The sequence below is a fragment of the Haemorhous mexicanus genome, chromosome 20 (genome assembly GCF_027477595.1).
Source record: "Haemorhous mexicanus isolate bHaeMex1 chromosome 20, bHaeMex1.pri, whole genome shotgun sequence".
NCBI lineage: Eukaryota > Metazoa > Chordata > Aves > Passeriformes > Fringillidae > Haemorhous > Haemorhous mexicanus.
Genome location: NC_082360.1, coordinates 171,757 through 243,470, shown reverse-complemented (window position 1 = coordinate 243,470; position 71,714 = coordinate 171,757). Strand labels below are relative to the sequence as shown.

Here is a 71,714-nt window from a genome sequence, read left to right as displayed (position 1 = left end):
AGCTGCTCCTTCTCCTGCTGCTTTCCCACCTGCTGTCTCCTCCAGGCCACCTCCTGCCATGTTCTTCCTCTCTGTAGTAACCATGGTTTTTAGGGATTAGCTGTAGCAGGGACACCGATGTGCAGCAAGGGCTGCTGCCCTCCACCCCTCCAAGGAGTGCTGCTGGTTCTCTGCAGCCCTTCCCCACACAGACCCAGCCAGTGCCTGAAAACTGACTGACATGGGGAGCCCTGGCACTGCCAGGAGTGACCTGAGCTCGAGTCCTGTCTCCCTGAAAGAGCTGGTCGGGGGGCCAAAGTGACACAGCTCCTGCTCCTGTGCTGAGCTGCTATCAGATTCTCCAAACAAGCCTTGTTTTCACACAGAGCCAGATGGGTTCTCTCTCCCTTCTGCCAAGCTCCTGGAAACCTCCCCTGCACAGAGCCCTGGGAACTCCAAAGGAACAGCCCTGTGCTTTTTGACCCTTGTTTCCCCTTGTGAGCTGGAGAGAGTGCTTCTCTCACTAGCAGACTTCTCAGGCCTCTCCCCTGAAGGAACACTGACGTTTCTCTAACTCTAATTGTGTTCCTGGCATTTCCCAGTGTCTGCACCGGGGCTGTGCTGGCTCACGCTAAGCTGCTCAGGCTGTGAGACTCAGGAAGGACCCACAGGCACATCTGCCATCAAACAGCCACCCAAAATCACAGCAGAGGCAGGAGCAAAGCCAGCCCAAGAGCTCCCATCTCACGATTGCCGAAGCAGCACCCTCACCACTGGATAATGTGCTCAAAGCACATCTATAAATCAACTTGGGCCTTGTGCAAACCCAATTAGAATACACTGGCAAGTTATTCAAGGAGGCTGGCAGACACATTCTTTACCTCAGGTGTCAGCCGCAGGAGAGTGTTACAGGGCTTGCATTACAGGCAACACTTTGTGACTTTGAGTTATATTGCACTTAGCCTGTAAGTGAAACAATAACAGCTTGGTCTGTGGAGATAACACCCCAGATCAACTCCCTCCAATAAATTAGTGAAACATTCCACTCCCCAGCCCGGCAGTCTCACACCTCTAAATATCAACACAAACTTCAAGGGTTTGATAGAAAAAATGGTGTTAAGTCTCATGGTGTTTGAGGAATTTCCCAATATGCACTAAATTAACTTTCTGGCTGCACTAACCATAGTGGTAGAAACCAGCCCCATCTGAGACAGATGCAGGGTGAGAGATACAAGCAGCTGTTTTGCACATGAAATCAGATTGAGATTAACACTTAGCCTTGGAGTTCTCACTCTGGGGGTAAAATACAGCTTCACGGACCCCTCTGTTTAAAAATACCTCCAGTTTCTTCAGGGGACTACAATGGACAGGCTGTGAAAAGTAAAAATTATAAAAATCTCCCTTCAAAAGAAAACCATTGACATACATTCGTCTTCTTTGATTCCTCTGTCTTGGCATTTTAAAGATTAGGCTATGGAAACAGCCTAATCAGATTCAACTGGAGAAAACCACTCACTGCTGCAGGAGGACCGAGGCAGCACAAAACATGACAGAAGGATAAGGATAAAACAAGGATAAAGGTGAAGTTTTGTACAAGGAAGTCTCTTAGTGAAGAAAAGAAATGGGAGAAAGGGAAGTTTTCATGGATAGAAGCTGGTGTAGATTTGTGCACCGGGGACATGGACTATGCTTGTTTCCAATTTATTGGTATTTACATAAAATTAAAATTCTGGAGGAGGGAAGAAACAGCTCAGGTGCTGACCAGAGGGGATAAAACGGATCAGAATTCCCTGGAAGCTGGTCTCTTTTGCCCCTTCCCTGGTTAGAGGTGAGCCTGAGCACTCCAGCAGCCAGCCCGTGCCTCCCCTGGCCCGGCAGCACATCCCCGGGCAATCGGCTCATTTAGGCCACTCGGCAGACAACACGAGTTTGTTTTCTGAAAGGCAAAGCAATCTGTCCATAAGGATTTCTCACGCTTCATGTGCCAGCCCTGGCCAGGGAAATACAACATTAACTACATCAAAAGAAATTGTTGAGTGAATAAATTATAAAAGCATTCAGGGTACCTGTCTGGGGTATTATTTCACACGCCGGTGCCGAGGAGGTTAAGGGAGCATGTTTTGCTGTTATTGCATTCCCAGCTCTGTTTGCAAGGACCAACATTGATGTGAAAGTGAGACTATGGGCATGAGCTCTGTGCTAGCACAGCAGGACCGGGCACAGAATTTGCCAGTGTCACCTCTCCTCAGGCCTTTCCCTCCAGAGAAAGGCAGCACCCGCTGCTCCTGGGCAGGACAAGAGGCAGAAGCACCCTCCAGACAAAGCTGAACATGAGTCCATTGAAACAAGTCCTCAAATTGCAATGTCACAGCCCCATGCTGCCAGAGGAACCCTGGCCTCCTCCTCCTCCTCCCTGCAGCCAGCTCAGTAGGAACATCTGGCTTAGCCAGCATCCACGTCCCAGAGACAGCTCTGGCCCAGCTTCACTGGTACAGGAGCACCCGTGGACCAGCCCACACCTGAGGATTTCCAGAAGCTTTGTAAACATTGTGCAGTCAAGCCTCGGATCCCTTGTGTGGACAGGCTGAGCATTATCCAGCTGTGGAAAGAGAGGGAGACAGTCCTTCAGTGCTTTACCTAAGATCTCACAGAAACCCTACAAGAGAATTAAGATTGTCACCCAGATCTTTGGATTACCAGCCTTTTTATATGCAATTTATTCTTGATCAAAACCCTGCAGTCCACCTCAGGGTTTTGCTTGCAGGAAGATTTCTAACCTAGTAGAGTTTACACAGTTGCATTTTTTCTAAGAAGAAAGAAAAAGAAAAAGGAAAAAAAAGAAAAAATGAAAGAATAAAGGAGCCAACTACAATTTCAACTGGCAATAAAACACAAAGTTTGTGTTTGGGCTAAGAACAGTCATTGAGAAACTTATAAATCAAAGCTTCCTAAATAACAGAGGGAGAATCTCCCAAAAGTCCAACTGCTAATCCCAGAATTAGCTCCTTTGCTAATCCCCAGTTTCATTCACGGAGCAGTAGGGTGAACACACGACCCCATAAAGCTACAGGACCACAGCCACTCCCAGCAGTGGGACCAGGGTCTCACTTGAGGTTGCTTAGTGGGTGAATGTTGCCTTTGGCATGATGGACCTCCCTGGGCCACTGGAAATTATTACAAAACTGTAATAATTTTGGCCTTCTACCCAGAGAAATAAAAGCTTGTTTGGGACTAAAGCCTACCCACATGTAGAAAGGCTCCAAAATTCAGTGGGAGGGGTGGGGGGGGAAGGCAGCTCAGAGTCAGAGGCAAAAATGGGGATCTGCTGCTGCCTGGCAGCAAATTCAGAGTCCTCATGACAAAAGATTTTAATTTGGCCCCTGCTGTGGGAGCACAGCCCAGGCTGGGCCCAGCTCCCCAGGCAGGGCCATCGATCACCTGTGCCCACACCTGGCCCCTCTGGGCCCCGGGCCATGTGTCAGCCCTCCGTGCTGGTCACCAGGCCTGGGGAGCCCCAGCCCCGAGTGCCCCCAGCTCCCCCTTGCCAGCCGAGGGTGATTCCAAGGTATATCATCCCAGCTACCTCCCAGAGGTGTTGTTTGCCATCTGGAGCTGGGGAAGCGTTCCCAATGAAGGTATTATCCATCAAAAAGCACACTTTTCTGCAAACTCAGATTGTTTATATTTGAAATATGCCTTGCTTGGGGCAAAAAAATCCATAAAATGAAATTATTGGTGTTTGTAAAGCAAAATACTTCATTTTTCTTTTGAAATGGTGCCCTTGTTTTTGAAGTGAGAACAATCTTTATTTATAGAAAGAATTTGAAAGAATGGAAAACTTAAACCCAACAGAATATTTACTGGGTTACTCACAATCAGATGGTCAAATGAAAAAATAAAAACCAAACAAATCAAACTCATTGCAATAATTTCCCTCTTTCCACACCCAAAAAATTTACATCTCCCCAATTCAGCTTTAGTAGCAAGTCCCACTGAAACCAAATCCCAGAACAGGGCACAGACAGTGGTGCAATAGGAGAGAAATAATTGTGCCTGTTCCATTCTCCCTGGAACTCTGGTCCACAGCACATTTGACCCTGAGGTTTAGGGCACCCAGGATTTCACCCTGAGCTGATTTGCACAAGGGCTGCCCGAGGCGGTGACATTCACTCCACAAGCCTTTCTGGCCGTAAATGCTGGAGTTGGTCTCCCTCTGCCCGCTTTTCCACCTCCCAGAGCAGCAGTGCAAGGACCTGCAGAGGTGCTGGGAGCACTGTGGGTCCTGCCAAAGCCCAGCCTGCTGAGCCAGCTCCTGGGCCAGCCTCTCCAGGGCCCGGGGCACTGCACACGGGATGCTCCAGGACAGGGAGTGAAGGCGCCGCAGCACAGGCTAAGGCTTTCTTCTTCTTTAAATGTGTCTGCAAAATTAAATCATTTTCACTCCAGGCTGTTTACAGCTGTCACATCTGAAATGGATTTTGGCACTTTGGTGTCAGAAGGCTGGGTCTGCAAAGAGAGACATAACAGGCAAACATCCATGATAAGGAGCAAAATAATTTTTAAATTGAGCCGTAGTGTCTCTGGTGGTGTGACATTAATTTAATTCTCCTGCTGTCATGTTTAGACAGAAACACTCCCTACCTAGCTTGTGATCACAGAAAAAAGGGTAATAACCACATAACAAGGATCCCCAGGAAAAAAATCTGGGCTTTTAAAGGGACTGTGCTTCCGAGCATTTACATTTCAATGGATGGAAAATAGTTTCTCAAGTATGCCTTGCCGAAATTCTCTGAAACACCCTTTTCTTTCTGTTTGATTAATCATTTCATGCTTAGAGCCTTTTAAAATACTGCTACTTCTAGAGAGCGGAGAAATGCGCATCTCCTCAGATAAATGACAAACCTTAAGGTTCTGCTTCACTCTTTTCCTCTTTTAGCTATTTCAGCTCCTGAATCAGTGAATACACAGCACAGATTTTCTGGCTGTGTAAGGAGAGCTGGTGGATTTGAAAGGCTAAAGCAATGTTGCAGGTTTCTCTGCTTCAAGTAGGGCTGAGAAATTGCAAAAGCCAATCTAATAAAAAGGCATTTCTTTCCAAGTGTTCAACGTGATTAAAACCCAGCCAATTAGAGTTGGGGTTCAATATAAAACCTGAATGTTTCCAAATGTATAAAACACTTGACACCAGCCTGACATCTGCCCTTTCCCTCCAGCTCTCCATCTGGAAAAGAGATCTACTTGCCATCTCCGAGCTGCTCTGTAGCAAAGGAGTCTGCATGAGCTAAACTAGATTTGCCAGCAAAGCCTTTGCCTTTAGCCTAGGTCCTAAACACAGATTTGTTTCACTCCTCCACAATTCCTAAAGCTGCTTTATATCACATAAAAATGCTCTGCTGGCTCAAACTCCCTTGCCCTGGACAATCATTGGGCTGACAGTGGCAGCAGGAGATGCTGTTCAGAGAAAGCCCACGAGCCTGACCACTCCTGCATGACTTCTAAAGATTCCCCTTTGAATCTGCTGATTTGCCACCTTCATCACCTTGCCAACCTCTCCCGTACTGCATTTCAGCATTCTCATCTCCAAACTGAACTCATAGCCACAGGAAGCAAGTTCTCCATCCCCATTTTACTACAGCACCTTCTCCAGGTACACCGTGGTCTTCACAGGATTAATTTTACCTCATTGTGGAGCTAGTTTTCAAAGATGAGTGGTCAACGTGCAATTTGGCCACGTGTGCTGCCAAGGGGGCACAAGGATTGTGCTGGCACATCCCCAGTGCTGGGCGAGGAGCTCAGGGGACAGCTGCTGCAATATGCTGCCAACACAACTCCATTGCAGCCCAGCACTATTTCCATAATGGGGCTGTTTTGCTGTATTTGTCATCCAGGTAAGCTCTAAAGGACTGTTTCTCACAGAGCAGCTCCATCCTGCTCTCAGGGAAATTTCCTCTGCTCAGCATCTGCACTGCAGGTTAATAAATGCCACGGTGTCATTTCCTCCCCTTGCTGGTTTGAGCAAATGTCAGAGGGCAACAACACTGTAGCAGAAACCTGCTGGAAAGGGAAACAGCAGGGACCAATAACATCTGAAATGGTTCTGCATCCCCCATCCAAATTCTTCTGGGTTTACTTCATATTCATGGTTACTTTGAAGAAAAGCTCTGATTCAGTATCACTGCCCAGTCCCTTGAAGTACTGAATGCCAGCAAGTGGCTGGTGGAAGCATTAACATAGAGGCTTTTCAAAAATCTACTTTTTTGACACCCCAAAGTATCTCACAGCCTCCCCCTTGTCTTGAGCTATACAAAAAGTGGAACACAGAAGTGGATTTGATTTAAAGTTTGTTAGAAAGATTCACAGGTCCACTGGGTATTTCCTTTAAAAAACCAAAACAAGTACAAAACCCCTGCTAACAATGACAAAATCCCCTAAACTAATACTTCAGTAGCATTTATAAAAGACAGAGTGAAACTCTTTGTTAGCCATAATTCTCAGGTCACCATGAAATTTATATTGGAAATACCTGAACAATCCTTCCTCCTCTGTCCTGCACCTCAGTGAAAATGTTATTATCAATTATAATGCATAACAGGCTTTAATGTGTCCAGGAAATTCACTGTGTTTATCAGAAACATGAATTCTACCCAATAAGGGCACAGTGTGATAATTTTTTGGCAGTGAAAAGGTGATTGAGCAGAGATGTCATCAAAATTATATTTTTCCCTGAGATATTTTAGGATTAGCGTATTTGGGTGGAAATCAGTGCCCCAAACCAGGCCAGTCCTCACCCTGCAGGAGCGAGCAGGCACAGCCCCAGCACCCAGCTCTCCCCACAGCTGACCCCACACAAGCCTCCACCCTCTGGTAGGGGGATTCCCCAGTTGTGGAAGTGCTGTTACATAAGAAAGGCTCTTTTACTCACAGTTTGGAAGCAAAAATGCAAACAGCCAATTCGAGTCACTCAGCTCCACTCCCAAGATGAGCCCTGGACTGGAGCAACCCCTGTCAAGGACCAAAACCCACCAGCATCACCTGAAAGCTTTTAATGAGGATTTCAGCAGCAGAGGAGCAGTGAGTGAGTGGCAACTGATTAATCATCAGAGAAGGAAGGCTCCACAGTGACCTGCTGGCCCTGAAGCAGGAGGAATCATTGAATGGCTCTGGAAGGGACCTTGGCAGCATTTTGTCCTACCCTCTGCCATGGGCAGGGACTCCTTCCACCAGACCAGCCTGCCCAAGCCCCATCCAGGGCACTGCCAGGGATCCAGGGGCAGCCCCAGCTGCTCTGGGCACCCTGTGCCAGGGCCTGCCCATCCTCACAGGGAAGAATTTTTCATAACATCCAATCTAAACCTGCTCTCAGTCAGTGTGAATCCATTCCCCCTCATCCTGTCACTACATGGCCCTGTAAAACCAGGAGTTTGGTCCATCCCAGCTATGGAAAAGCAAAGACAAATGGGTGGAACAAGACCTTCCTCAAGGAATAAATTCCCACCCATTTGCCATCTCGTGACTGCTGTCACAGGCTGTGGAAGTGCCACATTCTGAGGAGAGCCCCAGGGATGGATGCTGCCCTGGCCTAACAGGAGCAAGGCCTCTAGGCAGGTTCCAATTAGCCAGAATCAGTCAGCTGTGGCCAGGGTTTGTCATCCTTTGAGCACCAAGCAGTGTGAAAGCAGCAGCACTTTTCTCCACGTTGCCCACTCAACCCTTTGTGGCCTCACCCCCTTCCCCAGGGAGCCTCCTCCAGTTTTGTTTCTCCCCTTCCTGAGCCATGCCAATTATTAAAGTCTCTGAGCAGCCCCATTATCATCCTGGGCAATTCTTAACTCATTAGGCTTTAAAGTTGTTGGACTGCAGAAAAACCACCCAAACCAAGCAAATGCTTAAGCGCGATAAAAGGATGTTAATGTTTCACCCCACCGACAATGACTGAGTCTGTAGGACAGTTATTACGGATATTTCCATGGGTTTAGTGTTACTTTTTTCCTGACTTGAGGTCCTTTGCGTGGCATCTAATTAAAAATAGAGGAGTTTAATCTGCAGCCAGCCTCAGAGGTTGATTTGAATTCTCCCACTGTGAACTTTCAAACATGGAAGCATGCCTGTTTGCACCTCTGGGATCCAATATCCTGCCTTTGCAATGGACTTTTTACATTTTGGCAGGCTGCACGCCCAGGATTGTGCCAGACTGCAGCATTAATAATTCACTACCTGATCTGATCTTTCAGCAGGAAACACAAGTAAAGATGACGTTAAGTGCTGCTTGGCTTCCCCTCCTCTGCCATTCTCCTGTTGTGTCTTCAGATTGTGCTTAATCTGATGGGAATTTAGTATTAAATTAACACAAAAAGTCACATTTTAGGAGGTCAAAACTACATCTACAGCTGAAGAGAGAAACTGGATTTCCTGCTGAGTTTACTTTTAACATCAATATTTTAATTTTTTGTTTGGATCTCTGTTTAAGAAAGAGATGAAATGTGTTTAGATTAGGATGCAGGAGAGCATAGCAGAAATTTTAGATTCCTAATGAGCAGTGCATTAACACTTTTCTCCTCGAGAAACAGCTTACCTGTGGAGACGAGAGGACATTTTCCTTCTTGAGGGGAAGAACTCCATTTTCTAGCAAGATTTCGAAGTTTTTTCTCAGCATTGCAACAGAAGGAAAACCTCCTCTATGAGTAAACTCCAAAACATGTTTATATGGTTGAAAATGGTGTGAGCCATTTCTGCAGTGCCAGGAAACAGCCACGACACACACCTGTCCCTGGGGCTTGTGGTCTCCCAAAGCTTTCCTCAGTGACAAAGCTGCTGTCTCAGAGTCTGCAATGCCCAAAGTGATCTAAAAGCTGTAGCAAGCTACAAGTGTTCCCCTTCTCAGAAGGTGGATTTTGCTTTAAAAAACAAAACAAAACAAACAAAACAAACAAAACAAACAAAACAAACAAAACAAACAAAACAAACAAAACAATCCCCCTGGAAAACTGAAGAAGATAACCTCAATTTTGACAAAACTGTTTCATACGGAGTGTTTTGTAGAACGTGCAGTTTTTCATGTAGCCCTATGTACTTTCTATTTGATGCCTTAATTATTGCTATTAGAAAAGCTATTAGAAGGAAGGGAAAATACTTTGCTTTCTTTTCCAGCATAGACTGCGCTAATATTTAGCATTCATCCACTGTTCTGGTACTGTTATCACATTAACACTTAGAGATCCCAAGCAAGGTCAATGCCTTTGTCTGTCAGCCTTTGTACAGTCAAGAGACAGTCCTTGCCCCAAAGACCCTAAAATATAAATAGATAAGACAGACAAAGGGAGAAAGAAAGGGAACATTTCTGTCATCGTCACAGATAGGAAACGGGGAGATAAAATGGTTTGCTGGAGGTCAATGACACAGAGATGGGGAAAAAACACTCTCAAGTCTCTGTCAAGTGTCTTTAACCATGAAGCTCCAAAAAAAGCCTGTATTTCCTCCAGCATTTCATTTAGGTCCCTGCAGGATGCCCAGAAAAGGAGGCTGTAAGGAATCAGTGCAGACATTCAGAGAGGCTTATTTTCCAAGAGGAACTTCTGAAAGGGATATGGCAGAAACAGCAGAAGTTTCACCAAAGCTGAGTCCCAGAGCAGAGACCCAAATTGGCAAGTCTGGACCCCACTACTCAGAACACACAAGTTGAGAAAAGCAGCCCCAGAGCTCCTCCTCAGTGTCCAAATTAACAGAAAAAAATGGGAAGTGGTGGTCAAGACGTCACTCTCCAAGAAAGAAGAGCAAGAAAAATGTAGGGCAGGATGAGATGAGGCAAGAGTTTAAATTGATCTGCCTTGGGTGTGCCAATGATAGCACAAGGATAGCCAGGTTTAGTTCCACATTCCCAATAAAGACTGACACATTAAAAAGACAGTGGGACCTATTTTGGGCAGAATTGAAAAAAGTGAAGGACCGAGTTCATGGTTACCCTTTGCACTGCTATACAAAGTCAGAGAAAAAAAAAAAACAAAGGGAGAAAAAAACCCACCAGGCTTTATGGTACAAGAATTCTGTAGAAGGATTTGCACTTCAGCTCCATTCAGTGACTGGTGCCTGCCTTGTCATGTGAGATTTCCCATCCTTTATTCATTTTTCTCCTTGTGTCATGATGTCAGAGAAAGGGCTCTCCCCTTTCTCCCTCACAACCTTTATGTCCCTGAGAATCTGGGGGCAGCTGGCTCTGTGATTAGCTGTGCACAGGGTGGTGGCTCTTATCCCTGTCTGTGACATGCCAAGCAGGTAATGTTAGAAGCCTTATGTTGAAACAGAGTTTAAGAGTCTGTTTAGTTAACCTAGGTGAAGTTCTGCAGTTTCTCTCTGCTTTCTCTGCCTTCCTCCAAACATGACCGGTAAAGGGAATTTGCATTTTTGGGGTTTTTTTGTCTTCACAGCATTGTTGGTGTTAGACCACAGCAGGGACATCTATAGTGACACATAAACTAAGCAGCAGTGCAGGAAAAAACAAGTCACATCTGTTTCACCAAAATCTTTCAGTATAGGGTTTGTGCTCAGCCTTGCTGCAAGACTCTGCGCTGGCACTGGTAACGGAGATTCCCTTTGGCATCAGAGTGCAAGAGAGTGTCCTGCTCCACACAGCTGCACCAAGAGCTGGTCCCAGCTCGGCTCTGGAGTTTTCCCTGGCTACAACAAGCAGTGCTGGGCTTTGTCTCAGCCTGGATGAGTGAAGGGGTCAGGCCAGGCCTGTGTCAGGCTGTACCTGTTGGACCACGGCTGCTCCATGGATGTGACTCTGCCAGTTATTCAGCCCCAGTGAGCTTGTGCTCAGCTTTCCAGGGACACTGCAGAGCCACGGGCATCCTCTGCTTCCCAGACCCTTCCCAACAAGCACAGGACTGAACACAAGAAATCAGGGGGTTTAGAGAAATAAGCACAGCACTAAAATGAGAAACCCTGCCTGCCTCACACTGCACACCATCACTTCGTCCATCCTAATGCAACTCTTGGAATATTTCCTTGTCTTTTCCCCCTCCTTCCTCACACCTATTACTTTCCCCTCCACACTTCCCACAAACAGTAATGTCTTTCAACCCCTCCTCTAATTTTTCTCCACAAACACACGGAGCCTGCTGATCAGGACAGGGAGCAGAGGTCCTTCCTAATTGCAATGGTCAGGAAGATAGTTCACATTGCAAGAGCAGCACTCGCAGGGACACCCCAGTCCCTGTCCAGCCTGCAGACCCACACCTGTCCTTTGTCACAGCTGGGCTGCCCGGGTCTGGAATCTAATCCCAGGAGGACTGAGAGGGAGGTTATTTGATCTGTTTTCTCTACAGAGAAAGGCAAACAGGATGGGCATTCATCGATCTTGAGAAAGAAACTTTAGCCAAGTCAAACACACAGTGGGCTCTGGAGAAACAGGATGTCCAGGATGATATGCCTGGATTCACCTTGGTACCTCCTCTTAAAATAAGGGCAGACTTGGAGAAGAAATAGAGAGATGCAAGCACAGCATGAAGAAAATTTTCAAGAAGTATTGGCCATGTCTGTTCTATTTCAATGCAGACTCCCCACAAGAGAAAGGGAGTTGGGACTTACTGCTGGCAGCCACCAGCATTAGCCCCAGGAACTTATCACCACCAGTCCTGATGTCCACTCAGCCTGAGTCCCACCTTCACCAGCAGTGCCTGGACCAACTCAGCCATTCACCACAACACCCTTGCAAGGCCCACTGCAAATGGTTTTCCTCTTATTTACTCTGTGGTTGTGCCCCTGGGAAGATGGAGCTGTGACTGGAGGAAGAGCCCACACATCTCCAGGTGCAGCCAGACATGGATCTGGGGTAGCCAAGACAAAGACACCTTGGCAGGAGATAGGAGCAGTGGGACAGTGACCTGTCCCCACACCACTCACGATTTTGTGTGGGAGGGATGTGAGGACTTGGCACAGGCTCCCCAGAGGAGCTGTGGCTGTCCCAGTCCTGGTTCAAGGCCAGGTTGTCTGGGGCTTGGAGAACACAGGGCAATGGAAGGTGTCCCTGCCATGGCAGGGGTGGAATGAGGCGTGCTTTAAGGTCCTTTCCAAGGCAGGCCTTTCTATGATTCCATGAAAAGGTGGCTGCCAAGGGACAAGCAAAGAGAGCTCCAGTGAGCACAGTCAAAAGCGAGGCTCTGGGTTCAAGGTCGTTATGGCCCTCTGGCTGGAGATGTGGCATTTTGAAGTTTCTGTTGCTTCCCAGGTCTAATCAGCGCTGATGGTCCCTCAAGGAGCTGTGGTCCTTCCCCTTCAGCAAGGTTCTCTTGCCAGAGAACTGTGAAGAACAGAAGTAAAATTAAAAAGCACTGGGGAGGGTTTCATGGAAATGGGTGATGGCTCTGTTTGAGCTGAAAGTCAAAGTTTTGTTTGATCTCATTTACCAGTTAGTAAATTAACTAGTTCAGAGAACTGACCACTGGCATGGACCTCACAAGTTTATTTCCTTGTCAGTATTCTGGGGCTTGTATTACCTTCTGCAACAATAACACTGTAAAATTAGACCTGCACTAATGCTGAATTGCAGAGATTTCACAAAAGAGAGTGAACAGACCTAATCTGCCCATCCAGGAGCTGATTAAAATGAACACCCCTGAGATCAGTGTAGTAAGATTTGACACTTACAGGCTTGCCATGAGTGACCTGTGTTTGTGCACCAGCTTTCCTCATTAAGCCCAGCACTGCAGACCCCCACCCCCAGTCAGACCCTCCCGGACACTCCAGCAAGTGGGAAGCAGCACACGTCCCATGGAGGTTTCCCTTGATCCAATCCACCTCCTGCTTCTGGTTAAGATCTTTTAGCAACTACTTTTAATGCCAAAACACAATGTTTTTCAGCTGATGGGAGATGTGCCCATTTCTCATGGGAAATGAGAATTTGTTTTAAAGTGCTTTTGCTGGAAGAACACATTCAGTAAGTGGGGGGTCTTCCCATTTCCCACTTTTCCTGAAGAACCACTTCATATTTCCTTTGGAAGTTTTCGTTCTCTCTGTAAAATACAGTTTGTTTTTAAGCTGGAAGCTTTAGTTGTTTTGGCTGAAGTGGCACGTTGTTACCTCTGGGGTTTTACCAGTGCAATTTTACTGTTTTGAAAAAGCGTTTGAGAGAAACTTACCTAAATGGGAGCTTTTATCACAAAAGGCCATTAAAAGTTTTGGAAGACTTTTGCCTAAGTAAAAATTGCTCTTAAATAACGCTATAGTCCTGCTCAGATTTAACTTCTCCCTGTTTATTTTATTTAGTTTCTGCAGCATGGTTGCTGGCAGGAAATTGGAGGCAATCCCAACCTCAGATTTATTAACACACCTTTCTTGAACATGCTACTAGAGATTTATGACTGTCAGCTTTGACTTAGCAACATATGAATGACAAACTCTTTCAAATGAAAGAGTTTTCAAAAATCTCTATCCAGGATCAGCACCTTGTAAATTTGCATGTCACAACTAATTCTGTTTGTACTGTTCAAATTTATACTGATATTCAAGTTTGTACTGAAAATGGAAATTGTACCTAAGCTGTTATTGAGAATTATTATTTTAAAACAATGGGAAAAAATAAAGCAGCTTCATGGGGGCATTTCTGATTTTTAAATTTAAATGAAAAAAGCCAAATTTGGAGGTTTACAGAAGATAAAAAATTTACACAGGAGATTCTCAGCACAGATCACCTCATAGTGATTTTCTGTATCCTACCAGCTCTGAAAGTCATTCAAACACAGCAGTAAAAAGAAAAGCTGTTTTAACTGAGCACCCTTGGCCCCTTTTGCATCCCTGAGCCTCTGAAGACCTTTGATTCGCAGGCAGAGCGAGCAAGCACAGGAGTCTGTGCTGGAAGACATACTCTGAGAGGTGGGGCAGGACAGGAGGCAGGAATGGTGCTTTCATCCCAGGATGCTGTGGAAGAGGCTGGAGAGGTTCTGGGATACCCATGGAACACTGGCCCTCAAGTGCTGCCGGTGCTCTAATCCAGGGGTATTTGAAATTTCAATTATTTATGTGTTCATGCTGTGGGTTAATGCTGACTGACACTAAAACACTGCCTAGATTTAGCTTCATAAAATTTTTATTCCCACTATGAACTGCAAGTCTTTCTCCAATTTCATTTAAAGGAAACAGAGTATTGAAAAGCCTACTGAGGAATTCATGAGCAACTAACTACAACCTCACTTTTCCTCCTAGCCAAATCCTGGGACTTCATTACCATGGCAACATGTCATAATTTTAATTCCCTTCCTGATTGCCGCTGCAGAGAAACCAATACATGTGCTTGCTCCCCTTGCAGCCTGCCATGCACTTTGTAGTGGGTGTAAAGGTTCATGGCATGTGCTTCCCAGGGCTCATGATCCAGAAAAGGATGCTGTGTCCTTATTTTGGGTTAAACACCCAGAAAAAAATCTATAAAATTCAGCAAACCTGACCCAGGCAACTCAGGCAATGCCTGTGGTGTTCTGACCCCTGGGCATCTCAAAGAGTCAGGCCCAGCCCAGGGCAGTGGAAGCCCCTGGAAAGAACAAGCTCACTGTATGTTGTGAGGTTTTAGGAATTACACAAGAAGGAAGAGCAGCTTCCACCAGAGAGAACTGGAAAAGGGATGAGAGGTCTTTGTGAGGACACAGGGTCTCCAGCAATCATCAGTCCCTGGTTTGAAGTTTCACTTATTTTGGAAATCATCCCACTCTGAAGCACTCACAGGATCATAATCTCCCTGCTGGAATCTGAAACGGGGCCTGAAACACTAACAGACTGATTATTATCTTAATTATTTACCTAGTTTACATAAAATCACTTGTTTGAGGCTGAAAAGCCTCATTCAGACTCAGAGCCCAGCAGGGAACTCTGGCAGGGGGTCACAGGTATTTGGTGCTGCCCCACACCCGCAGCATGGTCAGTGAGCCCTGCAGGAATTCAGACAGGACGAGCCAGGGGTGCACAGAGCTGCTCCACCTCTTGGCATGAGCCATCCATGCTCTGTCAACCCACAGATTCACTGATTTGCTGCAGCTCCCCATCCCCTTCCCAGTCCCCCTTCTCCTGGGCCCCCCTCTCAGTGCACCCCAGCAAGGATGGACACAGTGGTGCCTCTGCAGTAGGCATTTCCCTGGGAGTTAGATCTCCCACTGGCAGGAAATTCTGGGGTTTACTCCCACAAGCCTCCTAGGTGCACCAGTGATGGAGCAACCAGAGGGACAGAACCCATGGGTAAGCTTTTTCTAGGGCCCATCACACAGAGGTGAAGGTACAAAGGATCTTCTGCAGCTTGGACCTGCCCTCTAAACTCACTTGAACTGCATTATACATGTGTATTTATCCTGTGTGTGCACATATCTAATATTTATTGTATGTATATGTATTTATAATGCCCAATTTTGTGGCAGACATCTGGAGAGTCACAACTCATTTAAACACAGAAAAAGCATGGGAGATTCACCTTTCTTTAAGGGCAGGAATAAAGAGAAGAGCAGGTTGAAATAGTGGAATATATGTAGCTACAAGCCAGCCTTTTACCTCACCTCTAAAAATCCAGCCTTCCTTCTTGCTGAAGGGTTAAAATTTCTGAACAGAAACCACAGTGTTTTCCTTCTTTTTTTCTGAGCTTTTTTATTTAGTTACACTTTCATTATTGTTTTTCTTAATCTAAAAAGTGATCTAAGTAATTATAATCATAAAATGGATGTGAGCAAAATGGGTACTGCGGGGTTTATAAAACACAAATTTCCCTTTTCTGGGAAATTTGGTCTCTCCCATGCTTAAGCCTTTCAAACTCTGCCCAGACTCCTGAGGTGGCACGAACCCCGCAAGGCCTGTAAGGGCTGAAGAGGAAATCACTCCAACTCCCAGCTCTCCCCAGCAGATGCAGGATTGCTGGCACAGCGCTGAGCACTGCCCGGGATGCTGCCCTCACTGCAGCAGGGAGGGATCCTCATCGGGCAGAAACCAAGAAACGTCTGAGAAATGAGTTTGGCAGCACTGGACACGCACAGAAACATCTTTGGTGGGGGCGAATCATTGAGCTGGACTTGCTCAAAGCTCCCCCATGACCACCAGGCTGCGGCCAGCCTGCAGCAGGTAACACACAGCCTGCAGGAGTCAGCTCCTCAGCCAGCCAAGGACCCCATTCGGTTTAGCCTTTTTAATTTCTTTTAAACTGTTTTCTGAAAACAACCCAAGAAAAACCTGCCTTGATGTTCACTAAGCTGTTACTGGCAAAATATCACTAATGTGAAAACAAGGACTCTTTCTTAAAGGTTGAATGTATCTAAATGAATGTAAGGTTGAATGTATCCAAAGGGCTCCAGCCTTTTCTTTTTTGCTATTCCTCTATTCATTTTTAAACTGATAACTACTCTCTGCATTTTAATTTATGCAGAAAGGGGGAATTCCACTGTGATTTAGGAATGGAAAACACCAGCTCTCAGCCTGAGAGATCATGTAACCTCCATTAAAAAATAACTTTTATGTCCAAACTACTAGAAAATCCTCAGAGTGTGTCAGGTCTGAATGCTGTGTCCCCTGGCTCCAGAGAAGCTCCTCACCCCATTGTGCAGTGGCAGGTAAGAAGCTCAAGCCTGGCTTTATGTCAAACACCTCAGCACACGGAACCTATGTACAGATTCCAGGGGAGATGGCAGTGTTGGCAAATTAGGTATCCCAGGTCCTCTAGTGTCTGAAATGAGCTGCAGTACATCCCAAATAATTCAACTCCAGGTTATTCAGGGGTATGGACTAAAATCTTCACTACAGATCCTTCCAGAGCTGTTGTTCTGCCCAGAAAACCAAGGAGGATTTTTTTGAGAAGACTTTGCTTCATAGCTGCTTCCTGTCCACTGAGGGCTGGAGCAACTCTGCTGGAGGGAAAGGCTGAGAGGATTGGGATTGTTCAGCCTGGAGAAGAGAAGGCTTTGGGGTGACCTCAGTGTGGCCTTCCAGCCCCTGAAGGGAACCAACAGGAAAGATGGAGAGAGACTGTTTATAAGGGCCTGGAGTGCCAGGACAAGGGGGATGGCTTCACACTGACAGAGAGCAGGATTAGATGGGATATTGGGAAGACAGTTTTCCCTGGCAGGGTGAGGATGCCCTGGCACAGGGTGCCCAGAGCAGCTGGGGCTGCCCCTGGATCCCTGGCAGTGCCCAAGGCCAGGTTGGACACTGGGGCTGGAGCACCTGGGACAGTGGGAGGTGTCCCTGCCATGGCAGGGGTGGCACTGGGTGGACTTTGAGGTACCTTTCAACCCAAACCCTTCTGGGATTCTGTGATTTGCTGATGCTCAGGACATGAAGATACAACCCTGAGCTGTCACACAGTCTCCCTGCAATCAGAGCAGAGAAAGAGCCAGCGCCAGAGGATGGTGCAGTTCACACTAAAGTAGAGGCCTGATGTGGAGAACTTTTCCTCCTCCTAATATACAAAAAGCAGCGATTTAGAATGTACATCTACACAAAACCTCCACCTGCAGCACCAGGCAAGACAAGTCCCACCTTGACCTCATTCAGTTCAAGTTCATCTGCTGGGAAAACCCTGCAGGGTCTCCAGTATGTTTGCCTCTGTCCTGGCTCCAGGGGTGAGGATCAGCATAGTCAGATGCAGGACAAACAACCTCACCACAGGTGACAGCAGGACCCTCCCAGGAAAGCGTGGAGCTCTGTGGAGTTCTAGGAAGAACACAAGACACAGAGAAGTGCCTGAGCTAACGCCAGCATGCCTGATCTCCACAGCAGGTTCATTGATCTCTGCTCAAGGCATCAATGAGCTGATGTTCTCCTCAGGTTTTCTTCCCAAATCCATAGCCAAGTGCGGAGTATGCAGTCGTTTAGACCTTGGTGAAACTTGGTGAAACTCGTTTAGACCTTGGGAAGGCAGAGGTAGTATCTACAGCTCTGTGAAACAACGTGCTTTATTACACTAAATATAATTTTTTTTTTTGATGTGCTGATTTTTGGCAACATGTGAAGCAGCAAAGTCAGTCAGAGCTTTCATTCCTCTAACCAGCTTTAAGGGATTTGTAACATTATACTCAGTTATTGGAGAACAGGAGGAAATTGTTTGTCTGATTACAAACCTGTTATTTATTGTGCATTAAGAGCACAATCACCTAATGCAGGATATTTTATCCCAGTTTTAGGGAGGTGGGAGTGGAAATCAACAGCCCTGTCCCACCGAATGACATAAACCCACTCTGATCTCAGAAGTCACCTCTTGAATACTAAAGAGCTAGAACATAAAGGCTTTTAAAGAATATAGTTTCCAATTAGGTCATTGGTTTCAAACAGAGGGTGTACTAAATTAGTAACATTTGGTGGCAAATTTCTTTGAAGTTCTCATTAATCCTGGTCTTGGATTTGAACTTTTCTTGGCAATATTCCTTATAGAATTTGGATCTCAGTTATGTCAAAACAACTGATTAGCCCCACAGTTTGAAGGCAGGGGGGATTAGGTAGGGCGGGTGTTAGATTTCATGAAAGGCCTATTTACCTACTCGTTTAGCATGACCAAATGGGAGGGCAGCCAGCAGGGGAGACGTGTTGGAAAGGTTCCAGCGCTCCTGTCTAATTAGGGATCTCCACAGCAAAGGGTAGCAATGGATTTGTGAGAGCAGCCACTGTTCATACGCAGCTGCCCACTGGGTCTGGGCAAGGGCTGAGGGCTTCCCTTGACCTGTGGTGGCTCTTCTGCATAATTGACTGCCCACTTCCTCAGCTCTTGGGAAATTAGTGGGAAGGAAGAAATACTTTGAGGGAACATCTTTAGGTGGTGTCCTTTCTTCTTTGTGAATGGCCCAAAGCAAACTTCCCCCCAAAATCAATTGAACTCTTTCCATCTATTCTAACACATTCAACACTAGGCTTCTGAATAGCTCAGAATCACCAAAACCAAGAATTCTTAAGAAACTCAATGGGAAGTTCTGATGTAGCCTCTGTCCAAGGCGCAGTAAGTTTGCTTCATTACTTAATGAACCAAAGCCCAGAGGAGAAAACACACAGAGAGTCACAGGGGGGTGAAGCTCGAGAACCTCTCAATAGGACCTGACACAACAAATCAGACCTGGGCATGCTCGTGTCCACCATGCACATCTCCTTCCTGAGGCACCAACTAGCCAAAAAAACAAAGGCAGATGCCAGGAGGCCCTTCCTGGAAATCACAACCCAGCAGCAGAGACCTGATAAGGAGAATGCTCAAAACTGCATGAGAAAAAAGTGCTCTGTCTTACTGGAGCATGAGTGAGAGACAGGCTACTGTCATCCCTGGGCTGCTGCCATCCCTGGGGACAACTGATCCCAAGCCAAGACAGAGACCCAGCCCTGGAGGTGCAAGGCCAGTGTTCCTTACAGGTCAGCTGGATGCACCCAGGCTTGGCACAGCTTCGAGCCTCTGGTCACCTCCTGCAGCTGCTGCTCACTCTGGGGGTACCAGGGTGGGCAGGAACAGCATTCCTGGGTGGTAAAGCTGCATGAGGCACGAGCCAGCCTTCCCAGGGCTTGGGGGCTCCCTGGGAGCAGTGCTGCTCCTGCCTGGAAACTGCCCTGGAGAGGAAGAAGCTCATGAGGAAACTGCAACTGGTGCAGCAGCAACACGTGGTAGGGAGGAATGACGGCGCCAGTCTAGTGCTCAGTCACAATAACATGCTATAAAAATGTTAAACTCATCTTTTCCTTGGCAGGAAAAATCCCCAACCCTCAGGATTCTGCTTTAATTTGAGGAAAAGATTGGTTCAGACCTTATTTTATGTAAAAGTCTTGCTTCCGTCTGTAGACAACCTATCTTAAACATTTCAGCAGTGATCAGAAAGTCTTCTCTTAGAACAAAATGCAGTGAGTATCTGCCCACAGCTTTTGTTCTCACCATCCCTGACATCCATTTTTCAGCACAGATCCAGCCTCACTGGCTTTAGCAGGAACTCAACATCAATAATGTCTGTACATATGCAGAGGTGTTTGCAGGATCGTGGCCACAACATTAGTACAGAACTAACTTTAAAAAGCCTAATTAGGGTCATTCTGCAATAGTGTGAAAAGTAGCACTGATACGTATTGGCTGGGGAGGGAGAAATCACAAGTACTTTCCCACAAGTTGGTGACCTCAGGGTAGAACTTCAGAAATGTCTCCTATAAAAGTGGAGCCACCGAAAACCAGGTTGGCTGCATTTAGACGAGCCATGGAAATACTTTTTAAAATTTTTTTCCAGCAGAATTTTTGGCTCTGAACCATTTCTTCCACACTTTGGGGCTCAGTAATGTCCCTCAAATAATAACATCAAAGCATGAAAGAAAATAACCTAGAGGAGAAGGAAAAGTGTTTTAGAGCCATTTTTGAAGGATTAAATTCTAAGGAAGAGAATACTTTTAGAGTGTTCAATAAAAGTCGCACAGGTAAAAAAAAAAGTGTCTTGTGGCACTTGTCTTGCCATCTTCAGAAATATAAGCTGGACAGGTGGCACAAATCCAGTTCATTCACCTTCTGGTTTTGGGACCTTGTTTTGCCACCATTAATGAAAGTTTCTCAACAGAGCAGAGCCATTTCCTCTATTTTTTCTCATCCCTCTGGCCCAGTGGACTTGCCACATGGTCCCAGAAAAGTCTGAGTTTGAAGGGGCCTGCAGGAGCACCTTGTTCCATCTCCCTGTCATGGCTGGGGACGCCTCCCACTAGACCAGGTAGCTCAATGCCCCTTCCAGGCTGTCCCCAAAACAAAGCAAGCAACCCAAACCCACAGAGTGCTCTGGGCTTTCCAGCACTGCCCTGCCTGGCCCCAGCTCATCCAAATCTTCAGCAAGTCCAAAGGCTGGAGCTGTCCCTGAGCACTCCAAGAAGGCACCAGCAGCGATTTGAAAGCTGGATGGTCCCTGTGTGTCCTTCCTGGGGGCAGGCCAGAACCTTCCCTGACCCACGGGATGCCGCCAGTGCTTCCATCACGTTGAGACAAGGGCTGGCAGCACATGTGTGCTCTGCAGGAGAGAGAAGGTGGGAGTTTTCCAGGGTAAAGCATTTCCTCTGGTTCATGTTCAATTAAAAATCATTTGGTGGCCGACAGCAGCTTCTCATCTGGCATATGGTGAAACCACTATTTCAGCACAATTTACAGCCTTTTGGGGAAAGGAGAACTCTGTTATTGAGTAACTTCCCTGCTTGCCCTCAGGAAGGTCAGATCCTTTTGTTCCCTGCCAGAACAGTGAGAGCTATAAACTACAGGAGGGAGAGAGTGTTGGGAGCTTGTACTTGGAGCAGTGCACCTGGATAACCCTGCAAACAGCCCTGCCGTGCAGGGAGGTCACACACGGAGGAGTGGGATATTATGGCATTGAGTCATCAGAGCAGGAGCATCCAGCAGTGCAGGAGGGCAGCTCAGGGTGCCACAACACAAAACCCAGGGGTTGGATGCCCCTTGATGAGATTTAGATAAAATCTGCTGTTTAAAACCAACAGTTCAGTGGGAGTTCCAGAAGGAGCTGATCCCCATTAATTTCCCCTTGGTGGCCTTTTTTTTTTTCTGTAAAGAGATGGAAAATAGTACAGTAAGGTTCAGCTGCTGGCACCTCTGGAGCACAGTGTGGGACCAGCTTTGCTCCCAGGCTGTTGTCAGCAGCTGCCTCAGCTTGCAGGGCACTGTAAAGCTTGCATGGGCTCATAGCACTGCAGAAAACCCAGGGCTAAGCCAGGAAAGTGAGATTAACTTGACAAGGAGCCTCCCCCTCCAAGAGAATATTAATTAATAAATTTTGAAATAAAAATTTTAAAAAGTGAGTAACATTATTTGTATGCTGCCTCATGTCCAATGATTTATAGATATTTAACTGTTGCTATTTTTGACACCTCAGGCAGGTTCACGTGACACAGAGAGGCACAGAGAAGCCAGCTGAACTCGCCACTAATTGTTATACTGTTTTCCCATGAACCTCATTCAATTTCCAACCAGGAGCTTAGGGAATAAAGGTCAAAAAATCCTCCAGGCTCAGAAAATTCACAAGAAAGAGAAGGAAACAACTTCCATTGTTGCTACACATTTGTTAACATTTCATTTCACAAGAAATCAATACAGCCCAAACATTTCTGCCAAAAGCACAAAGGAACAATGGTTCAAGGGCTGCAGAACACGGAGATTTTTTTTATCACTTCACCAAGGTATAAAACAAACACTTTCCCTCTGCCTCCCTGTTTATTCTGAAAAATATTTGTCCAAGAAGAGGAGAAACTTATCTCCAGGAAGTTTGCTCAGGGAAGATAGTGGATGAACAGAGAATCAAGAAAAGCATTTTGAACAGTGCAGGCAGAGATGTCAAAGCAGCAGTTCTTCCCAACATCATCTTCACCTCAGTTTGCTTGCTCAGCCTGACAATCAGCATCTTATTATGCAGCCCCGGCATTTCTCTGCAATTTAAACAAGGAGTCACTAATGGTGTGTGATCTTCAAGGTCATTTCTGGAGAGTTGCCTTTAGCCCAGTGGTCATCAGCTATTTAAGACTAAAAATGACAACTTCAGTAAAGCAAATTACATCCTGGATGTATAATACACTGCAGCAAATGCACTGGAAATTATCAGTGGGAGATCCAGCGTGGAATATCTCAGCTGTCATGTGCACGAAGGAGGCTTCTGGATCAGGAGGCATTCCAGTGTAGCCCTCAGAGAAAGAACAGCCCCTTTTCATTTATCTCCAGGTACACAGATTTAGAATTGTAGCATTCTCTTCCTATTGTATCTGGATGCATCAGCCTATTTAGGATGTATTTCCTTGGAGGTTCTTCACCTTGCAAAAAAAGAGTTCATCTCTGCCACACAGAGGGGAATATCACATTCTGCACATCAAACGATCCTTTAACCTGTCCTAAATTTCCATTCTTTCTTTTCCCATGCTCTTATCTGAAGAGAATATTTTTCTTCCTCCATTCAGTAACTGGCTCCTGACTGCTTTAGCCAGTAATTTCCTGGGGCTTTACCGCAATTCCTGTGATGAATAATGATGTCACCAAGGCCAGGCTTTGACACCACAGAAGAAAAAGGTTTTTTGGGGGAACAAATGGATTTATTTAGATTTAATCAATATTGGTAAATGACACACCAAGTGTACTTATGAAACTATCAGGAAGGAATTTCTCATGTCATAGTGAGGCTAACCAAGGTCTGGGAAAAGGAAGAATATTTAGCAATGCCTATAATGCATATTGGAGTCGACTTGAAGAGAATGCTTGGAGGAATTGGTGGTCTTACTCCTGGTGGAAAGAAGGTGATCTAGATCCATGGGCCCACTGAAACACAGCAGCAAGATGGGAACAAGATTGCAAATGGAAGAGGAACATATTTAAATTTAGCTGCCAGTAATTTACAATGGGCAACTTTTGATGCCTTTCCCCATTTCATAAGGACATCATAAAGAATGACTTGCAAAATTATCATATTCTTAATTCCTATCAAAGTTCATATACTATCAGCTCTGCTTTGCACACAAATCTAACACATCCTGAGGCAGGGCTGTGTCCCTGACTTGACTGGAGGTGGCAGAACCAGCTCTGGAGCAGGGTGTGCTGCAGGGCTGGGTGAGCATCCACTGCTGCAGAGAAACCCGTGCACAGTGTCTGAGCAGCATTCAGATTCTCAGGGCTTGCATTTATTAACATGCCAATTTCTTGGTTAAGATGGGGGGGAGGAAATCTTTCAAACAAGCTTGCAAATGGGATTTTTTTTCCCCTCAGTAGAATGACAGCTTTTGTATGTCAAGTGTATTCCTTCTGGCTACACTGCACACACAAGGAAATTTTGAGCAGCATAATGCCATGTGTACAGGTTGCTGACTTAGAAAATACCTTCCCCCAAAACAAAGTCTAACGTCAAGGACACAACCCAAAACCTGAGCTAGCTGTGGTTAGCAGATTCCTCAGTCTTGCACAGCCTTGCACTTCAGCCAGCTCCTCTCGAGTCCAGCAGAATGGAACAGCTTGTCCTGTGAGTGTCCACCATGAACACATGGACTAGCAAACTTCAGAGGTACAAAAGGATTTTGTGCTCCCTTGGAGAGGGTGGCCAGGACCACAGTGTCTAGTGGACAGTGTTTCTTTAGTTGTTTCTTTTCATAGTGAGTACTGGAAGAGCACAACAGCCACACAAGACCTCCCTGGCTTCCAGTAGCAGAAAAGCTCCAAGGTTTGCCAGTCATTTCCAAAAAAAAGTATCTGTAATTTTTCCAAAAGAGATATCATAACAGTTGGAAACATCACAGCTGCTCCCTCCAAAAACCTGTGTTGGAGCAGCAACCAGCCTCATGAGAACTTTACCAGTTACACCTAAAACTACCCAGGACTGAAACCTTGAGAGGCAACTGAGCAGCAGGAAACACGCAGTTCAGGCATGTCACAGTGATTTAGACTATCTTGAAATGTCCCTAAATCTTCGTGAGTTGCCAGCATGAGTGCTCCAGCACTTCAGAAGACTCCAACACCCCAAGGCTGGGAACTGGACCAATTTGCTGAGAGCTCACAGACATGAGATTAAAGCCTAAAACATTAAGACCCTTCTGGGGTTTGAGTTTTCCCCCATTTCCTCTCTCGTTGGAATCAGGAAGTGCAAAGAAGCAGTTGTGGAAATAAAACTTAGTTTCTTTTCAGAAAGTTACTTGAACTTTCAGAAGTTTATCTTCATTCTCATTGAGGGCAAAGATCCAAGATAGTTATTTCTGTACTTAAACCAGGTTCAGTCATCCTTACTAATTAAGGGCACTAGATCAAAAATTAAATTTATTGTACCAGTAGCACAACCACAATGGATCTCCATAAAATTTAACCACACAGAGAAGTGGGTTGCCTGAGATCTGCCATTCAAGCAGGCTTTATTGCATTTAAATATAGAATCATAAAAAATAAATTAGGAATGGGGATGACCCTTTGTCTACCTAGAGGCCCAGGAAAGATGTTTGCCTCTGATACAGTTTGCAAATTAGCATTTTATAGGACCTGGGATGCTGCCTGACACACAAAATACTTTAAAATTCTGTAAATAATGTAAGTAAATTAACAAGAGATAGTGACTGCAATGAATAAAACATAAGTTAAGTAGCTTTCCATTTCCTCTGAAGCCTAGAGGAAAAAAGTGACTAGATTCAGCTCTTTGGGGGAAAAAAATTGCAAGTACATGTAATGTTTGGTAGGAGAACACACAGATAATTCAGAGAAACACCGAAAAGTCAGTCCGAAGCATCTTTCATATAGCTATGGAAAAGCCAGGGGTTTGTGGCAAAGTCCTTGGGTTGAGTTTTAGCCTTGTCCAACCCCCATCAAGAGCTTGGGAAAATCATCAGGGATGAGTCTTTGACCTTTCTTTCTTGCCCTGCTCCCCCTTCACTCAGCAGGTTCCTCAGAGGAGGCTGGTCATGGGCACAGCTCAGGGGCTGTGTCCTTCCAGCAAGGGCTGCTGAGTCCTGTCAAAACCTACCCTGCTCTTTGCAAAGCAAGTCAGAGCCCAGAGAGCCAAGGAAGAGCAAGGAAGTCCAAGTCTAGAGCTGTGAATTGTGAGTGTATATGAAGGGCATGACTGTCACCAGCCCCAAACCCATTCCACATCAGCACAGGGCTCTCCCTGCTTCCTTTAGCCCATCTGGAAGCCTAGGCACAGCCAAGATGTCCTAGCATGGTTCTAAGATAGCATGTGGCTGTCGCATAGATTTGTCTGGGGACAGAAGTGAGCTTGGACCTCCTTTAGATCAACCATCACTGCCCAGTTCCTTGCACACCCTTTAAAACAGAGAAAAGTGCCATGGGGATTTGACAGGACACTGGACAAGAAAATAAGCACATGTGCCAGAGGGGAGCTCTGAGGCCAAAGGCATACAGCTGCTGAGGCATTTGGATGATAAATCCTCTATTTTTCTATTTACAGTTTGGATGTGGCCTCAAAGCCCTAAGCTGACATCCCTGGCTAGGGCAGAGTGGGAATCCTGCAGCAGCATGCCGGCTTGAAGGCAAGAGTCTTATCAGATGGGCTGGAAACACGACAGCAAGAGCCTCTCCCAGGATGTTTTGGCTTGTGATCCAGGACGAACACCTGGAAGCCAAGAGGAGCCTGGAATAGATTAAGTGAGTTGGCCAGACTTTCTCATCTTGTTAACATGCTGCAGGCTTCACTTGTGCTTTGGGCAGGGATTCAGAGTGATACTTTATTTGATTCAAACCAGATAGTCCATCACGAATCCCAGACTCCTGCTCATATCAGCATCACCCAGACACTGTCCCTGCAGAAAATGGTCTTTGTGACAAGAACATCTGACCAAGTCAAACAGCACGCACAGATTGGGGGTCGGTTGCAGACAAAACCAAGCACAATACTCCACTTTGTCTCGCCTTTTCCACCTTTCTTCCCCCTTTTTCACTCCACTGTGTTCAGTTTCACTGCCCCAGACCACAGGAAGACTCAAACCATGGAAGTTCAGCTGCCAGCTCTAAAGGACAAAAACCACCAGTACCTCCTTGGAGAGCCCGACCCATGGCCACTCCACGTGCCACGGCCAGGATGTGCTGGGACATTGTGCCCCACCACCCCAGACAGCAGCTTCTGTTACTTTTCCTTCTGAACAGCAATGTTTTTCTCTTAAATGCACGGAATAGACTCCAAGGTCTCCTAGAGGTCATGTTTCTGTAGCCATCTCTTGCCTTCAGGAGACGTGAGGCCAGGACAAGTGGGCCCAGGCGGCACCAGTGAGGACACACACACACACTGCCACAGCCCTCTCCTTGGACCCACATCCCTGTTTCACCCAGCACTCAGAACTTTCTCTCAGGAAGTACGGTGTTCCATAAAACAGAAATTAATTAAAATTTAGCTGAGCAGCAATACTAAACTAAGAAAATCGTAACTGGTGGGGACCCAAGACAGCAACACCACAGGCACGGACAAAGGTCTCTCTCTATTCTGTACCTAAACCAAGTGGTTCCTGGCCAGGCAAGTCCCAATATGACTGTTTGCATTTACAGGTAGTTAATAAAAGTCAAATACTTCAAGAGAAAGGCAGCTTTTGCCCCTTCTCCTGCCACGGACCGAACATCTCATCAGTCATTTCCACATGGTTCGTGCTGATGCTCCATGCAAGCATGAAACTCCTGACATCAGTTACCAAACCAAGAAAATGGAAGGATTTTATCCAGTACCATTACTGCCAGATCTGCCTGTGTGTAAGGTGTTCCAGTGATGATAAAAATCCGTAGCTAAATGGTACAAAGTGGGGTGTATGGCTCTGCTGCTAGGAGAGAGTTTGGCTCATAGGTGAGGGAAATAGTTCTGACCTGCTTCCAGGGAAGCCTTCTTGCATCTCTGCTCAGCCAGCTGGAACCAGAAAAAATTAGGGTTCTACCCCAAATGTTGCCATTTATCCTTTTTATGATTTTGGGCAAGGTACAGCCCCATTTTTGCCCCAGTTTCTCTAATTCAAAGTGAAAGTGAACCCAGCCAGCTTCTGAGAACTGCTTTAATGTTCATGAGGAAATAAAAGAAAAACCCAACAACATTAAACCCACCCTCAAACAAAAAAGAAAACTAAGCCAAAAAAGCCAAGCAAAGGTTTTACAGACTCATCAGTATGAGAAACCAAGAATTCTTTTTTTCCTTTGCAACAGCAGAAATCTATAAAGACACTCACAGGCTCTTGCAGCTGGTAATGGGAACACACTAGAAGTGTTTCCCTGTTTAATGATTTTGGTCAAAGTTGTCCCTGCCTAGGACTTTTCACTTAGAGGACACAAGGATTTTAAGTTCATTGTTTTACAAGAAGACAGAATGGGTTTGTTGTTGTTAAAATCATTTTCCATTGAGAACTGCCCAAATAATTTCCCCTCTCTCTCCCCCTTCCCTGTTCCCCAGTCCTTGTATACCAGCACTATCAGCTCAGCTCTAGCTTTGCTTAAATGCCATTGAAAGACAGCAGGAAAACTCTGTCTGTCATAATCATGTCTGTCAATGTTTTTGGAAAGTCCAGTTTTCTTGTTTTCTTTTGGATCAGGACAGCAGCTCACAGTTCACCAAACCAGGAAACCTGGGGCTGCTCCTGAGTTCTCAGTTCATCACTTGGGAGATGATTTGTATCCAAGGAAGCTTCTGCCATGATCATGGTGCTTTTGTGGAAGACAGGGAGACCCAGTGAACCTCAGACACAGAATCCCGACATGGTTTGGGTTGGAAGGGACCTTAACAGACTCTTCCAACTCCCTACTCATTCCAACTCATTCCTTCCTTCTCATTCCAGCTCTCTGCCCTGGCCAGGGACACCTTCCACTACTCCAGGTTGCTAAAATTTATGTGTGAATTGCTGGGCAGTGCTTTGAGGAAAATTGCCATTAAATCCAAACCAGAGCTGACTGTTTCAGGCTCAGGGACACTTGGACACTGGCTGGGCAGCCCAGGGGCTCCAAGGGAGGCAGAGCTCAAGGGGGCTGCTCAGAAAAGTCTTCCATAATTTGCTATTCCTGAAGCAGAGTCAGCCCAGCTTACACTCAGAGCTGCTCCTGGAGGAGATCCTGACTTCAGAGGTATCTGAGAAGGGCCTGATGCTGCAGAAGGGCTGCAGGAGCTGTGCTGCAAGCCCCAAGTCTGAGATGGTGCATAGCACAGAATTATTAGGTCTGCTCTGAAGAAGAAATTCTCTGTTCCAGGGAAGGAAGCAGCTTTGCCTGATGAAAAATTAAAGAACCCCTGGCCTGGTGATTTCCTCCTGGGGTGAGTTAAAGCAGCAGCCTGAAGAGAGAGGCAAGCCTTTCCCCTTACATATTAACAGCAGATACACTGCCCATCTCAGAGTGTTTCCTCAACAAATTGCCCTCTTTGTTCCACTAAAATCCAGGGGGACGTTCATCCCTTCCCCTCTCCAGAACAGAAACAACTAAAAGAGGAACAAATCTCAGTTAATTTTCAGTTAATATTTTGCTGAGACTCAATTCTCAGAGCTGCACCACTCCAGACTGAGCCAACCCAGCATCTCCCTCATGTGGCACGAACATTTGCCACTCTGATTTTGGAGGGAAGAGTTTAATGTGGGCATTTACTGCTGGCTGACCAAGGTTACTGTGTAGTTACTGAGAAGAGAAACAGCTCCTTTGGGGTTTCACCATTTCCCCAGGCTCAAGAGGATGGGAGCACTGCCCTCTTCATGACTCAGTTCTCCCAGGAGCAGGACAGGGAGCACAGAGACCTTGCCCAGCTGTGGGCACTCGTGGCTGGCACCCCACGAGCAGAGCAGTGGCTGTGCTCCCCAGCTCTCTGTCCCTTCCCAGTGGGAGACCCAGCTATCTCCCTGCCATCCCAGCACATGGAGAGGTCAGGGACAGAACCTGGCATGAGGGTCTGACTGTCCCTGCTCCATTAACCACCACTAAGCCCCTGAGTGAACCCAGTGGGGCTCCAGCAAATGGGGCAGCAGCCACACCTGAGGGACAAGGGGGGCTTCATTCAAACACTTCATTCAAGCAGCTCTGCTACCAAACAAAAACAAAGGCACGAGCTTTCCATTTTCTTCTACTACCCACCTTAAAAAAATAGAACACAACCCTGGTCAGCCAGCGCTGGATTCCTGTTTTTATGGAGCCCATCCTGCCTGCTATTGCTCCACAAGGACATTACTAATGCCTTTTAGAGATCAGGTTAAAAACAAGCCCCAGCCACTCTGTAGGCAAGGGCTGTGCAGGAGTCATTCCAAAGGTGGTCCCAGCAAAACCTGATTCTGCCTGGCCACATGCTGGTGAGGCCAAAGCAGCAATCACTCTGTATCCGGGCTGTAAAATCAAATTAAATAAAAGATCCCATTTCACCAAGGGCCTAATACTAATTTGTGTAACATTTCCATTATACAGTGCTGCCTACAGAAAACATACACTAAAGCACTTTGACAATTTAACAGGGAACATTCCAATAGGAAACATTATTAGATTTTCCTATTAAGCTGCTTGGGGCACGTGCTCACTTAATAGACGTTAATTACATTAGCAAGGCTGCAAATGCAGTCCTTGTGGAATCCAAGTGACTTCTACAAAATTGAGTCAGTCCTGAAATTTCTGTAGGGACACAAGAAAAAACAAAAAACAGACAGAAAATTGGAACAAAGCCACTATGTCACCACTTTTTCAGCAGTGGCTTTAAAACACTTTAATGTACTGGCGTGTTTTGCTTTCACATTTCCAGAGTGGAATTTTCACAAATTTCTCAGCTTGGCAAAATAATTGGAGACAGCTCATAATGTCAGAATAATGGATTTTTTTTTTTCTTGCCAGTGGAAAGAATGGTTGAAACAACAAAAAGGCTGAGTATTTCAGTTCAGTCTTTTTGTGAAAATATTTAATATTTTCTCAGCATGCACTTGTGCCCCATTACCTTCAATGGGGGCCTAAATACACACTTTGAGTTAACAAGACATATCCTGATTAGCCTAAATCAAGATCAATTTACAGAGGATTGTTGACAAATCATCTCAGACTGTATGCAAATGCAAGTGAAGCAGTAAATGGCTTACACCCGACAGAGTTACTCCTTTCGAGATCATTAACTCCGGCCTGAATGTGTCAGGGCCAACATTTCGGGCTCTGCTCCCACAGACAGCTCACCTCAGCCACAGTTTGGGAGTATTCCCAGCTTTCTGCTGACTGCTGAGGGAGCCTATGGATGGATTTGAGACTCCACCACTATAGACATTTATGTCTGGCTCTGTCATTGATATTTTGAAGGTACACAGGACCAGTAAGGACACGAGGGATTTGCTCTGAAGAGTTTCAGTGCAATGAACTCTTCCCACATTTTCCCTCTCCTGGTTTCCTCCTGAGTTCCTTCTTGTGTTGAATCAGGATAGGGGGGCTGGCAGGGAGGGAAGAGGGGAAGGAAGCATCTTCATTAAATACTTCAGTGAATTTGTCAGAGTTGCCAGCAAAGTGTGAAGCTCTGGGGTGTCTGATGTGGAAGTGTTATGCCATGTTTCCCTCCTATAATTACAATTTCATCATGTAATAATAATAGGCTGTGGTTGCTTATGAGCCTTCACTGCTGCAGGATGTTGGTCATTAGAAAGACCAAACTGATCACTGGAGCTGTCATTTGACCATGCAAGACCCCTTCCACCAGCTTTCAGAAGGAGAATGAAAGTATTTTTAAAAATAAGCCTTTAAAAGATCCCAGCTCGCTCTCAGGAGACTCCTAGCCCCTCCCTACCCTCATTGTGCAAGCTAGCAGAGCAGGAGGTTGCTAAACAGCTGTTTCAAAAGGCATCATTTGGGTGCTGTAAGCCTCCAGAGTTCCTTCCTCACCTTAGACTCCCTCCGGGTGGGGAGGCACTGGTGGAGGACAGCAGGGATCACCCCCTCAAGCTCCACAGGGACGGTTTCAGTTGACACCAGGACAGTTTCTGCTCTCTAATCCCTCCAGAGAGCAGGGATCCAATCCTCAGATGGGATTTGTATCTGCTTAAATGCTTTAAAGAGCGGTGGGCTGAGAGCCAGGAAACCACCTTTGACTGCAAGCACTGCCACGGGCTCCCTGTCTGTCCTTGGGAAAATCCCTTTGCACTCGTGGTGCAGGGATGGAATTTCTCCTTCTGAATGGCAATGCCTCTGGAGACTGGGACTGACCATTCCACAGGGAAGCTGTCCTTCCTTGCCAGTGGGATTCAAGGTGACCAAAGACCTCTTGGAAATTCCTGCAACAGCCACAAGGATCTCACACTCCAGGCTTCATCTCTTTCCATCCCTGTGAGAAGCTCAGCAGTTTCCCAGGTGACTTTAGGCACTGCTGGATGTCAGTACATTAATAAACAGAGATCTGCTCCCTGACAGGACACAGCCCTGCACTGTGCCAGAAGTGGTGTCAAGCAGCTATAACTGCCTGTAACTGAGCTCTCAGAACTACCTGCCCTGAGGTTAGCCAAGGAGAAGTTTTACAAATGAAGATAATAGATGTTTATGTCACACACACACACACACGCACGCACAGAGCAAGCTACGATCACTCACTTGATAAATCCACTTTCAGCAGTGCTTGCAACAGCTTTGTCCTCCACAGCTGAACTGGGGTCTCTGGCAGCATTTATGCCTCAGCTAGCAGGGCTGCTTCTTGCCCTGCTCTGAGCCATGCCTGGAGCAGGTCACAGTAATCCATGTAACAACATCTTTATCCCACAAATATTCATAAATTTCAGCAGATTTCCAGACAGGATTCATTATCTGCAGGCATTCACCAGAACATCTGGAGAAACAGGGCTAGGCACATTGTTAACATCAATCAATTCTGCTCCCTTGAAGTCAGCACAGCTATGCCAGCTTGCCCTTGACAAGAATTAGTCAATCTTTGCTAAACTATAAGCTGCTCCTGAATTTACTGTTTATTCCCAGGTTACATAATTATTTAAACTTTAAAACAGGAGAGTGAAAGTGGTGAACAGCAAAAAAAGATATGTATGGATCCATCCGTAGTATCCAAGTGCTGCTTCAGAATTAACAATTCAGGATAAGGTATTTTTTGCTGCTGTGTTTTGAGCTTAGAAGCTCCATAAATGCGGGTCCCACCAGGTGCCATAAACCCCACAGGAACCACTGAAATTACTCAGGTGACTTCAGCTGCAGCATGTGAAGTGGGGCTGATTTATACCAAACTGAGGATTTGGCCCTCCACATTGGAATTGGATACAAAGACTTGAAAAACAATACAGTATTGCTCCATGTCCCTGTCTGAGGATCACCTGAGCAGACCACAGCCCAAGCTGCAGATTGAGATGCAATATGTAGAATCATGAAATGGTTTGCATTGGAACGGGACCTCAAAGATCACCTAGTTCCAAATTCCCTGCCATGGGCAGAGACACCTTCCACCAGACCAGCTTGTGCAGAGCCCCATCCAACCTGGCCTTGGACATTTCCAGGGATGGGGCAGCCACAGCTTCTCTGGGCACCCTGTGCCAGGGCCTCACCACTCTCACAGGGAAGAATTTCTTCCTAATGCTTAGTGTAAACTTGCCCTCCTTCACTTTGAAGCCATTCCCCCCTTTGCCACATGACTGTGACCCCAGGTTTGTGGAGCTATCTGCTAAATTCTGACTGCACTTCAGCAGGGATGCCATCCCTGTGCTTTCTTGGTGATGATGGGCCCCAGGAGATTTGTGCGTTGGAGCTTCCCCCTGGCAGAGCAGCACCTGGCCTGAACTTTACTCTTGCCATCATTCTCCCAACCAAAGAAAGCCAAGGGCTGTCTGACAGTTCTGCAGCTCATCCTGTGTTAGCCCACAACTGAGCAGCACTTCAGGTGGATTTGGATACCAGTAGAGCCCAGTGGCCTCAGCACATCTCCCTGCGTGCCTGACAGAACTCACCTGCAGGTCTGCTCAGGTATCAGCTGGGACATTGGGCTTTTCCCTGCCTCTGCTGCAGACACATCCCACTGCCAAGGTCCTGACCCCCAGCTCCCCAGTGTCCCATCTGCCTGCCTTCTGCTGGGCCAGAATTAGCACAAGTGTTAGTGCCACTCCATTTTCCAAAAAGATGTTTTCTTGGGTTTTAACTGCACGGAAGTTTCTGCAAAGCAGGTTTTTGTGGGTGAAATGGATTTTCCATAAGAAATAATGAAAATCTGGGAAGGAGAAATGAGTCAAAAATTCCTTTGGATTTCAGAGGCATTTTCCTTGTTTGGCTTTTTGATTTTCAAGGGTTTTTTTTGCTTAGGAGGAGGGGAGAGGACACATAGAGTAGAGCAGCTCTGCATATCCTACAGCAGGATGTAAACATGGTCTGTCCTTTACCCACTGAGATGTGGGATCCTGGACTGAGAGCAGGTTTGCCAGAGCCTCTCCCAGTCCTCAGCAGAGGCAGATCATGGAGCAACCAGAGCCCTCCAGCCTTCTGGGCTGCAACCACATGAATTTGATCCCCTTGTTTCTCCCTGAGCTCAGCTTTAGAAATTCAGCACTGGAGCCTGGTCATCCAGGAAGGCACAGGTAAAAAAAAAAAAAATACACTGGTTTGTGCTGGGATAGAGTAAATTTTCTTTACAGTAGCTGTTACAGGGCTGTGATTTGCATTTGTGCAAATCATCATTGATAAGGCCAGGATGTTTCCCCTGCTGCTGAGCAGGGCTGGCACAAAGTCAGGGCCTTTTCTGCTGTCCACCCCACTCCATCCCACTGCTTCGGTGGCTGAGGGGGCACAAAGCCTGCTGCAGCCATACAACCCTTGAAAGATGTTGGTGAAGCACCAGAGAAATGCTGAACTGTAGGTGAGTCATCCCAATTTCACTCCTGGTGTGAGTTCCACAACCTGTGGCCAGTCAGCCATGTTCAACTTAAATTACACATCTGACCCACTGAGTTTCAGAAATGCCCTTGCATATAAGACACACCTAAGCAGCCCCAGCCCAGCAACCCCAGCAGAGGACACAGAAAAGCAATGTTTGCCCTGTGTAGTGCTCCCTCTCCCATCTCCACACTTCCCTCCAGCCATCTGTTCACTGCCTGCAGCTCCCTCCCAGCTCGCCCTTTGAAGGCAGCAGATCTCTGCCTGCCTGGCACTCCTGGCTGTGCTCCTGCTGCGTTCCCCAGGGAGCTGGAGCAGCTCTTGCTGTCTGCCTGGGTCACCTGCTAGCCAGGTTCCCTTGCAGCAGCCCAGGCTGGCTGGAAGTGGCAGCTCCTCCCGTGGGAGCTGCAGAGCTCTTGGTGGCTGAGGGTAGCAGGCTCTGCTTCTGAAGTGCTTGGAAACAATGGGATTTTTCTGGAGGTCAGGCCAATGTGTGTAAAGCATCCAACACTTTCTTGTCTTTCTGAATCACCTGAGTTACTTTGCTCTGTAGCTGGGACTGTCCCTTTCACACAAAGGTATTTGCTGGTGTCTTTAGGTTATGCTCAAGGGCTGCACTGCAACAGGAACCCCAGCGGAGCAGAGACCTCCACATTACAGATTCACCCTCTTCACCCATGAGCAGCAGAAACAAAGGTTCATCTCCTTGCTCTTGGAGCTATCTGGGATCAGAGGTGGGGTACTGGATGAAAAAAACAGTCCTGCTTGGGAGCATCCTTGGGGCTTGCTCCAGGGACTTGGAAACAAGCTGAACTTGAAAAAACAAACCGTTAGTGAAAAGAAACACACAAAGCAAAGCAGGAATACAAACACTTCCAATAACCAGGACACACATGCCTGGGACAGAACTGTGCATGATCCAAGTGAAGGAGCCAAATTTTAAACCTCAGCAACAGCCTGTACCTATGAGAAGAGCCAGGAGTCCTGGGAGAAACTGAAAAGCCAGTAATGCTCAGTGAAAAGCACTTTGAAAAAATTCCCTGAGAAGTGCAGGAAAAGGCCTCCTTTTTGATAGACTAAATGCCCAAAGCAGAGCCTGAATATACAGTGTGAAACTAGAAGGAATTTCACAGGGAGCAAGACTCAGCTGAAGTCCTGGGTAAGAGCCTACCAGAGTTTCTGGGAAGGGAGGCTGGAGTTGTGCCATGAAACCTAAGCTACACTCCTTGCCCCCTTTCAAGGGTGATGCAGAATGATCTAGGGATTCTCTCTTTATTAAAAAGAAAAAATATTCTTGGTTTCAATGCCAAAAAGTTATATAAAAATAATTCATGGCTAGATTAATGACTGAGAGTAAGTCATTAGAAATCAAAAATGAGATAATTCTGTTGTAGACATGAGTGATGGTGAGAAATAAATTATATTTGGCTGACATTACTTAATTAGTTGGAATCATGGCGCTTTCTTAAATTTTCTTTGGTGTAGATTTAAGGTTTTGACACATCAATTCTAAACTAAATAACCTCAATGTCAAAGCAGCCAGTAAATGTCAAAGCATTCCCAGCTAAATAACCTCAATGTCAAAGTTGCATCTTCTCTGCCAAACCATTTTTGTAGCATATATCCAGATTCTTCCTGAGGTAGCTGGTACTGATATTCTTCCTACCAGTCCCTGGTGGGATGGGGTAAAGATCAAGGCAAAAAAAATGGTGATGCTTTCACTGCTGTGAGCAGCTCAGATAGCCAGGAACCCGTCACACTGCTGCAGTGCTGCTCATCAAGCATCTCAGAGGACTTAATGAGCATGAATTAAGCCTCACATTTAGAGCTGACTGTATAAATAGTTGCAAATAACATTCCTGGAGGACAATGCTCTCCAGTTCTTAAGCAAACTGCTCCAGTGAGAGTGGCTGATTCCTGCAATCCTATTTGTAAGACCCTTCTCAGGGGGAAAGAGTAAACTGCAGAGCAGAAATCAAGATCTAAAAGTCCTGCAGGAAAATCAGGGAAATCTGCTGGAAAATCAGGGAAAGCAGCAGGAGGAAAAGAGAGTGAACAGCTTGGTGAGAAGAGCTCAGAGACAGTGAGACCAGCCAACCTACTGAGTGTTTGGGGCCACCTGCTCTCACAGTGAATTAGGCTGTAGGACCCTGCAACAATCAGGTGCTTTAAAGAAATTAATTTTAATCTGTAAATAAAAGGGGTGGGGGGAATCCTGATTTACAGGAAGGTCTGAGGACTTGCATCAGCCATATGGTATTACCCCAGCTGAAGGCACCAGCACTAACATTTGACACAGAAATTCTTCTCTCTCATAAAAAGGACCTTTAACAAGCTGCTGAACAATTGCCTTGCACAAAAATGTTTTCATGATTTATAACCAATTAGTCACTATTACTACCTTTCTAAATATATGCATTAGGAAAAGTTTTAACACCATGATTCTTAACCACAGAGAGAAATTGGGGAATAATAGTTTAGCTTCAAATAAAGCAATTTACAGACAGATTTAGTGGCTAGGTAACATTTTTAAAGGGGAGGAAAAAAATAACAAAAACTGCAATGCCCTGGTTGTTGGGGACCTGGGACTGCCAGCAGCACAAACTCCCAGACATTTAAACACTGGGCACAGGGAAAATACACATACAAAATATACAATAAAGATATCTTCCTGAAAACAGGCCCCAGTGAAAACCTCAAGCTTCAACGTGCTTTTAAATGAAACATTTTGGCCCAAAGATCAATAAATGCAATTCTATCTATGAAATCTACCAACATTTTCAATGTCTTTGTTAGCATGGACTCAACTCCAAGATTTACCAGCACTTCTTGCCCTCACAGATCCTCCCCAGAGCTTTCCCTAGTGCTTACATGCTCTCCAGATTATCCTTTGTCATTTCACCCTTCCCTCACCTTCCTCAGGGAGGTCTCAACACTCTCTGATGTTCCTGGCAGCAGCCTGTACCCTTTCAGGTGGATTCTTCCCTGCTCTGGGTATTGTCATCCCTGCAAGGTGCTGCTTCTCTGGGATGCTGCCATCAATCCAAGCATCTCCCCTAGAAATGCTGTCAGCGTTTGGGTTTGTACCCCTGACACCCAGAGCTCTTCAATAAAACCACCTGCAGATAATAATTTCTCGTGATTATGTGTTCCTGAACTCTAACAAAGCCACGTTCACTTGCACAACCTGGAGACCTGTTTGATTCCTATGTTAAAGAAATTGTTTCTCACCTTTCTTGTATCAACCAAGAGAAAAAGCAAATCCACCTTGGCAATCACCATGCTTAGCAGCAGTGTTACAACAGTCTCACCTACCTCTTCATCAATCCATTTGCCTTCAGGAGCTTCCTCCTTCAGCTGAGGTTCCAGATCTACAAGGAGACCCTTCAGCCCAGCTTCTTCAGAGCAAACCTTCTCTGTATCCAGGCCCCCATGAGCCACAGGCATCCTTATCCTTGTCTTCTGGCTGCTCTTGCCAAAAGAGCACCTGAGAATGGTCCCCAAACCAAGCTGGGGCATGATTATGCCCCAAGCTGGGGCATAATCCCAGGTACAACTGGGAATAGTTTTTAGGGATATACAGAGGACAGTGCAGATGCTGAACCCCACAAGGACTCTAGGAATCCCCTTCCTTCTCCTCTGCAGCACCAACCTACCTGTGAAGGAACAGCGCCCGCATGCTTTCCTACCCAGAACTGAGCAGCTGACATAAAATACAGAAATGAGGGACAGGGGTCCATGAGCTGCTGTAAAATCAGGGTGAACTCGGACCCAGGCTGCCGCCAGGACTGACATCTGCTGGGGCATTCACACCTGGTTTGGAAGGAAACCAAGGGGAGGTGAGAATGAGGTAAGGAACAGCTCAGCTCCATCAAGCTGAGGTCATCCAGCTGTGCTGCTTGAAAGTTACGTGGGAATGTTAAAGTAAAATCTACATATTTTATAAATGAGACACCTATAGAGTTTAAGCAATGCCAGAGTTTGGGAACAGCTAATTACAGCCCTGACCAGCTGGAGGTTTCCAGGTTAAATTCTTCCTAAATGGCTAAATTGAATCTTGTGCTCTGTTCTGACTCCTTCTCTAGAAGGTCTCCTAAAAATGGACAATCTGAAAGAGTACCATCAATTACTCTGCACCAGATGCAAGGCTTGCAAAGAAAAATGAAATTATTTAAATCCATTTTTAGTGGCATTTGGTACATTATATAAATCTAATTCTTCAGGTGCTGCACTGTATAGCACAGGCCTGGGACTCTTCTAAATTCGTGGTAATGAAGATTTATGCCGAAAAATGCTGAGGGAGCAACAGCAACCACTGGCCCCAGAGGCTGGATCAGCATCACTACAGTAAGAGCAAAGCTTTGGAAAAGTAACTTGGCACTGGAGAGGTTCCCCACTGCAGCTTTGAAGGACTGAGTTTGTCCTGGAGCATCCCTGAGCCCATCCAGTGTTTGCAGCAGGGCCGAGGGCAGCCCCCAGACCCTGAGCTGGCGCTGGGTGCAGCAGGGGATGCCCAGCTGGATGTGCCCAGCAGGGCCGAGGGCAGCCCCCAGACCCTGAGCTGGCGCTGGGTGCAGCAGGGGATGCCCAGCTGGATGTGCCCAGCAGGGCCGAGGGCAGCCCCCAGACCCTGAGCTGGCGCTGGGTGCAGCAGGGGATGCCCAGCTGGATGTGCCCAGCAGGGCAGGGCAGCCCCCAGACCCTGAGCTGGTGCTGGGTGCAGCAGGGGATGCCCAGCTGGATGTGCCCAGCAGGGCCGAGGGCAGCCCCCAGACCCTGAGCTGGCGCTGGGTGCAGCAGGGGATGCCCAGATGGATGTGCCCAGCAGGGCCGAGGGCAGCCCCCAGACCCTGAGCTGGTGCTGGGTGCAGCAGGGGATGCCCAGCTGGATGTGCCCAGCAGGGCCGAGGGCAGCCCCCAGACCCTGAGCTGGCGCTGGGTGCAGCAGGGGATGCCCAGATGGATGTGCCCAGCAGGGCCGAGGGCAGCCCCCAGACCCTGAGCTGGTGCTGGGTGCAGCAGGGGATGCCCAGCTGGATGTGCCCAGCAGGGCCGAGGGCAGCCCCCAGACCCCTGCCTGGGCAGCATGGGGCACCTCTGCTCTCCCCAGGAGAGCCCCTGGCTCCGGGGAGCCCTGGCCCAGGACCGTGTCCCTCTCCCCGGGCTCACCAGCGGCCCCTGGGCTTTGCCCCTGGGCCAGCGCAGCAGCACGGGCAGTCCTGGCAAGAACAGCACATCCAGCCCTCCCCAATGAACACAGCCGTGCCTGTCGCTTCGGAAAATAGAGCTTTTATTTGTTCATACAAATAGTATGAATTATCAGAATTTCATTTTCCTAGAAACATCTTTCTCTGTGTAAAATTAATTTGTGTTGTACATACCACAAAATACTCCATATGCTTTTTTTTAGATTTTCTTTTTTGTGGCTTTTTTTGTTTGTTTTCCTTTCTATTTTGTTCTTTTTTTTTTTAACAAATTGGCTACTAGACTATAGAACCATGTTACAGACAACAAATCACTAATAGCTATACTGCACTTCCAAATACAGGACTGAATGAAACTCAGCCATAAATTAAAGTTACAATGTGAAAAAGAAAATCAACTGATCAAACTTCTCAACACACCTCCAAGCTTAATTTAAAAAAAAAGGGGGGGGGGGTATTTAAAAAAAAAAAATGCACCGATTCCAATATTAGCAACCAGATGAACACCACAGAGAATTCACCTTCATTGTCATATTTGTTAGGTAAGGCTTTTTTACATTAAAAGTCTAGTGCAGACTTCATTATAAAGGATATTGAGACAATTTGCTTATGGTTAGAAGAGTTATTCCACTCTCTGTATTTCCACTCTCCAACAAGTTTGCTCCACAAGAGTTCTTCGCAGCAGGGCTTGATTATACAAATTAAGCCCACAGTCTGCTGTACAGCTGAGGAAGGCATTGGGATATTAAAAACTTGTTTCCAGGAAAGCAAGGAAGACTTGCAAGGGGATGCAGAACCCTTCAGGCATTGAGCAGCCGGCAGAGACTCCGGAGGGAAGCACCTGGAAAGGAGCCCATGCCAGCACACAGGTCCTGGAGGCTCCACCAGTGAAACACTGGGAGGTGGCACAGCCATGGCTGGGAGCTCACCCAAGGGCCAAGTGGAGAGGTCAAGCTTCTTTCCATGCATTGCATAAGCTGCTAGAAGGAAGACTGAGGTTTTGAGAACCAAAAATCACTTGTTTTTCCACCAGGAAGTATTTTCTTAGTTCCTGCAGCTCCTTCCCTTCAGTCACCCAACAGTGGCAGGGTCTGGGATAAAGCAGACATAGTCCTGCACTCATCACCTGTCCTGGCAGCAGGAAACAGAGCCAGGGACCTGGCTGGAGTTGAAGCCAAACCCCTCAAAAGTGCATAGATCCACCAGCTGCTTGGGCCTGCAGCTGGATTTTGCAGGACAGAGGGAAAGCAGGGGCTGTCAGCCTGCAGAGCCCAGCAGGTCCCTCATCCCCCCTGAACCCTCTGAAGTCAGACTGCATTGGCCCGAAGTGTCATTTCTTCACTAGAAAAGGCTCAGGGCAAGAAGGAGAATTTCCCTTTTTGTGAGATGTGTTTGGAGGCAAACCCCAAGGAGGGATTTAGATCCTGCTCATAGCATCTTTGTAGGCAGCCCAGCCTGATGCTGTTATGCTTAAAAATCTCCCTGTCCTTGAGGTCAGCCACACGCACTCCACCTCAAGTGTGAACCCACACATGGCGGAGCGAGTCCCCAAATCCCTTTGGAGGTGTGACACTGCTGAGCAGGCCAAAAGCCCTCAGGTTTAAACAGAGCTCTGAAGGGCAGCTCCCTGGCACTTGCAGCAGACCCAGAGCCAAGTCTGCTCTTTGCTCTGTCTGCTGGAGCAGGACTAGCTCGAGGCCCAGACAGAGCAGCCCAGGCTCTGAGGAACATTTTCATCACCCAACAGCCATGGCAGAGAGATAGAAGGGGCAGGCAAGAGTGAGGAGGCTGCAAAAGTAAAACAAACATTCGGGAAACACTACTGAATGAGCCCCACCGCAGCTGGGCACAGCAACAACGGGCAGCTCTAAGGGAGAGCTACGGGTAACTATGGAGAGGCAGAGGGCATGGATTTCCATAGGCAACGCATCTGAAATTAGATATTCTGCCCATTGGTGCTTCTGCTGTTTCCAGTTTCGCTCACACTGCCTCTGGAAGTGCTCCCACAGCAACACCAGGAGATGCTCGGTGCAGTGCAACATTTCAGGGCTGCAGATGAGGTGTGGGGAGTTCTGCTGCCCAAAGACATCAGAGCTCTCTTTCTGTTAAACATTCAGTGAGAAAATCACTTCTGCTGCCACCTTGCTCTGAAAGTCTTCCAGTCAAGTTGGCAGAACCTCTGACAGCAGTGATAAGGCATTGGACACATATAGTGCTTATCAGGACCTCCTGAGCTCACAGAACACTGGCAGAGCTCTCAGGACAGCCCACCTAACCTGTCCTGGAGTCCCACAGCAAGTGCTTACACCCGAGGAGAAGGATTTAATTCAGGTTAATGGTTGCATGTTTGGAGCCTCCTGTCCTGCCTGGCTGCTACCCCAGCCAGGGCATCCCGGGACTGCCAGGAGTACCCCAACCCCAGCATGCCCAGATTCCCCCCTGCCTTCCTACAGATTCACCCTTGTTGGTAAAGCAGCACTTCTCCCTGGCTCCAAGCAAATGATGCTCCTTGGGAGACACCACAGACGGGGTGCTGGACCAAAAACTGATGGGAATTAAGAGGGCTAAGGGTGATGTTCCCCAGTCTCATGCACTGGGAGGTGCTGCAGTGGCCATGGGCCTGGAGGTGACAGTGCCTGTGCCATGTCCTGGGACACGCTCCATGCTGGGCATGATGCCAGGCAGACACCTGAGGTTCTCCCAGTGGTTCTGCTGGTGTCTTTGGTGGGTGGAGGGTGCTCCATGTTCTGCAGGCTCTGCCATCTCCCAGCAGTGCCTGGTGTGCATGGGTGTTCCTGGAGCGACACTTTCTGCAAGTTACTCTGACCAGCACTACATGTCACACACAGACACAGCATTTTACATTTGTCCTGCAGTAAAGATTTTAAATGCATAGAGGGATTGTGGGAAAGAACCTCCTGGACAAAAGACAGGAAGGAAAACTGTACTGAGGAGAGCTTTGCCTATGCAACAAGCTCTGCAACTTCTCTGCTGGAAAAAGAGCAAATTGCCCTCCTGGCAATCCTGAGCAGGAGCCCTTGGCTTGGGGTTCCCAGGCTTACAGCCACTGGGAAAACATGCTGCTGCTCAGCAGAGGTATGTGGGGTGCAGGGATGCCCAGCCTTCCTCCCAGCCACCCCAGAGAAACACCCCCCAGGGCCATGGAACTAGCCAGAAAACTGTGGGATGATGGAGCACAACAGCGGAGCAGAGACTGGGACACTGGAATAGGGAAAGCAAGTGTTTATAAAGGCCAGATACCCGTAACAAAAATAAACTTGTGCTTTCCCTCCCTCCCTCCTTCTGATTTTTAAATACAAATTTTGTTTAGGAAAAGTGGAAGCACTGTCTGTTACAAACCAAACAAAAGAGAAAGAAGAAGGGCAAAAAAACAAGGAAAGGAGAGACATTAGAATTAAACACCGTGGAATGTTAAACAGGTTACAGGCTACCGTTCTAGCCAGTGCGGTTAGGCAGCTTAGTGAATTAATTGCTTAGGAATTAAAAATAAATTATTATAAAATAGATTTCTGTACATTTTACATACATATATATCTCTTTATATAAGCAAACCGTGCTGGGCAAATAACAGGGGACTTTCCCATGCCAGGCTCAGTCCCAGCCGAAGTCCTGCCCTGTCATCTGGTAGAACTTCATGTTGAAGGGCCTGTAGAAGTCTCTCAGCCTCTGCACCACCTCCTGGTCAATGTCAGGGTGGGTCCTGCCTTTCGTCTTGCCCAGGCAGTGGGGTTTGCTGCTGCCCTCCGCCTTCTTCAGGCATGGGAAGCCCTTGGTTTTGTTGAAGTAGAAGTGTTTGTCCGTGATGATCCTCTTGAGGCCCAGAAAGTCCTGGACCCTGCCCAGCTCCCCCGCGGGGTCGCTGATCAGCCTCTCCCCGCTGACGAAGAGGATCTGCCCGATGGGGAAGTGCAGCAGCCAGTTCTCCAGGTGCTTGGCGTAGATGCCGATCTGGATGGCGCTCCACGAGGTGTCAATGAGGCCTGTAGTCCTGTTTTTGAAGGTCAGGCTCTCGAAGGTGGGGATGTCAGGCTTCTTGGAGAGCGTCTGGGTGTAGTCCGAGATGGCTCTGGTCACGGGGTCCCGCACCACCACGATCAGCTTGGTGCCCTTGCACATGGAGGAGATGCGGGCTGGGGCCTCCTTGGTGACAAAGTAGCTGGGGGTCTTCTCCATGGTGATCTGCCCCTCCAGTGTCCTGGGCATCAGGTCCCTGCCAGCAAAACACACAGACATGGATCAGAAGGGCAAGGAAGAGGAACAAAAATATCCATATGCATTTACATGTATGTTCACACAAGAATTCTTCTCCCTAAAATGCCTTCACAGGCCATTTGGATCATACAGACAAATCCATTTCCCATTGATTTAGGGATTAGGGGAGGATTATTATTAAAGGCCACTGTATTAGAAATCCAGTTGAGTAATCCCCCAGTTATTCATGAGTGGATTAGCTGAGCTACATTCTGCGCTTGGACCATGGCTGAATGTATCACACCAGCTCTAGACTGGTCAGGATGGGTCCTGAGCTGCACCAGGTGGCTGTTTTGGCTCATGACAACACCACTGAGACCTCAGCGCCAGTCCAGAGCTCATTTCCCATGGGAATGAGAGGATGGTACAGCAGAAAAGCAGGAGATCACTAGAATGCGTTCACCTCGTTTTCCCTCAGCATTCCAAGTGCAAAATTTTCCCAGTCCAGGCAAGAGGGTGCAATTTTTCTCTGGCTTGCCAACAGCAGGACTTCACTCACAGGTGTCCTCTTGCACCCAGTTTCATCCACTTCTTTACTATTCCCTATCACTTGTTTCCTCACATGAACTAGAAAGGGCATCAAGAGCTGCCTGTGGCATCTTCAGCACATCCCAGTCCAAGAGACAATGAGGACAGCCCCACCCCAGCACTGCCCCACGGGTTACAGCAGGTCAGCATATGGGATACAACCTCAGAACATGGGCAGGACATACCTTCACAAAGTACTTTTAAAACTTAAAACTTCCAGCAATTCCACCTTATTCCCTGCCTATTCCTAATTAACCACATGGGGAAAGAATAGGGAGCTTGCAGAATTGATGGAAGTGGCATGAAGCAGGGAGAGTAATTTTTTCCGATTATTCGCTAGGCAAGCTAAAATATTTTAGACCGTTTGCCAGTTCTTTCCCTTTATAGCCCAAACAGACTTGTTCGCTCTGGGTTGAGAGACAGTTGAAAAGAAAAGGCAAAAGGGGAGTCAGGCACGAAATTAAAGTTATAAAACTTGATTAAGTTTTCAAAGCATCCACCCAGCACAGAGAAATAAGCAGCCAGTGTGTGATCTGCAAGCCTGAAGCTGTGCTTCCCTCAGCCATAGGACACCACACAGAGGCTGCTCCCAACAGCCATCTCCTCCCTGACTGCTTTTATGCTTCCACAGCAAAGATCACCAGGGCTCTTGCAATTAACACAGCCACTGATAATTTGTGCTAAAGCCAATGGGAAGAAAACTCAAGGGAAGAAAACTGACCAATCTGTTCTGAGGGCAAATAACAGGGGATCCAGGAATGAGAGGTCTGTTTGCATCGAAAATCATCCTATGTCTCTGAAATTTGGTCAGTAGCTTTTTGTGCAACTATTGGTGAGCTCACACTGTACCTGGTATTTTACTTCACCAGCCTCTGGCATGACCTTTGTGCAATTTGTTTACTGGCAAGGGGCACCCAGTGGCTGCAGCTCCATCCTCCCTGTGAGCTGTGCCGAGAGGCTGCCAATAAAGCCCCTTCTCCACAGTCCCAAGGTGGGACACAAACCCTGGGCCAGATCTGCATGGCACTCAGGTAGAAGTGGTAATGGACAAGCTGGACTGGGGAGGAAGAGGATATCAGCTTGTGGAACCTCCAGTCATGGCCAGAGGTGGTGGCAACCCTGAAGGCTGGGATTTCAAGTCCACACGAATGGAGTTTTACATGCAGATAAAAATCACACTGGTCTACCAGATACCTGGGATGTGAGAGCTTCTGGAAGGCAGGAGCTAGTATGTGTGCCAAAACCAGCAACCAGAATAAAACTCTGACTAATCCTCCGCCTTTCTGGCCAACTCTGCAACCCCATAACGCTGTCACAAAATAGGGCCAGTCAATAACACTCAGAGCAACTGTTAAATTTGTCGTGGGCTGAGGTAGATTTCAACATTTGCTCATTAAGTGGTGTCCCCTTTTATGGCCACATTAAACCCAAGTTCTACATCCTTCACTGGCCACCAACTGCTTTTCAGCTTGATTTAAGAGGTTGTTTTCTACCCATGAAGTCCTTAATGGCCTGGGACCTGGCCTAGAGAGGAGAAAGCTTCTCAAAACATTCTCAGGTTGCCTGTGTTCCACTGAAGCCCTTCAGCTTTAGGTCGGGTTCACTGGATTGCTGGTTGCATGGGGCCCTGCATTTTGGGACTGATTTCTCATCCAGGACTACTACAGCCAGTATTTATCAGTCTCATGGGAATGATGCAAGGTTTATTTTTCCCCTCCTTGCACAAGAAAGGCATTGGGCAGGGCTGGGCTGTGAAGCAGGAGGAAATTGCTGGGGATGGAGTGCCAAGTCAGTTGATTCAGTTGGGAAACACGGGTTCTTAATTAGCATTTCAGCAAATACAGAGGAGCTCACCATAAGTGGAAGAAAGCAGGGAGTAACTCTTACCTAAGAGGCATCCATTGGCCTTGTATCAGCCCCTTTGCAGAGCAGATAATCTCCTGGACCCACACTGCACTTGTGGCTGAAAGTATTCAGTTCTGGGCAAGCCTAAACCTCCCAGATTGTTTTTTTTGGAGAGGGCCTGAATTCTTGGCAATTTAAGAACATTTTGCTGGTGACCCATCACAGCAAGCAAAGCAGAACAAGGCACATTGACACACCTACTGCCCTCAGATTGGCCAACACGGGCTGAGGTGAGCAGAGGCAGAAACAGAACCTTCACCCCATGCACACAGCCTGGATCCACCAAAAACAGCCCTCGGGCCCCTGCTCCTGCTCTTCCTTCATTGTACCACATAGGTGCCAGGTATAGCCCAAAACTGAGACCCTCAAGATTGTCTCAGACTCTGCTTTGTTTGTAAAGTGGCTGCATGAAAGAAAGACAGCTGCAAGTGAAGCCAAATATTGTAGCCCACAGAAATCGTTTGAACCTCTGACAACACCACATCCAGGAGCAAAGTTTTACTGCATGGGCATGTCAGTTGTGAGGAGGTTTGCTGTGGTTTCCATAATCTCCCACAGAGGCACCATCCATCATGCTGGCAGCCAGAGACAGCAGAGCCTCAGGGACAGAAGGAATGGGTACGCTGGCTGGTCTGAGCTCATAGTGGTGGAAAGAAGAAGATTTTATTTCCATTCAAGCCACAGCTGAAGAAGGGCAACTTGGCCCAGCAGAGCACTGCAGCTCCAACACAACACACTGGACATACGTTTTGGTGGAAGGAGGACTAGATCCAGAGCCAAACATATCTGCTCCTGGGGCTCCAGGACAGCAAGGGCCATGCTAAACTACAGCTGCTGCTTTGGGAGCGGAAAGAGGAGCTATGATGGTGAGAAGCCACGATGCCCTGGTGGGATGCAGCCCCTTGGGAGAAAGGGGTGGGGTCCAGCAGAAACCCCCGTTCAGCTCAGGTGGATACAGATCACCCCAGGCAGCTTGTGACCACTGTGGAGCCTCTGTTTCCATGGAGGATTCTCAGGCACCATGGAGACATGGGCAGCTCCTGCCAGCACTGCCAGACACAAGGTGAGAAAGGCAGAGGTGCAGCTACCACTGCTGTCCATAGAGGAGAGCAGAGGGAGATGACAGAGGGAACGGGGCTGTGGGAAATAGAGAGCTCAACTGAGCCCCAGGGCTGGATAGAGTCACCACTGAGGGCCATAGTGGAAACTGTAGTAGAAAATATGGTATGAAAACCTTGGCAAGCCATCCCTCCTGCCTTCTGGCAACCTAGAGTTCAAAGACCTCTGGAGACAGCATCTGCATCCAAATCATCCTATTTCATAGCGACTATGAACTGTCTAATCCTTTCAAACCCACAAATACTTCTGGCCTTGAGAACATCCCACAGCAGAGAGTCCCAGCACCAAAGCCCTGCCTCTACCCGTCATTTGAACTCCATCCCCACCTCCCTGCTTGGGAAGGGATGAGGCACCTGCTTATTGAGCATGGATGAAGGAAATGAGGATGAGGAGCACCAGCAGAATCCCAGCATCCTTTATTCCCCACCCAGCCCAGCCAGAAAGCACTGGTGGGGCTCAGCACTGCGGACCAGGGCAGAGCTGCCAGCAACTGGGTCCCAGCAAGGGGAGGAAGTTGCTGCATGAGCATAGCTAAGAATTTTGCACAGCTATGAATTTTGCACAGGCAAAGAGCAAGCCCCTAACCCTGAGCTATTAACATGTCAAGAGGGACAGAGGAAAAGCTTTTCCTTTAATGAACATTTCCTTGGTGAAGCCTGCACCCTCCGTAGGCGAAGCGATAGGCTTAGTCTAAAGATGGATTGGCCTACTTTACCTATTAACCACTTAAACTAATGTAATAAAGGCTCTCTTCATTCAAACAGTCCTAATCCCCAGCCCCAAGCAGCTCTGAAACCTGGAATAAGAAGGGATACTAAGATGAACTCAGCCAGGCTGTTGCTTGGAAAGGCACTGGGCAGGGGATTTTGTGGGGGCTTTATAAGAGCAAACTTCTCCAATGTGAAAATCAGACCCAGAGTGAGATAAATTTACCAAGTGGGGATGACAGGTGGCCACATGGTAATCCAATCCTGAAGCCTAATGCCCTTTGTGGCAGCTTTTGTCTGCACAGAGGGGCTCCAGGCTAATCTGCTGTTACTTCTCAAGGAGGAACATGCCAGGGGGGTGAGAGGACCCCCACAACCTGTTGCTGCTTTATTTGCCACAGGTAGGACAGACCAGTGCAGGACAGAGCACAGCTGTGGTGTCTGGTTTTATCCCTGGGGACGTCTGTTGGTTCCCCCCCATGCACCTTCTGCCACGGCCAATACCTGCTGGGATAAACCCTCCGGCTCTGCCAGAGCCCAGGGCAGGGCTAAGCCGGGGTGCAGCCACGACCCCCTGCCCCTGGGGGCACCACCAGGCTGCCCAGCCAAGGCCAGCTCACTCAGGTGTCCTGCTGCCCAACAGAAGCTCCAGAGCTGAAAGGATGGGCTTTCCTTTCTGAGGAAGGTTTCATGCTGGATAGATTCCTATCCAGGACCTGGAGCCACCCAGCACCACTCTGGGAGATGTTCCCTCTGCACCAACAAATTCAAGCAACGAGTCCCATAGGTAAGTCTGAAAACCGGGTTGTCCTGTGATGCAGCCGCAGCAATGGCACCATCCAGTCTCCAGCCTCTATGCTCCACACCACCACTCTTCCTCAATCCTCTGTGCTTCCTCAGTTTCCCTCGGCAAAGATGATAAAACTCTCCTGGAGGAGATGGGGACTGCACTCACAGCAGTCCCCACAGCACCTCTGCCAGCAAATACAGCAAGAACCACTTTAGCACAGAATTTCTAGACGTTCCCCCAAAGCTGTTCCCTAGAAGCAAGGAAAACATGGGAAATGGGAGGAAAAGCACATCAAATTATTTGGGACATCAGCCACATTTATGCCAAATTCATATCTGTGACCCATAACCATTTGCTTTGCAGTCCAGCACTCCACACACAGAACATCTGACCTATCTTTGACAAGTTTCTGCCCCATTCCTCACTGATGTTTCAAGAAGGCAAAAAGTGATTCCCTTTCAGAAAACCCAAATTTGACAACCTGATTTTTTTCTGAGGAAAGTGCCCCCCAAATCCTCCCAAGAAACTGCATAAATTAGGTTGAAAAGTTATGGTGAGAAGGTGAATAGAAATACAAAAGGTAAACAACAAAGTTCTTCTCCCATCCTAGGGGAAAACTGATTTTTTAGCCTCCAGAGTAATGACAGAGGGTTTGAAAACCCAAGATGACACCAAGCTAAAGTACAGCCAGTAACAAAACAACCCAGAACATGGTACAACTTAACACACCTGATGAATTTAAGATTTTTGCCGCATTTCTAATTTACAGGTTTGAAAGCAAACAGGCCCAGCAGTGGGCTGTTCAGGCTTGGAACAGCTCTGAGGAACTAAGGGCAGAAGATGAGGGAGATTAAAGCTGCATCCCCTCAGAAGATGATTCTTTCCAATATGCTGCATCTCCCTCTGCCTTGTCCCCATCCCAGGGGCAGTTTGGTACCCTGTTCCCATCTCAGCATGGTCCTGTTCAGCTTTGCTCTGGTCAGGATCCCACCAAAGCCAAGGGGCTCATTTCACACCACAGTGTCTCTGTCCATCTGTCATCTTAAGCCAAACATTTTTAAGGAGGGCTTTACTGCAACAGCCAATTCTCACTCTAATTCCTGCTGCTTCTCTGCATTTTCTCTCCTCCCCATATCAATAAATAAAATTAGGCCAAGCAAGTTAATTCTAATACCTTGGAAAAGAGCTGTAGGCACCCAGGGAAGGATGGGGTGTTACCTCCATTGGTGGTAGCTTTGCCCGACAGCTCATCCCCCTGCCAAGGTGACCCAGTTGCTCCCAGTTTCCAAGGCAGTTTGTTGCTGCCAGAAAGCAGGAAAAATGTACAGTGCTGGTAAGAGCAGCCAGGGGCTGGATTAAAACTACACAGCTGTAGCCCCATACTGGCACCTGACCAGGTGAGCAAGAGCTCAGATGCTCATCAATCAAAACCCCAAAGCATCACCAGCTCAGCTCCTGAGGCCACCACACTGTCCCCTCCCGACCCTATCAGGCCCCTTTGCCTGCATGGCTGATCACAAAACCGTTGAATCCCAGCAATACTCCTTAAAAGCAAGAACCTGACCAGCTCTGGAAAAGACTGTTAAAGTAATACAAAGTAAATAAAATAAAATAAAAAAAGCTTTAATTGCATCACAAACCCTGCTACCAGCACACAGGTCAACTGACTTCAAAATTACCTGCTTGACTTTGACTGTGCTTTCTGGTGACAGCAGTGGGAAAGGGCAGTGAGGGAGATGGAGGAAGAGGAAGAAATAGAGAGAAAAGAAGCAATAGCAAATTCCTCTTTGGGGGTGTGAGTGCTTGCTGCTTTATTATTTGATACATCATCTTACCAAAAATTTTCCTTGGCTTCAGCTGCTGTTGCACCACAGACCTGTACAGTAGCAGGCAGTCTCTCCTTTTTTTATGACCAGTGGTAAGAGCAACATGTGTGCCTTTGTCTCAAGTAGGAGTCTATTGTTTGGGTTGGCAAATTATACAACAATAAAAGGGAACGGCTGGGAACCAGCCTCGGCCTTTTTGAAATGGATGTAACCCTATCCAGCTCCACCAAACACTCGCCACGATGATTACACAAACCAGATGATGGGAATTAACAAACTTTGGGGGTGAGGAAGGAGTAAGTGAAGATGGAGGGAAAGGAGGAAAAAATATGTCGGCCTGAAATTAATGTTTTTCTCACCCTCCTGGCTCCCTGTCCCCAAATCTGCTAGGTGCCCTTCACTTGTTGGGGAATTTTGGGGATTAAAGGAGGGAGAGGACAGTAATTGTGTGGGAAGAGTACCCATGATGAAGGTGCTCTGGGACTTCGATAGGACCAAAGAGCTGGTGGCCATGGGTGGCATCACCATGTACCCCACAGGCTCTGGTCTGGCTGTGGAGTCTGATCTAAGCTCCTTTGATGCTGATAAAAAACCTCCATCAAAGGTCTGGGAAATGGGGAGGTGCAAGGCAGTGGCAGATGGCCCTTTCGTCCCCACTGCACATGGCACAGCCGGGACACACCAAACGGCCCTGGCAAATCAAAGCAAGAAGTGCCCTAAGGAAAGGGCAAAGCACTGCAGCAAATATCATGGTTTAGGATATTTTTTGTATTTAGGTTTGTTTTGTTTTTTTTTTTTTTTAATAAAAGACTTTATTTACCTTTTCAAAAGTCACTGGTTTCAAATCAGACCTAGGAGCCACCACAGAGGCTTGACCCTCTCTGTGGGGTCAAGGACACAGGGAGCTAACCCAGCCACAGAGCTGGACAGACAGTTTGCAGCAGCATCTGTGCACCACCCTGGACAAAGCAGGGCCTGATCCATGGAGGGTTTGTGCCTCTGGGAACAGCAATGAGTATAACAAGCTCCACCAGCCTCTGCTGCAAAGGCAGCCTCCCACCCTGTGCCAGACAAAACACAACTCTCACCCACATGCCTCCCCTACTGCATGAGATTAAATGGGTTAATTAGAAGCAGTCTCATAACCAAGATATGACATGCTATCCCTTGCAGGGCTGCTGCCTTCTGTATCAAAGTGCCATATATGGTGTACCATACAGCTGCAACCTACCGAGGAGGAATAACTTAGATCAGCAGAAACACTTGGTGGGAGTCTTGTCTGCACAGAACAGGCTTATGCTTTCACCAGAAGCACAATAGAGAAGCCCAGGTTCCACAAAGACTCCTGGGCCATTGATGGCTGATGTCACCATCACTCCTGGGACATGCCTGTTCCTTGGCAAAGGATGCAAAGGCATAAAGGTGGCCTTGGAGGTGGCTGATTGGAGCAATCCCCCTTCCTACCTGAGCTCATGCTCCATGCAGGGCAGCCTCTGTAAGCGTTCAAGGAGCCAAGACTACCCTGGAAAGTTGAGAGAAGGGCACCCTCCTTGCAGATGCTAACATGAAAGTGCCCAAGGGGTGCAGTCCTCCCTTTGTGGCTTGGGGATCTCCAGCCCTAGCCAGAGGAGGGAAGGGACAGAGCAAGAATGGGGCAAGCAGCATGCTGTCCCCTACTGCTTTCTCAGCCTCCATCCAAATTCAGGTCCAGAGGCCCTCCTTTGCCTGATGCACTTTGTCCACCTAACAATCCTCAGTCAATCTCTCTTCCAACCCCTTGTCTGGGTGGCTGCCCCACTCCTGTAAGTGTTCAAGGCCAGGTTGGATGGGGCCCCGAGAAATCTGGTCTAGTGGGTGGTATCCCTGCAGGGGGATAACATGAAGGGATATTCATGGTCCCTTCCAAGTCAGGACATTCTGTGATTCCTCCTGAACCTCTGCATACACAGCCCAACCAAGGCAAGGCTCCTTGCTTTGCCCATTTTCACCAGCCCCTGCCCTCACACCACAGCCCCAGTCCTTGCACCATCTCACCAGTGCATCCCTCCCTTCATCTCCAGCCTAGCTCCAAGTCTGGCAAGTACCATACCTTCCCCCAAGAAATCTCTCTGCCAGGCTGCGGATGCTTGGTCATTCCTCCAATAGAAATTCCTCCAGCTCTACAGAACAAACTCAGGAAGTTGCCACTGTCACTGGGTAGGTCATGTACCAACTGAACACAGGCTGCAGGGATGTGGAGCCTTCTTTGGATTAGGAAGAGCTAAATTTCCAATTATTTTTTTACCTCTTCCCCAAATAACAGTGTGAGATGTTACAACTGCTAAGCAAGAACTTTCCCTCCTCCTTCACTGGAGCCAGGCAAGATATTCATCAACGTCCCCAGTTCATTACACAGGCCCTCCTCTTCTCTTTATGTAAACACGGAAGCCTCTTTCTACTCCCCACCATACTTAAAAGCTCTGAACTTCCACTAAATAATTATCTTCACCAGGGGAGAGGAGCAGCACTTTACATATCAAAGGGCTGCTTTGGAGGGATTTACAATAATTTAAGATGAAATGGTAAATATTCTATTCACTCCAGTTCATCTCCAGTAATAATTATAATCCTATTAGCAAGGTCCCAAGAAAGTGATTTCATTATCATCTAGCGAGCATCTATGTGGATTTCTTGGAGGGGTGGGATGGGGGAGGCCATAGGCAAATAAAGAAGGAAAAGCAACAAAAGATGCAATTGCCAGCATCTCCCTTCCCCCAGCAGGATTTGGACTCCATTGTCCCAATGCTTCAATAGTGCTTTGCTCTGAAAATAAGAGCTTTTGAGAGCAGTAAGGGGGTGGGGCTGAAATGAGCATCTTATTCCTTTCGGTCACCGCCGCTCCCCTTTCACGGCCGAGGGTCCCCCCTGGTGCCGCTCCGGCGACAAAGAGCTCCCGGTGCTGTTCCAGCAGCCCCGGGCAGGCGGCAGTGCCACAATTAAAAGCTAATTGCTGTTCATGGGTGAGTTCTTTAGAATATTGCCCGGCATCACTGGGCTGTGCTGCCCACCGGTCAAGTCATGTGAGATAACTCTAATCTGTCTCCATTTCCCCCCAAAAAGACAAAAAGACTGGTTTTGTTTAAAAGCAGAGCAGGGAGAGGGAAGTTCTGTGAAGCTCATGATTTAAGGGGGAAAAAATCTCCTGAACTCAGCAGGAAATATGACTGAGCTAACTGACAAACTGGGACTAAAGCCCCTTTATCAGCAGATCGCAGCACCAACTGTCTGCTCCAAACTGTGTGTTTTATTCCTGCTCCATGACAGCTCTTCATGCACCTCGGTGGAGTGTTTAACTGGAATTTATCCCTGCAGGAGCACCTCAGTTGCACCAGTGTAATCCTCTTCCCTCTCTTCTGGCACCTGGGGGCCACCAGTGTGAGTCCCCAGCCCTTGGACCAGAAGCAGGCAGGTCAGCTCTGCTCACTCTGGGAAATCAGCAACTCCTCCAGAGCTACACCAGTTGCAGGCTCGTAACAAGGCAAGATTACTGTCACAGTGTGAGAGAGTTTATTGCAAAGTTGTAGAAACATTTTTCTCAATAAATTAAACAGACAACAGCCTGAAAGGGAGGAAAGAGGAAGAATTTTAGGCATCCAGAGAGATTTCAGTGCTTACAACTCATTCCTGGTAAAAAATAAATTCTCTGGACTGCCTCTGCCTCTTATACTTTTGCAACCAGAAAGACCAGCAACTTCCCCTCCCTCCAGATTGTATAGCCTAGACTTAACATTATGAGTACTAACCTCCTACTATGTAAAGTTTTGATAGATCCACTTACAGACTCATTGCAAGACAACGTTCTGCTCTTGAAGAGTGATAGTTCAACACATCCTTGCACCAGAGGCACAAATTCTTGAACTCAGCTTTACTTAAGTAGTACCAATCCTGCCCTCATGAGAAGGTGAAACCAGCATCTGCACTGGGTGAGCACCTGCAAGCACAGAATGTCCTTGTCCAGAGAAAAGCCAGCAAAGAGAGTCAAGGTCTGGAGTTATTGGCTTAATTGTGGAGACAAATAAAAAAGACAAAAACCCCACAGCTCTTGCAAGGCTTTTGCTAGCTCAGAGTAGGTCTGTGCAAAGGAAGCCTGTCTTGGAAGAGGCTTAAAAGCAGATGAAGATACCATAATGGTGGGATATCCAAAACACATCCATGGTACCCAGGTGACAGGAAGGTCTCCTGCAGCAGAGGATGTGGGACTAAGACAGTCCACATGAACAGAGACTCTGATCTCAGGGGTTTGGCTTCAACTCCTTCAGGAGAATAACTGGGCTGTTCCCACAGGTCCCAGCCAAAGCCTACACCTCGCTGTCAGCTTTCTTGCCCCACAGCAGCCACTCAGACATGTCCAAGAGGCACCAATGCTCAATGCTCACACCACAGCTTCTTCCCTCTCACCCCTTCCCTGCCATCAAAGCTCAGGCACAAACCCCCAGTGTGGCAGGAGCACCAGCCAGTACTGGTGGCACATTCAGGCATCAGCCCCAAACAGCTCCCAGACCCACCAATTGCTCTCTTAATTGTAGCAACAGGACTAATCCTCTCCGAGGACGTTAAACCCCCTGGGACACTGCTCTTTACAGGTCTTCAAGACATCTCTCTTCCTCCTAGGTCTTGGGAAAATGCTTCCTTGCAGCTAAGGGAGCAATATAATCAGGTTAAGCCCCAGAGATGTGAGGATCTGGGATTTGGGGGAGGGAGAAGTGGGTACTGAGACACAGAGAACTGGCACTGCAGAAAGAGTACAGCCTGTTGGCATTCTGGCTCATTCCACCTGTGACACCAGAGCACCCTGAGGCTCTTGCCCCCGGCTAGGACACTAGGAGGTATTCCCAATCCAAGTAGCCCCCAGGAGGTTATCCCACCAGCCTCATCACTACAATTCCTCCTCTTCCAGGCCCTGTTGCAGTGACTCATTTTGCTGTATGCTGGAGGTGGGGAGCCCAGCGAGCAGGGTACACCTGGATCTGGACCCAGAGAGCACATCTGGTGTAATCAATGCAGGGGAGATGGTCACATCTCATACCCCCCAGTCATCTGTTGTGGCAGCAACACACTGCCACACTGTTTCTGTAGCTGTGCTGCAATAGGGAACTTTGCCAGTTTCCCAGAAAAGGAGCTGGTTCCACAGAAACACCTCTGGTTTGGGCCACTCTAGGGGGCGGGTCCATGCCAGTTATATGGATGTAGATTTCTATGGTACACACTCATAAATCAACTTTCTGGTCAAGTAACCCTGTAGTGACCATGGCAGCAGCCTCTCTCCAGCCCCCAAAAAGCCGCTGAACGCGAGTGGCCAACCCTGGTCCAACCCGCTGACACTCAGAAAGACCTGACAAATTTCTACCCAGGAGAGCACTACTAGGAGATGAACTTCCCAGGCTTTGAGTCTCCTCTGGGGCACTGCCAAGCCACCACATTTCACCTGCTCCAACTCTGCTAGAAAGAGGGAAAAAAACCTCAACCCACATAGCAAAGAGCCAACTCCAAAAGGAAATACAAGTCAACAGCCACTCCAGCAAGATACAGGTATGACCATGTTCCCCTAATGCAATGTTCATAAATCACAGCCCTGCTGAGAGGTCTTTTGTATTTTCCCCAACACAGAAACAAATGCCCTAATCTGTGTGCCTGCACGGGCAGGTAATGAGTTACAGTGATAATGTTGCCTTTTGTAAAACACCTGCACGAGTGGCCCAGCATTTGCACAGGGAGGACTTTGCTTGCCACCTTGACGCACATTTCTCCTAATTAAGCCCAGCCTTCCTGCTCTGGGTCTTTACAGCCATGATTAGAGAAAAAAGCCTCCTGATAGACTTTGGAGACCTGAGGGAGGGGGGAGCAGGGACACTTTATTCACCCAGCAGCACTTTCCTCTGTGCATTGACATGCCCTGGAACATCTTCCATATCACATCTGAATCAGAGACCACTAGCTCTTCCACAGCATGTGGGAAGGGATCTCACAAGGTGGCCAGGGCCAGACCAGGCTTGAAACAAATCTTGAGACACATTTACATCCACAGTTTTTCAAAAAAGCCATGCAGAATCTCCAGGAATTCACTTTCTGCACCAAAAGGAATCCAAACGGCGTCCAGCACCACCTGAACAGCAAAGACCTTTAAAACAACAGTGCAGAAAACAGTCAGCTTTCCATTTTCCTTATGAAGAAAGAAAGTTATGTTTTTTCCTGCCCTTTCTGATCATGTACATATGTTCCACAGGCCAAGTAATGCCAACAAGGTGCTGTCAAACCTCAGCTGCACAACTCCAGCTGCCTCTTCAGCAACACCCAAACCAGCCTTGAAACTGTGCAGCACTGAGGCTTCTCCTCAGCTGTGACAGAGGGAAGGGGATGCCCCTCCAACCATCAGAGGACCTTTCCCATGGCCAGTAACAGCAGGGAAGAACAAATCCATCAGAGGAAAATGGGGAGGGTGCTCAACCAACCAAGCATGTCCTGTACTCACCAGCTTCTCACTACCCTTAGCATCTCATTGAGTGGGTCAAGAATTTAAAATTGGTTTAGACTTTATTCTCAGCTGAAACACCTAATTAACTTCTGAAAGTCTCCTGCTTCCTTCTCAGAAGGGAGGGGTGACACCAACCTCAACCACCACTAATCTGGGCACTGTCCAGGTCAGTGTGACCCTCATTGGGATGAGCTAATTTTGCCACCCATTGGAACAAAAGGCCTGGCAAATTAATGCACCGGTGATCCTCTCAGTACTGATCCCTAAATGCATTTTAACACAAATGGGATTGTCACCTCAACTCATTTGTTAATGGATTTGTGATTCGCTCTCAGAAAGGAGTAGTGCTGGAAATCAAGACCTCTCTGTGGCAAACAGACCAGGGCAGTGAGACATCTGTCCAGAATGAGATTTTTTTCCACCAATATCTCTAGTCAGGCCAGGATGAACCTCCTGACTCTCCCCTCCCTTTGACACCTCACATCAAGCATCCAAGAGAGAAAATACAAACATTTCCAGGACTAAAACCCAGCATGCCTGATTGAGGAAACCAGGCTGCAGGTTTGTGGTGCCACCACATCCCTGCGTCCCCAGTAACACTGCAGGACTTGGGGTAAAGCAGAAGGAACAAAACCAGCCTTGGAAAGGAGAGAAATTCCCAGTGAAGGAGGGAAACAGGTGCCAATTAGGGAAACATGAAGGAGCAGGTCTGTCTGCAGACTGCCTTTCTGCCCAGTCATTACCTGGGATCTTGGCGTGGTCATAAACAGTCAATGACTCCCAGCCAAGAGCTCTTTAAAGAGCAGGCTCAGCTGGTGGAGATGGTCTGCTGCAAGTACAAGAGATGCAAAGCACTGCTTCTCATTAAAAAGGCATTCACATAATTAGAGACTTCACATGGCCATACCAATGATTTGATCTAGTCCAAAGCACTCAGGCACTATTTAAGAGGGCCTGCTTGCCATTTCTGATGGCTTGGGTTGTCTTTGTGTGTAACCCTGCCATCTCCTCACACCCCATGCACTGTGATGGCAGGTCCATGGCTATGGTGACAACCAGGAAGGACTTTAGGAGTAAAACTACACGTGCCAAAGCCCTCCAGCAACCTCCAGCATCCCACCCTGCTTTCATTCAGAGCCAATTTCTTTCCAGAGCCAGCCATGGGGCTGAATTATCCGCAAGTCCTTCAAGGCCTTGTACATAAAGAGCACTGTGGTCCAGTCTGCCAAGGCCTTAGAGCACAACCCAAGTGAAATGACTTTTCCCTGAACACTGAGGACTCTGAATGACAGCTATTATTATTCAGATGAAACCAAGTGTCAGATTAACAAATCAATGGGCATAAGAGATATAAAATGGGTGACTATTGAAGCTTTTCAAATACCCAAACATATGGATGAACCAAATGTGAATTGTAATTGACTCACCCACACCTTTGATCTCTACACCCTTGGGTTCTTAAAGAAACAGCACAACCCCCTCTGACCCGGCTGAACCGCTCTGGGATTCCATTGTGAGCCTACAAAATCCTTTCTCTCTGCCTCCATCCCCGGGCTGTAGAGGCAGCCTGGTGCTTGAAAAGTGAGAGAAGTCAGCTCTGCCTTGGAGAGTCAGGGAGCTGGAGATGGACAGTCTACACTACCAAAACACAGCCTCTCGCATGGAGCCCATCACCCTGGGCATCTCCTCCACCAGTCCTCACCCCTGGTGGTGGCCCTCAGTCTAGTGTGCATGAGGAAATGCCTTAGGAAGCAGCAGAAGAGGGTCCAGAGCAAACATGGGCAGTGACGATGCTCATTGCTCAACTCTTGGAGCCAGATGTGGGGTCTCTTTGGTTTTCAAGGATTTCCCTGTGCAAAACCAAGGCTTAGACTTTGCTGATGGGTTCAGGGCATGTACATGCCTCTGCTGTAAAACCTGGGCTACTCTGGAAGAGCTGAAAGCTGCTCTGCCCTTCTTCAAATGCCTTGACAGCACATAATCACTAATGCTTGATTAAGAAATCTGATTTTTAATTTTCACTAAGATGTTTCTGCAGCTACATTGAAAATAACACAGAGCTGAAATAAATGTTATCCCTAAATTTTTACATTAGGAGTTTGGAGAGACCTTCAACCAGTTTTAGACCAATCCATGAGAAAATGAATAAAGGAGTATTATCAATTTTGATACCATAAAAGGCTCAGCTCCCCAGGAGTCACAAGGCAAGGAATTGTTTGGGTCTAGTTCCAAGCCTCATTACAAACTTAAGTTTTCATAGCTCTTCCAGGAAACCTAGCCCAGCTTATTCTTCCCCTCCATTCTGCAAATGCCACATGAACATGCCTTCGGGGAGGTTTTGAACCCCACACTGTAGCTTCCCCATGTTCCCCATGATGGGGAACAAGCTGTCCAGCTTAGCTCTTGCTATACTGAGCCTCAAAGCAAGAGGAGCTTTGGAATGCCTGTTACTGAAGGCAAATGCCAGCAGCTATTCCCAGCTCGGGGCTCTTCCCCATCAGGCACCACCACTGAGTAAAGTGATTCACTCTGGGAAGGCAGAGACCCGGCATGTGCCCTGTCCTCCGGCACCAGCAGTGGGTTTGATGGGGGAACTGAGTGAGGCAGAGCAGGCATTGCTCTGCCCCCATCATTTCTGGGCTCCGACCCAGCTGTGCAGCTGCTTAACCCAACTGGTGAGCCCTGCTGGAACAGCCGAGCCTACGACAACTGCAGGGCTCACCCGCAGAGGAGCCCCAGAAGAGGAAGACTGTGGGGAGGAAGCAGAGAAGAGGAAACCCACGGGCTCTTAAGCTACTTTAGGACCACATGAGCTTTCTGTTTCTATATAGCCCAATTAATTATTACACTGCATTGAGCAGTTTGACCTTGGAATCATCTCCAGGGGGAGGCAGCAGTGGCAGTGCAGCCAGGGCAGCTGGCCAAGGCTCCGGTGTGTGCCCGGTGGCTCCTCTGTAATTACCAGGGAACACAGCAGCTCCCGGCCCCTCTCAGCTTGCAGCAAACCCAGGCTGAAACCCTAACCGGCTATTCCACTTCTGCTTTGGCAAGGCTGATATCTCCTCTCAAGGCTTCCTTCCCTGCTCAACACCCTGTATTAGCTATTCCCTCTGCTTTTCCAAATGCCATGTAGACAGCCCAAGGCTCATTAGTTACCAGACCAGCTCAAGAGGGAAATTAAAAGGGGAGGAAAAAAAGGTGTTACAAGCTTTGTGTTAAGTTGCAAGTCAGTGCTCTGCACTGGGAAAGGGAAGATGGGCTTTGCTGAGCATGTCCTCAACAAGGGGCAATGGCCAGGCTGCCTGGCTTTTTGTAGCTCACTTTGATTGGTCCAGCCATAGTAAAGTCAGAGCAGGAGCCCAGGGATGCTCAGAGCCACCCAGACATCTACCACTGCCCCACTGGTCACAGGTGAGACCTTCATGAGCTTGCTCCATTCCAACCCACTTGTGGAAGATGGAGCCCAGATGACCTGGCACAATTCACGAAACGTGGCCCCAGAGGTGTGTGCAGGGGTTCAGAGCAGAGGCACAGCACCTCAGTGGCAGGCAGCACGTTTGTTCCCACACGCAGAGACACAGAGCACAGCACAGTCTGCAATTCACGTTTAGCAACAGCATTCATGGCCCTGTGTACAAACAGCTGAGGACTGTGTACAGCCACTCCAGGACCTAAGGGCTGGGACACACCGCCTGTTTACTCCAACACCTCCTGATTTCCTTCCAAGTCTAATACATCTTTAGGAAAACAAACGGAAGGCATGCCAAAGCTGCAGGCCTTGCCAATTTTTTTTTTTTTTAAATATTTCATAGCTCAGTGAAGAAGCAAAGCACTTTATTAGGAAGACGCTGGGGCTTCATCCTCCCCCTAGTGACAGGAGCTCTGAGCCTGCTCAGCCTCTGGACCCCATTCCAAATCAAAAATACTGCTGGAGCGTAACCCCAGCACAATTGCCCTTTCACTAAATGACCACTTTTCCAAAGATTTCCTACGCCTCCCTGTGCCATTCACCCACACTTGAAGTTTTAAGTTTTCAAGTTTCAAGACTTTCAAGCTTTAATGCAAGTTTGAGTTTGATAAAAACACAAAAGAGGCTGAAAGCTTGGGGCTTTAATATAAAGCTTGTCAAGATGCTTTATTGAAGTTAATAATTGTAACAGATTTTGGTTTCTGTGTGGACATTTTCTGCACAGTCACATGGATGCACACTGAGGGAGCCCATCCCTAGGCAGAGTTCTGGACTGCGTTAGACACAGTCATGTTTGGGGATCTGGTTCAGTCTCTGTCACCACATGCTGCTGAAGACTCGTTTCCTCATCAGAGCCAACTTCCCACATGAAAAAGTGTATTTTTGAAGGGAATTTGTGTAGCAGAATACAGTCATACTCAGTACTGTTGGACCATGTTTGTGGCAATGCAGGATTTGGCCTTGTGTTCACTTTTAGGAAGGATTTGTCAAATGCACACATCCACCTATAATATTGTACATTGGCATATGTAACGAAAGCCTGTGGATAATAACTCTCCCTCTCTTCTGGAAGAGCTGCCTGCTGCATTGACGAGAATGCAAAGTCTGTGTCAGTTCCAGAGAAAATTACAACTGCTCACTTTTATTACAAACCAACCACTTTGGTGTGTTCATAGAAATCCCCTGTACCAGAAGAGAAAACTGGTCAAATTACAGCTCTGACCTACGGAATTTTATCAGCACAACACTCACAGGAAGACCAGGACAAGGGAGGATGACATCCACCAGCATAGGGATAGCAAAGCCAGGCTCCCAGTGTGACACCTTACAAGCCACATGGAGGGCAGGGTCAGGCACGCTGCTCTGCATCCCAGACAGGCTGCAAATTAAACTCTGGGTCAGACCTGCTGCCAAACAGAGCCATGACTCCCTTGATGCCAGGGCTAGGTCACACCATCCCTCTACAGAGATGTTCTTCCTCCCTCCCTTTTCTGTATGGAGAGAACAAAACTGCTGCAGAAGCAGGCTAGTTCCAGGGCGTTTCCAAGGAGGTTAACACAGATGCAAAGCATTTAGCAGAACCTGGAATTATTTTTCTCTAAATAAAGTTTCCCTAGCCACCACGTGGCAGGGCACTGCCATGCTCACATACCTTGACAGAAAGATTTTAAAAATGGAATTATTCATTTACCAGAAATCAGTATGAGATCTGCCAGCAGCACCTGTACACCTATTTTTCTCCAACATTACCACCAACATCATCTAAAGTTCCAAACACCAAAGCTTCTGATCTTGTCTGAATGATTCCTAAGGCCACAGGGCCAGGAAGAAAGGTCAGGCAGCCAAACAAGCCAGCTCCCAAAAGTGCCTCCTCACCTCTGAACCTTCCCAGTACAAGGGCACCGCATGCTAAATCATCATCACTAAGTTAATTTCCTCCTCCTTCATGGCTATTCCTAGGAGGAAAACTACCACAGGGAATGCTCAAAGCCAGCATGGTGCCAGGAGAGATAGTCCATTCATAACAGTGATCCAATGGGGACAAAGTTACACCACACATCTCAGCCAAGCAGACCCTACTCTCCGTAGGTGGAGACAGAGGGACTGTGCTCCTGACCTCCATTTCTTCCCCTCATCTGACCCATGGCACAATGTGATGCCCTTCCCCACTTGTCTCTGCACCCCTTCCTACCACCTTCAGACTGGGAGCAACTCCTTAAAGGCAAAGGTACACCACCACAAACGCCTGTCCTGAATTCACCCCTCCTTTCCTATGAGCCTGCTGATAATCAATATGTTTTGTCACAGGACCCCTTGTTTCCATTAAGAAAGCTAAGATAAGGTCCATTTACTCTGTTGCCTTCTGGCTGCTGCTGGGCTGAGTACCTTTAAAAAGTACATGGTGTTTCTGGAAAGCTAATTAAATATACAGCAAGCTGCTGAAAGACCTGGAATTGCAATGGTTAGGGCAAGCCCCAGTACAGTCATCAGCAGCAAGTCAGGACCCAGCACAGCACTTAGTCATTTCCCACAAACCAAGGAAGAAGCCTCTCCAGTCCATCCTCACGCACCACATGGTGACAACAGGTAGTAGCTGATAGCCCCTGACCCACTAATTACACCACTGAGACAACGTGCCCCAGTATTTGTTGTTCTTCGAACCCATATGTTACCCATCCCACATGGCCCTGGCCCATTCATTATCACCTGAACCCATTGGTCACCCATGGTCATACCACCAGGAGACATAAATCCTGTGCTGAATGGTCACTAAATCACACTTCCTCCTAGTTGGGATGGGTAAATAGCCCCAAACCCAGGCTCAAGTGAACAGAGCAGCAGCAAGAGAGGCCCAGATACAGGACATTCTTATCATCAGGCAGATTGGAAATACAGTTCCAAAGAACAGTAGTTCGGGTAGAGTTTCTATAGCCACTGCACGCAGGGCTGGCTGGATGCTTTTAAAAACAAAGCCTTGCCTGGAAGTGCCTTGAGATATCCAACGCTCAGTGTGTGTTACAGACACCTGCCATGGCCCACTTGAAAAGAAAAAAGTAATAAATCCCAAACTCAGAGCTGAGCCCGTGGGTTTTCATTCCCATCATTTTCATGCCAAGGAGCACAATGCTCCCGGCAGGCTACGGGGTCCTGCGCTAACACGATTAGCCAGGCAGATCCACCATCCGCATCCGTCACCCCCAACGCTTGGTCAACTTTGAAAAGTTCAGCAGCTCAACAGGTGAGGCCATGAAACCCGATCACAACAGACAATGTCATCCCCCCCAGCGTCGTGCTGGGAAGAACTTGTCACGTGCGTCATATCGGGCAACATGCTTGAAACAGAGCAGTGCACTGAAACCCCAGCAACACGAATAATCTTTGCCATCTGTTTGAACAACTCAACCCTCCTCAGATCTGAAGGAATGATCCCATGCAAACACAAGGGCCTTGCTGACTGATTATAGCAGCCCAGCCCTTCTTTTGGGGGGTCATTTTCCTCCCAACGTTACACAGCAGCTCAGGGCGCGTCGTAGGGAGCCGCTGCAGCAGCCAAGGGGGCACTGAACTCCATGCACATTCTGAGGGGACCACTAAAAGTCCCCACTTGCTTAAGCACAACACAAGGCAAGGCAATAGTTGAGTTTTAAATTTTTTTTCCACATCAAGAAAAGAAAATCTCAATACCAAAATTGTTTGGCAAAACCTTCCCAGAGAACACAACTGTCCTTTGGGAGATGCTTGTTCTGACCCAGCGCGAATCACAAGAATGCAGTGGAGGAACCAGTCTTTGCTTAGATGCAGTCATTTGCACCCAAAGTCCAGTTGGGAGTATCAGGACTGTTCCCAAACTTCCTGGGGCCAATAAACCATGTGACAGTGAAAACCAACCCCGGTTCTGTCTGTGCTGCTGATCTATGCATCACTGGGAAGGCAATTAAGCAGCAGGTATTAAACCTTCATTAAAGCAGAGATTATAGACAATGGCCAAACACAGGGGCAAAATCCTGCCTTGCTCAAGATTTGGTTCATCAGGGCTTTCACCCCAAACTTTTATTCTTCCCTTGCTCACAACCCGGCCAATTGCAAGCACCAGCTTGTACCCCCACACATTCCTTGGGGGAAAAAAAAAAAAAGGAGGCTCATGGGGAAAAATATAAAAAATAAGGAAGTTTCTCCCAATTCAGGAATTGCTTTCAAGCAGCACTTTGCACCCTAAAGTCCAAGCAATTTCTGAGTCTAAGAAATGCATATTTGAAACAGTTTATCACACACCACCAGACCACAGGGCCTGATCCTGCTGATCCAAATCACCCGGTCTCAGCAAGGACAATGAATTAGGGCAACCTAGGAGTAGTGGGAAGACAAAGCACCAGCATTTTAAGATTTTTCCATAAGAGAAAAGAAGAAAAAAAGGACAAGAGGTCTCCCTGGTGCACTGCTAGAGGCAGAGGAGCTCAGCCTAGTCCTGCTATTGCAGTTACAGCCGGCACAGCCACGGCACAGGGCACAGGGGCTCCTGGTAGAGAGCTACAGACTTGAAATATAAATCAGTGATGCTGAGTAGAGCTGACAACAGCCAGCCCAAGGCAGGAGGGACTGGGCATTACAGCCCACTGGACTGAAAATAATAACAAAAAAAGAAAAAATCCAAAACATGTAACAGTAATGACAATCATTTTTTCTTACAGTAATTATAGGACAACGGACTTTCAAGTCCATGGGACATTTCAAAATTCATCATTGTTGAATCAAATGAAGAAAATCATAAAAGAAATTCAACAACTGATTTTCTAGGCTTGGAAGAAATACTTCGTTCCTCCCCACCAAGCTCTACAGCAAACCCCAAAGAGAGCAACGACATCCCTGAGGCTGCTCAGCCAGACACATGCACACAGGCTGTGGAGCTGAACTCCTTACTGCCACAAAGAGGGAACCTCTCTACTATCCAAAAGTTCAAGGCACTTCATAAAATCCGTTTGCAATAGTGGCTGGATCCCATTCCTCCCCTGTCACAATACATATTTTCACTAGAAGCAGTTAACATGCTGTATTCATTACGGGGGAGGAGAGAGGGGGGAGAAAACCCTGCAATGTGCACACAGAAGTTATTTCCAGCAAATTTTAGTTAACTCACTATTGAAAAAAACCCATTTAATTTGTCTTGTATCTCCCCTGCTTTTCAGGAATGATACTCAGCACCTCTTGATGGTGTTCTACATTCTACACTACAGAAACAAACCGACAGATTTCATTTCACTTGACAGAAAATGGAGCAAGGAACAAGTTTGTGTTTCCTCTTTCTAAAGTTATTTTCAATAGATGAAAACCTCAGGCAGAAATAAGTAGTTAAACAGGATTAATCGTATTCATGTCCAAAAATAAGAATTCATCAAGCTAAACAAGTAAATCTCATGCCCCTCCATCTTGAAAATCTGAAAAAGAAGATTTTGGATGGCAGGAACAACTTAAACAAACAAAAACTCCTAACAAACATAAACAGATTTAGCCAATTAGCTAAAATACACTTCAAATGAGACATGGGTCAAAAATTCTATCTTCATCTTTTCAAAGCCAGGCAATTGGATTTTCACTGCACTCTGGGTGCTGAGGACACAGTAACTCCCCCAGTTCCAAAGTTCAGTAGATTTCAGCAAAAGCATCTGAAAATAAAGATGAGGATTGCCCAGCTCACTGCACCATGCTGACACCACACACCTTTTACAGCATCTTTAATCTAACTGTACTGAAACACTAACAAGAAAGTATAAACACATCTCCTTATTGATACTAAGATAATAAATAAAAGCCTCATTAAGTCTGGGAGAAATAAAAGCGTTCTTGAGGAGTGCTGGGAAGCCAAGATTCACTGAAGTCAGCAAGAGCTTGGAGTTACCACTCTATAGGATCTGACTTCTGATGACTAAATTTCTAGGAAAAAACTTCTGCATCTAATTCTAATTAAGTTAGAAATAAAGCACAATATATAACAACTTGTCTGCTGGTTTTCATCCTCTCCCAAGTATTTTGCATTAAGTAGTTCCCCCCCAGTTGACCCAGGTCCCAGTCTCACAGACAGCTGGACACACTCCCATCTTCGGGGTGAATCACACACAACTGATTTCAAGACTTCCAGCATCTCTTGCTGCTTGAGAGCATCACCATTCAGACCTCAGCATTTGTCAGATCTCAGCTAAAACAGCCCTTTTGTAAAGATACTAATGAAAAACTACAGTGTATTTGCAGGGGTAGGGCCCACACTGCTTACAATTAAGCAGCTGATAAGGTGAAGTTTTAGGAAGTTAAACACAATACCTGTTCTCCAAATTTAAAAATAATGTACATCTTTTAAATATTGGCTTTCACCCACTACATCTGGGATGACAGATGAACTCAATCATAAGCATTATTTTTTCCTTCTCCCCTTCCACCTCCTACTTGTAAAAGATTAATCAACCATTTTATGGTCTAATTTAGGTGCCTAATTAAAAACAGAGTTCAACACATACAACACCATTTTGCTGATAAATACTGACAGGTTTTCTGCTCTGTTATATGCAAGTTCTCCTTCAAAATGTGAGATTTTTAAACTCAGCTGAATTTACAAAGCTTTCATTTGGGCTGCTGTGGGACAGCACGCTACAGCCTCCACCGAGATGACAGAATTTCCTAAAATGAAAAGGCTTTCAAAAATTACTTCCTCCTCATCAGATCTTATCCTGCACTCATTTCACTAACTGCTGGGAGATGCAACATTTAAAAAAGAGAGACATAAACCTAATCGGACTTGTCGGGTGGGAGTTTCAAGACTACAAAGAGGTTACAATTCGTAACTCCACAGCTCCCATCTAGCTTCAAAGTTTCCATCTCGGCTTCTTTCGCATTCCTATAAACACTCAGTAGAAAGACATATTCAAAACAACCTTGATAAAGGAACTTCAATCGGAAAAGGGTGAGAAAGGCACCGAAACGGGGGTCGCCCCTCGTTCGGTATACGATCGCACTTCTGCTCCGCTCCCACTGCCGCCCTCTCCGCAGAGCCTACCCGCACACAGACATTCCAGACCGGGCTGCTCCTCGCAAAATCGCTTACAATTACATCCATCCTTACAGGATGCAAGCCTCAAATTTATAATTTTCTCCCATGCAAAGAGTTCATCCTGTTCCCGACGCGCCCGTTACCCGCTACACCCCACACCGCTCCCGCAGTCCAGCGCCGGGCTGGCGATCGCGACCTCGGGCAATCGATCAGCTCCACAGATGATTACGGGGAAGGAGAAAGTTAACGGAGACTGAATGCAGGCAGCGAGTGAGGAAGTTTTAACTGGAACGTGGAGCTGCCGCCTGCCAGACCAGGCAGCGCTCCCAGAACGGGTCAAATCCTCTCCAAACGTGCAAAAAAATTCCCAAACGGGTAAATCCGCCCCACCTCGCCTCCCCCCACATAAAAAAAAAGAAAAAGAGAAAACGGGTCAAGTCTCACCCCAATGGATAAAAAAAAAAAAAAAAAAAAAAGCCCAAAACCAAAAACCTAACCCGAACGGGTCAAAAACCCCGCAAACACGCGGTCGCTGAGCGCACAGCCCGCCAGCCCGTGCAGACCCGGGAGACACACCAGTTATCCCTCAGCAACACCCTGAGCTGGAGGAAAAGTACGCTCCAGCAAAAGACTGGGAAGTACAGCGGAATAAGAGTGTTCAAAAATATTAAATTAATAAGTAACTTTAAAAAAAATTAAATATATTTTGTCTTGAGGAAAACCTGCAGACGCTCCGCCGTCGCCTGGGCTAACGGGGACCGCAAGTTGCTCTCTGGGCTTTTTAGGGGTCGTTTCTTCGGGGGAAAGCATTTAGCGGAGCATTTACTCTTCGCTCCGGGCGCTCCCCAATCTGCTCCGAAGCCCGGGGCGGCCGCATCCCCGCACCGGGGCGGCGAGCGCAGGACGGCTGGGACCCCGCTCAGCCCCGTCCCGCCGCGGGGCCCCTGCCCGGCCCGGCCCGTACCTGTACCAGGCGAGTCCCCGCTCGTAGTTGCGGTCGAAGAAGTGGGGCTCGGCACCGACGGCGCGCACGTCGGGGTGCACCCGCAGGAACTCCAGCAGCGCCCGCGTCCCGCCCTTCTTCACGCCGATGATGATGGCCTGCGGCAGCCGCTTGGTACCGGAGCCGTTAAAGAAGCTGGAGATGGGGGTGCCGGCGTCGGGAGCTGCCCGCTGCTCCTCCAGGCTGCTCTCGTCCCCCGGCTCTCCCGGCAGCAGCGGGGGCAGCGGCGGGGCGGTGCGGGGCGGCGCGGGTGACCCGCGGGTCGTCAGCCCGGCGCAGGAGCCGGCGCACGAGTAGAACATATAGAGCCAGAGGAAGAGCATGATGGAGAGCAGCAGCAGCCTCCGCCTCAGCGGCGGCAACGCGACGGGGACATCGAGGCAGCGGTTCAAGCGCTGCCCCATGTGCCCGCGGGCGCACCGGGATGCATGGCTGGAGCCCGCCCGGCGCGGCTCGGCTCTGCCCGGCGCCTCATGGGCACCCGCGAACCCTCAGCACGGCCCCATCGCCGCCGCCCGGCGCTGCCGCCCGGCCCGCTCCGCGCCCGCTGCCGGTAGCGCAGGCAGAGCCGCGGGGGCGGGGCGCGGGCCCGGGGGACGGGCGGAGCCCTCAGCCAATCACAGCCGCGGGTTCTCGCATAATAAAGAGGGGCGGGGCCAAGGAAGCGGAGGGCGCGTTGATTGGCTGGCGGCTGGAGGGGTCGCACCACCGGGGCCGCGAGTTTTTGCGGGCCCGTTCGGCACTCCCGGGGAGGCTCCCGTGGGCTCCGTGTGCTGCACACTCACCTCCAGGCTGGGATTTCATGTGCCTTGTCCCCCCACGGCTGCAGGGAGACGCCAGCTGGGGGCCAGGCACTGGGGGCATCATGGTATTGGGGGCATCTCAGTCATTTTTTTCTCCTCTTTATCCCCAGATACGTGGATAGACAGGTTTCCAGGGAGACTTTATTGTGGTCTTTCGGTATCTAAGTGGTGATTATAAAAAAGGTGGGGACAAACCTTTCAGCCCAGTCAAGGGATAATGGTTTTAAACTGGCTGAGGGCAGGGTTAGATTTGATATTAGGGAGAATTTTTTTACAATCAGGGTGATAGAACACAGTCTGAGGTTGCCCAGAAAAGCTGTGGATGGCCCATCCTTGCAAACATTCAAGGCCGGGGTGGACGGGGCTTGGAGTAACCTGGTCTAGTCTCTATCTATGGCAGGGGGCTGGACTATATCACCTTTAATGGTCCCTTCCAACCCGAGCTATTCTGTGATACTACGATTTGCCTTTTTTGTTGATGAGTTGGCTTTTCAATCTGCTGCACCTTCTGTCGTGCTGTATTTTCTGAAATCTCAGCCCATAAAAATTCCTGGTGAGATTTGCCACAGTCCACATTATGGGAGTAACACACAGAAACCAAACCCAACACAACAGGTCCTGCAAGGCAGACTAAGAGAATCTGTTTGAGAAGATCCTTGCCACAATACCATTAGCTGTGAGACCCTCCTTTCCAGGACCAAATTGCTCCACCATTCTCCAGGGATGGGGCTTTTGTACATTCCATGGCAGTGCTTTAGCCAGTATTCTCCCAGCAATCACATAACTTACAGCTTGAATGCATTTGGGCAGCTTTTCTATTCTGCTTTTATTAAAAGATGCATAGATATAACCTGCAGAGGTGCAGCTTGCAGTGAGTGTTCTTGGATCAGGATTGCTGTACCAGCAGGCAGTGGCCATCCCAGATGGGGGAGACAGGCCATGGGGTGACTGTGGGTACCACCACTGGGACTCAAAACAGCTCAGCTACTGGCAAGGCAAGTGCCCAGGGCTTTATGCAACCTCTCTGTACCCAAGTCCAAGTGCCACATATTGCCTTAGAGCCCTCTGCTGTGGCTTCGTAACCCCACCACTGAGCAGGGACATCCTAGGAACAACCTAGGGAGACCCCAGGGACATTGCTGCCTCTCACAGTGTCCCGCTGTGTTGTCCTGGGCAGGCTCCCACCAGGGCCATGGGCAGCACTGCTACACAGATGTAAGAGGAGATCTTGTTTCTCTTAACCTGAAACCATTTCCTTTCCTCCACTGCCCTCCCTCCCCTTGCTCCCTAATTCGTCCCTGGGGTTTTAATATCTATTTCTCCAAGTGCCATAAGCCAAATTTACTGCTCACATAACTGCACTGACTTCAATGGAGAAGAGCGTTTAGGGTGCTCCAAGGAGGCATAAGTAGGAGTGATGTGATGGAATTGAGTAAAGGAAAATACAGTCTGACTGTCAAGAAGAGTTTCCTATCAGTGAAATCTATAGACTGTGGAAGTTTCCCATGAGAACAGGCAGAAACCAAGTTGCTGAAGTGATTTTAAACCAGCACAAGAGAATAGGAAATCAGCCCAGTAACTGGCCAGAAGGAAGGAGGGATGACATCATCCTACTTCTCCATCTCTAATTTCTGTGGCTGCATTGCTTTGTCCATGAAATTATTTTAACACAACTGGATTTCACCTTTTTTTGGGTGATGTGATGGCACTTGCTGCTTTGGAGAAGTTTCAGTTCCTCTGCCCTGGATTAAAGCAATACCCACTGCAGCCCCCATTAGTCTTTCTCTTATTCTGCTGCTTGTAAACCCCTACAGGGGTCTTCTCAGGCTTCTTCTCCTTCTTCCATGACTTACCTGAGCCTCTGGCTCCAGTCCTGTACTTATTGAGCTGTACAGAGTGGACCAGCCATTGGGAATAGTGGGAGGGCTCATCCAGGCCAACAATGCCATGTGAGGCTATGGAAGGTACCAGACACGGAGCTCCAACTCCATGTTACTGCCAAGCAGGAGACACCCCACGGATGGAAATTCTGCTTTCATGGATTCTTCAGGTAAATTCCTTGTAGACAATTTGCTCAAAAATCATCAAGGAATGATTTTCATCACTACATATTTCCATCACTATATATTTTCATCACTCTGTATTTTCATCATAAAGGAATGATTTTCATCAAGGCTCAGAGGGGAAATGCTGCTTTCCCTGCTCTGGTAGCCCCTGCCTGCCTAATTTGGGCTCTGTGGATAAAACCAGGGCTGCAGATGCAGTGGCCGTGCCCTGCTACCACCCAGTGGCTCTGGCAACCTCTTGCCCACACAACTT

The 71,714-nt window shown here is 47.7% G+C and overlaps 1 protein-coding gene across 1 annotated transcript; it reads right to left on the bottom strand.

Annotated features, from left to right (window-relative positions):
• Positions 1-39,633: 39,633 nt before the first annotated feature.
• Positions 39,634-69,133, bottom strand: LOC132336797 (heparan sulfate glucosamine 3-O-sulfotransferase 3B1-like). The gene is made up of 2 exons (XM_059864669.1): positions 68,554-69,133; positions 39,634-43,657 (listed from the first exon to the last, which is right to left on the bottom strand). Exons 1-2 carry the CDS (start codon positions 68,994-68,996, stop codon positions 43,039-43,041), a joined length of 1,062 nt encoding a protein of 353 aa, XP_059720652.1. The 5' UTR covers positions 68,997-69,133; the 3' UTR covers positions 39,634-43,038.
• Between the last annotated feature and the right edge of the window lie 2,581 nt (positions 69,134-71,714).

What these genes read in the sequence shown, in the direction of transcription:
- LOC132336797 (XM_059864669.1), bottom strand. Translation starts at nt 68,996, where the DNA reads ATGGGGCAGCGCTTGAACCGCTGCCTCGATGTCCCCGTCGCGTTGCCG. An exon ending in CGGGGACTCGCCTGGTACAG is followed by an intron (nt 43,658 to 68,553) that starts GTACGGGCCGGG and finishes TTTTGCTGGCAG; the next exon opens with GGACCTGATGCCCAGGACAC.